Source organism: Cucumis melo, chromosome 1 (genome assembly GCF_025177605.1).
Source record: "Cucumis melo cultivar AY chromosome 1, USDA_Cmelo_AY_1.0, whole genome shotgun sequence".
Taxonomy (NCBI): Eukaryota; Viridiplantae; Streptophyta; class Magnoliopsida; order Cucurbitales; family Cucurbitaceae; genus Cucumis; species Cucumis melo.
In genome coordinates this window covers 9,489,114-9,561,202 of record NC_066857.1, presented here as the reverse complement: position 1 = coordinate 9,561,202, position 72,089 = coordinate 9,489,114, and the positions used below count along the sequence as shown (strand labels likewise).

Here is a 72,089-nt window from a genome sequence, read left to right as displayed (position 1 = left end):
TCAACTTTAAGATCTACCCGTGTTCTTATTTTTTCTCTTAACCTTTGTCTATATCATCTAGTTTCTTCTTGAAATCTCTTGCATCCTGTTTGTAAAAAATCTATCGACTACAGTTATTATTAAAGATCTAAATATGATGTAGGTTTAGTACAATACAATGTATTTGATGAAGTTTCAATTGGTAGATTCTTCATGTCTTTGATCATTGTGTTCACGGTTCCAACCAAGTTTTCTATTTTCTTGTTCATATTGATTTCAACAATCTTTATGTACTTAAGCATGTCATGCATTCTTTTTTCTGTTAACTATTGGCACCTTTCAATTTTTTGCAATACTTGAGTGATTTCATCAACTTGAGAGATAGAGGGCATGTCTCTATTTAATGAGAGTTGAACTACTCTCTCAACAGGTCGATTCTTTCTTAGCTCTTCTTCGACTTCTTTCAAAATTTGCTTCCATCTACAAGGAATGGTGTAAAATATGGTATGTTTACTTCCTCCGACATTGCTAGGAGAGAACATATTTCAAGCTGTTACAAAATATCAAAACAATTTATAAGATCAGAATTGATAACTTATAGACTTGGTTCATATTATTGTAAAATTGCTCATACCTCTGCAGAATCAAATACTTTTGTCTTTAGATATACCCATTTGGGTTGTGTATCCGCAACTCAATTAACTATTCGTTGTACTTTGTTTGACACTTTTCATGCAAAGAAATTTGATGGAGAGCTTAATGTAGGGGTCACCTCATATGCCCTTGCCAGAATGGAGAATACAAATCCTCCCAATCATATCCCTATTTGTCTTTTACTAGTTAAGACTTTATTCATGAATTCTAAGAGCAGTTCAAATGAAATCCAGCCCCAAGGGTAACTATCAAACAATTCATCGTCGTCCGTCATAAGTATGTGATTCCAATCTAGAAGCAAATCTTCCTCTTTCAGTATAATAAAACTCTCAAGAAAGTATAACTTTACCACAACTTCATTCTATCATCGTTTATTCCAGTTGTGCGGAGGTAATTGAATGTACGTTAAGATATTGTCTTGTTATTGATTTCAAGCTTTCAAAATACTTTTTTTTTTTCCAAATAATTTCCTTCTCCCTTTGAGTTATCTTCATAAATTGTTGGTATTTCCCCACAGTTTAACCCAATTATAATTGGAAACTTATATAATCCAAATTAAGTACCCTCCCCCATGAGGAAGTTTATCTGGTTGACAAAATTTTGTTTACACATCCTCTGAATAAGGTGCAACAACAATTGTGATGATTGATTTACGATGGAGAAGTCTACCAAGTGTCCGAAAATACTGTTCCTAAACCTTTATGTCAGATGTTCACCTAGGTTTTATTTGATTTTGTCAATTAAACCAATTCTTGTTTGCAAATTTAATTTTAGCGATTCATTCCTCTCGAAGAAGACATTAGGTATAGACATTCCTAACATATGTTGAATAAAAAATATGTTATATTTATAATATTGACCATCATGGAACATAAATACAATGTGTATTGCATTGATGAAAAGTAACTGTGGAAAAATAGATTACATTACATTGAAAGGATGATACAAGGTAATATTAATTTATTGATAAATCTCAAACATGATTTGTATGAATTCATTATTAGACATATAGTATTTTTCCTAATACATACAATGAACCTTGGTTTAAACTATATAAAAAAATTGCATCTTTACATATTCATGCATTCCAATCAAATTTGTCGTTATCTCTTAACAAATACCTAAGATTCAATAATAAGTTTAATACCTATAACTCATAGGAGAAATACCAAATAATGTGTACTTTTAACTACTTTCTAAATAAACATAACCGATATGGTAAAATAAACGTTTGAGGTTGAAAACAGAAAATGTCAAATACATTGTATTGTAATAAACATAGTTTGTTAACATATATCAACATGAGTTTGAACTTCAACACAAGAGCTTTCAAGAAATTAGCTATTTAATATTGATTCTAGTTTACATGATACACAGTAGTATTTACTATCTATTTAACATAGGAGTATTAGACATATAGTATTTTGATTAATTGATAGGACATATAGTATCGATATTATTTTATACATATGATTTTTCTAGCTCTTTTTACATGTTAATGCATCCCAATCAAATTTGTTGTCGTTATGGTAACAAATAACTAAGGTTCAATTATCAGTTAAATACCTAGGATTCGTAGTCAGAAATAGTAAATACTAAGGGGCTGTTTGGGGTTAGGGTTAGTATTGTGGGCTTGGGTTAGCCCAACCCTAAACCCCGTTTGGCTCACGGTTTATGGAAACCCTAGTTTTAGGGTTTTCATAAACCGGGTTTAATACCATCTTCAAAATGAAACCTCATCCGCCGCATTTCGTTTTCAATCCGCGTTGCCCCTCCAATGAACCCGTGTTTCCGCCGTGTTTACCCCAACGTTCGTTAATCTTCTTCTTTTGTTTACCTCAAGGTTCGTCTTCTTCCTTCACTTCCGTCGAACAAACATTATTATGTGTATTTCGTTCAATTTAGGCCTCCTCCTTTTCTGGTTGAATTCGGTGTTCATTCTCATCCTTCTTCTCTTCGTTATGTTCATTCTCATCCTTCTTCTCTTCTTCTTCACCATCTTTGCCTTCGTTATCACCAACAAAGTCGCTGGAAAAGTTCTCTTAAACAGAGGATATAAAGAGTATAGACTCGGTGATTACTCCAACTGGCTACAGAATCGCGTCAAGAACAACAAAGATTGGAACAGAATCAGAAATTGTTTAGTCGACAGCAAGGTGTGTGCCGAATTCAACCAAAAAATCGCTTCTGAAACCATTGCGCAATGCTACCAAGAACAGTTATCTTCAATTCAGGTACGATTTAATTCCAATTCAAAATTTAAGTAAACCACCCCATAAATAATTTCATAAGTAACGAGAGTTTGTGTGTGAATTTTTTATAGTTTGGGTGTTGCAAACCGGAAGATGAGTGTAATTTCACGTACAAGGCATTGACTCAGTGGGAAAAATCGGCGAATGTTTCAAGTTTTTCGAATCCGAATTGTGGTTTGTGGGATAATAGACTTGAAAAGCTGTGCTTCGATTGTGAATCCTGCAAAGGTGGAGTGTTGGATAATTTGAAAAGGAACCGGAAGGTACTAGTTTAGCAGAGAAGGTGATGGTGGTTCTGAGTAGCCAGGCTGGGATTCAAGAGGGAAAGGATGCGATTGTGGAAGAGGGTGGAATTGCTGCGCTTGTAGAAGCAATTGAAGATGGGTCGGTGAAAGGGAAAGAATTTGCAGTGTTGACACTCTTGCAATTGTGTGTTGAGAGTGTGAGAAATCGAGGGTTGCTCGTTAACGAAGGTGGAATTTCCCCTTTAGTTGCACTTTCTCAGACTGGAAGCGTTCGAGCAAAGCATAAGGTGATTATCAGAAACTGATTAGTCGTTAATTATTACACGATTTTTTGTTAGCTAATTCTATGAAATGAACACCTTGATGAAAAATTGTTAATTTTTGCAGGTAGAAACGCTTCTGGGGTATCTAAGATAACCAAGACAAGTTGCATGCATCCTCATCAAGTCCTTAACAATTGGCCTGAGATGGTTTTTTTTAGGAGGTAATTGTATTATTAACTAGTGGTATCGTGTATAGGGAGTGGTCTTTTTGACGGTTTGTACAGCGTGGTTGAGAATGTTGGAAGAATGAAGATTGTAGAATGAAGTTAGTGTAGTTAGTAAAGCCAAAAAGCTGACGGTTAGAGAAGAAGTTGTATGATTTTTAACTAGGTTCTGGGATATCCTTTTTAATGACATTCCAATTTACTAAATAGTGTAATACCACTTGGTTTGATTTTCTAGGTTTGGGGATTTGATGAAATTCTGATTGGTGGTTGTGTGTTTTGTATGGGTGAAGAACCCAAATTTTGTGGAACTCATCGTCTTTCTTGTAGCTCTATGTAAAGTACATTGAAGTTCTGAAATTTTACATTGAAGTTTAAATGGTAGTTGATCTTGAAATAGGGAATTACTGCTGCTAATCTTAATTAATCAAGAGAAAAAAATTGAATTGGTACGCCTAATTAGACTCATTGAAGTCCGTTTATTCTTATTTTTGACCAACCTTAAGTATATTTTTTTTTTTAGTTGATTAATAATGTTTTCATTATATATTTACACAAAAGAAAAAAAAGATTTAGGGAGGACTAATAATCAAAATGAATACACATAAGAAAATCAATGAAAATGGTCAATATTTGACGAATTAGAATGTAATTAGGATTATTAAAAATCAAAGAAGTATTAAAATATATGTGAAAATTGAGATAGAACAAAAATGAGTAAATGATATCATAAAAAAATGAAAATGATACAAAATTGAGTTTAATTAAAAACTGCATTAACAAAATTGGTGTAATATTGGACTCAAAACGCTCGATTCAAACATGAATTTGAATTGGAATGCATTCCAATCTCATTACAATGTCCAAAAAAAAAAATTGTCAAGAAAGACATAATCATTATATGGAAGTCTAAGAAACATTCCTTCAATGTTTGAATAAAGTGTTACCTATCTTGAAAAGATATATATTATTATCTTATCTAAAAAAGAAAAGAAATATACATTATTAGTTTCCATATAAACATGTACAATTTGTTAACAAATTATTTACAATAAGAGGAGTTTGACGCTTTCGTAAAAAAATATGCAATAATAATTTTTTCTCATATTTACAATGTCATTTAAAAAAATTATACTACATAAAACAAAAAAAATTAATAACCCAACCCACGTAACACTTTCCCCAAATAAATTTTATCATAAAATCCCCATTAACCCTTTACACCTAACCCTTCCCCTAAACACATATTATCATAAAACTACATTTCTAAACCCTTCCCTCAAACTAGTTTTATCATAACACTAGTTTTATCATAACACTAACCTTTCCTTAAATCAACCCTTTCCCCAAACGCACCCTAAGTATTTTTTAACTACGTACTGACCAAAAGTAAATGATATATTAAAACAAATGTCAAATACTGTGGATTGTATAAAGACACATATTTTTTTCTCTTGTATTATTGGTGTTTTGGTTTTTTTTTTTTTTACTTTGTTGACTTCTTATCCTTTTCTGTCTTTCACACTAGATATCTATAATTTTAGAAATATTAGTAACTAGGCATTTATTATATAATTTTTTTTACTTGTTACGAAATATTACCTTATTTTCTTTGTGAGTTTTCTTTTTCTTTGTTCCCTCATCATTTGATGATTACTCTATCTAACGCTAATGTCTCTTCATTGATTTTTGAAGTTTCATCTTCATTGTTCTTTGTATGCTCGTCGCCACTTTCATTTGTTTGTTTTTCATTTGTATCATCTTCTTCCCCTCCGTTACTATCCTCTTGCTTGTCTTCCTCTTCTTTTTCTCCCTCTACATCTTTTAATTGTTTTTTTTTTATGTCCTTTTTGTAACCTACGCATTCATTTAGTCAATTAAAACTCATATTGTTTAAACAGAATTTGAAGGTAAAGTTGTATTACCATGTTTTTTGTTCTTTTTTTCTTTGAGGGATCATTGTGTCTTCTTTTCTAACTTCATCTCGCCCTCTTTTCTTCGTATTTTTGTCGGTACCACATATTGCTACTGATGATCCAACCATCGTGTCTTCTGTTTTTTATTGTGTAAATAATATTGTAGTGTTTTCGTTCCCAAAATCATTGTACGTCACTTGTGAGAACTATTTGGTCTTTGTTTGCTTGTTTTTTTCCACCACTTATTCTAGCAGCTTCCAATCTTTCATTAACCTGTTCTTTCTTCAGCTACCTTTTCTTTTTTTGCATTTCTCTAATCTTTCTTTATATTTATAGATTAAATAACCTTGCTAAACGTCTACTATTTTGTGTTCCGTTAGTAACTCCTAAAAATAGAGAAATCTATTTGTAAAATGTTAATTTAGTTTGACAAACTATTTCAAATATCGTCAATTTTAACATTATTTATCTGACCTATAACAACCAAACATATTTTCTAGCAATATATCTCTAATATCAATTTTTTTTTTTTTTTTAATTTTGAGGCATTGCTTTAGAAAGAAAAATCAATAGTTTGTAAAACTTACCTTCAATCTCGAACTAAACGGTGAAAGGTAGAACGAATAGTGGAGTGTTGTTTTGTAGACAACAGATGAAAGATTACAACCAACAACGAACAATTCTGACCAATAAATGAATGCCAGACTAGCTATATGTCAGGCTATTTTTTAGGCGGCCAGTGACGGTTGCTTTAACAGAAAATTCCAGTGACAACTGCTTTAATTACGAACGAACGTGGAACATCGAGCTAACTTTGACGGCTGCTTTGACAGACGATTTTAGTGACAACTACTTTGGTTCAAGCTTCAGGGATGAATGACTTTTCGTTTGAACATTAGATTTTTTTTGTTTGTTCAAGCTTCAACGAACGACTTCAATGGATAGCTTCTTCAACGACAACGGACCATTGATTCTGACGGGCTCCTGCAAATGTGTTCTTGGCATAGGGAACGATTCATGTTCTTGGTGGAAAAGAATAAGAGGAAGCTAATGTGTGATTTCCGTGAGTTATGAAATGAGGTGTTGTGAGCATGCAGTTATGAGATGAAAATAAGTTTAAGCCAAGAATAAGTGAATTAAGATGTTGCTTAAGTTTATTTTCCACTGTGTTATGTAGTAAAAGTCTCTTGAGTTCAAAGTTAGAACTTTGCGTTGAGACTAGTTTAAGAAGGTGTTTCGCTTACTAAGTGTTCAGTGTTTATCACGGGGTTTGATAAACGTCGAGTGTCTAGGTAGCACGTCCTCACTAGATCGCCTAAAGTGACTTTTGGGGCGGGGTGTGACAATTGAATTTAAGGACTCAATTGAAAAAAAAAATTGAGTGCATAAATTTTATTTATTTATTTTACATGGATTTGAAAATTTTCAAATAATCAATCAAATATGAGAGCCAAAAAGTTGATAGCTCATATTTTATTCTTTTAACTCTAGTTAGGGCATAAAAGTAACTTTAAATTTATGTATAGTAAAATAAATTCATGTGTTACAATCTAGTCCATATACTAAAGTTACAAATTCAATTGAGTTTGTCTGATATCCTAACGAGGGACGGAATGAGAACATCCTCCCCACAAAAGCGTGCCATACAAACAAATTGAATAAAAGTTAACAACTCCACGAATAACACATAACACATACACTAAGAGCATCATAACACCGCTTGCTAATATGATTATGCATCAGAATATAGCATATGCCAGACGATGAAATAAAATTACATATATATATATATATATATATATATATATATATATATATATATATTTGATATATTGTATTGTCTTAACTATTTAATATCAATTTTTAAACACTTGCTCCAAAACTAACTTCAACGTTAAATTGAAGGATAAAATTTGTCTTGACAAATGGTCGATCGGTAATACCGTTGGTAACTATATGAAAGACCAAGATCGTTATTAAAAAAGAAAAACCTATCTTACAAAATAATGTAAAAATTAATGTAAAAATTATTTATATAAATCAATGTTTGCACATACAACCATCAACTTTCACTTCAAAATACATTAATGATATTCTAAATTACATCATGCATGCATGTGTTTAAATTATTAGTTTTTCCCGATTAGCAATCATGCCAAATTCTGTCTTATTTTAACGAAAAAAATCCTACAAATGATTTCTTTTGTTTTCTTGAATAATAATAATAATAATAATAATAATAATAATAAAAAAAAAAAAAAAAAAAACCATTTCCAAAATTCAAAGACAAATATTTTATTTTTCAAAGTTAAGACATAATTGAAGTCTACTTCAGAGTGTGAGGTTTTGTGTATGACCTAACCATACTAGCCTAATTAAAACATGTGTGATACAAGTGAACTTTACAGTTTTATTTTAAAAAACTATGATTTACGCAGATTTTATATCAGTTACTTTTCCTTAAATGAATTTATAATTAAATGTTAATATCCAATAATGTTTAAGAAAGAATTTTAAGTATAAAAAATGAGGAAAAATTATAATGAAATTTATAAAATGAAACCTATGTAGCTCAAAAGTAAAATGGCAAAAACGTGCAACCCGCGATTAATTGCAGTTCCTTTGTTTCTTCCACCCACTTGGACCACTACCACATAACTTATTACAAACATATTAATTACTCACCAATATCACACACTGCAACCTTAATCTACCAACTTATTTGTAGCTTCTTCTTCTTTTTTTTCCCTTTAATAGACAACAATCAACGACTCCATAATACTCTATCTCCATTTATTATTTATTATCCTAAAACAAATGGAAAACGAAAAAAATAAGAACTTTAATCAATGAAGAATCAACAAGTAAATGAAGTAAAATTGGAAAGTCTAGAACTGAGAAAATGAAAAAAAAAAAAACAAAAAACAAAAAAAGTATTACAAGTAACTTGTGTGAGTTTCGGTAGATGATGTTCTTGAGATAGTTACGTTGTTTGACAATTCCTCAATTATTAATTAAATTATTAACTGAATTGCAATACTATTATAAGTCCATCACTAATCAATATCAACATACATATGTCAACGATAGAAGCTGTTAGAAATTTATTCAAAATAGAGATCGGTAAAAGTCTATCACCGATAGAGACTTATAGAATTCTATCACTAATAGAAATTTATATAAGTTTATTATTGATAGAATAATAAATAATGATATAGTATCAATTAATATTTGTTAATGTTTGGTATGTGATTATATAATATTGTAAATGATAGATGATAGATCATTGTTCTAATATGTCTTTTGCAAGAGGAGCTTGAATTATCACTTTGAAGATTATAAACATGTTGAAAATCACTTTGTTTCTAACATTAGATGTACAAAAGAAATAAAATAAAAATAAAAATTAACAGACAGAAACATGCTTAAAATTTTCTAATATAAACCTGATGGAGAACTCTATCTTTGTCCATCATCTATAAAGATAAATTTACATCATTTACAAACACAAACCACAATATAATTCAAATATAAATCTATAGTAGAATCTATCTAGTTATATTTGTTGTTGTTATTATTGTCTATCAACGATAGAGTTCTATCTTAATCTACTTAGTAGAACCTATATAGTTATATTTATCGTTGTTATTATTGTCTATCAGTGATAGATGTCGAAACTTTTCCATTGAGCAATTATTGATAGACATTAATAAAGTTCTATCATGTTCTATCATAATTTATCAGTGATAGAAGTGATAAAACTCTATTACTGTCTACTATCGCTTTCTATCGACAATAGTATATATATACTAGTAAAAGACATATGCATGACATATATAATGCGTAGCTTTATATTATAGTAAATATTGCATGTATATGTTTAGGTTGTGCTAAATTTAAAGGTACGAAATTCAAAATCTAATAAAATTATATGTAGATGGGAAGAAGTTACAATAATTAAATTAACATATAATAATTTAAATGTAAGACTAGCATATATCAAAAAAAGATTTCTTTATAAACAATGTTTTTTTTTTGTACAATTTGAATGTAACTTATTGTCACTATGAGTTTGATTCAAACTTTTGTTATCTTCGTTGAAATTCCTCTAGTGCAACATATAAAGTTGTCCATGAGAAAACACATTTTTCAGGAAGATATACTCCAATATTAGAAATTGTTTGTTGTTGTGCTTTGTTAATTGTCATTGCAAAACATAAATGAATGGGAAATTGTTTTCTATTGAACTTGAATGAACATCCATTGTCATTTGGTGGGCTTAACGGTATTCGTGGAAGAAAAACTTGTTTTCATGCATGATAACTCATTGTTATTTTAGCATGTATAATATTTTTGCTAAAGGATCAACATATTAATCTTGTCTCATTACACAATCCATTGGATGAAACTAAATTTCTCAATAACAATGTTGGTAGAAAAAAACAATGAAGCTTTTTATATAGTAGAAAAAGATGTTACAAAAACTTTTCAACGTTAAATCTTTAAATTTGTATTGTTAATTAGAATTAATAAAATATTTAATTTGTAACTAATTTCTAAAATGTAAATGAAAAACCATTTGCATTCCAACTCTTCACATCCTACATATTTTAATTCTACTAACCTTAAGTATAACTAATTCAAAAAGTAGTGGAAGAGGGTGTGTGTTTTATAATTATATATATTATAAAAAAATAAAATTAAAAATGAATTTACCATAAAACCAAATAGTGATTTGGAACATAGAACTAAACTCAAGAATATAATGGAGAGAGAAAAGTTTCTTCACATTAAGATTTTTATATATACTATAGATTTTGTAGCAAAGAGGAGAAAGGAGATGAACGAGAATTATCAATTCAATTGAAGAAGAAGAAACTAAACAGATAAAGAACATTCTGAAAAACCTAACAATGGGAGAAAGAAGGAAGAACATTTTGGAAAACCAAACAATTGGGGGGAGGGGGAGGGGGAGGGGGAGGGGGGGTACTATACCCATAAAATGTTGCCTTATGGGTCACACAATAATTGGACGAAGAAGAACAAGAATTGACGAGGAACAAAAATATCATACCACAATTGCGTTAGATTAATTAACCAAAAACCAGAACTAAAATGTTAAATACAAACAAAAGAAAGCTAAACAAAAAGATTTTTAAAAATTCTTAACATGAGAACCATAATTACTTGAGAAAAGTAGAAAAACCAATAATTACTTATATAAATTAGTTGAGAAAATAAAATGTGTATAATTTGGGTAGAAAGAGTAAGAAGCGTCAGTAATGGAATAGAAAAAAACAATGAGAAAGAAGGGAACAAAGTTATTTTATCAAAATTGAAAAAAGAAAAAAGAAAAAAGAAAAAAGAAAAAGGAAAAGGATTAATGATTTGACGTTCGAGTATGTGTGATTTATGCCATGGGGATACTTGCGGGAATGTGACATGCTTTGGCCTGGCCTTGATTTCCTTTTGATTGTGAAAAGACCAGATTATCCTTGGAGATTAATAATGACAGACCCCACTCTTCTTTACCTTTCTTTGGAATTTTGGTATGTGGGTAGGTGAGCTTAGGTTTAATTTTTGGTTTCAATAAATGTTCATAAAGTTTTGTTGGATTTGTATTGGTACTGTACTGTAGGACCCATTCATTTGGACACCCAGATTCTCCCTTTGTCCCTTTATTCCTCTTTTCAAACCGATGTTTCTTTCTCCCTTTTTCTTTTTTAAATTTCCTGTTTTTTGTTTACACATATTCGGGCCTTCCTATCACAATCAAATATCTATAATTGCTTCTATTTATTACCTTCCTCTTTTTTTACGCGATTTACTATTTTCTTCTCAAACTAAAATAATCTATATCATAACTACATATTATTATAATCATCCAATCTAAAGTTATCTGTCTCTCAAACACAAACTATTATAACTCAACTATAATAACTTACTCCTTGTTCCAAATACTTCTATAAACTCTATTTACATTTACTTTTTGTTTATAAACTCGTAATTTCGATTACCGTATTTATAAATGGTTATTTTGGTTATTGAATTTAAGCCTCAATTTGTAATGAAAAGTGGCGTAATTCCTAATGAAATTCTATTAGTTAATTAATTATAATGAATGAAAATTACAAATGTAAATAGGTAGTTACTTTTGATTGCGCTTACCTAGGATTATGAACTTTGTCAAATTTATTGTTACAGTTATGGTTACATTTACCTCTAAGGATCAAACCATATCGATAATGGTAATAGTAAATGTATCAAAATTTATAGTTATTTTTCTTTAAAAACAGTAGCAACAATAACGTAGCCATAGCTAATTTTTAGATACAATTGGACTCATCACCCATCCACGTGTCAATCAATTTGTGTTTGTTATCTACGGATTTAGAGGGAGACACCATGTTTCACTATACACCCAGAAGACAAGTGTTTAGAAATTGTAATAAAATGAGGATCATTAATTAGTATTGATTCATTACCGTTTGACTCGGTTAAAATGAGGTTAGTATTTAGTATACACAGAAGTTATATGGTTAAAGTAGATTAGATAGAGGAGGATGTTAGGTTTTTCTATTCCCATATAATGAGTAGAGGCCCCCATCAAGGGTCTATATGGGCCTTGGGTTATTTAGTAGCAAGTTGAATTTGTTCAACACTTTTGGAGCCTAGTCTATGGTTGCACATGTTACGTTCATCTTATGAGAATTTCTTTTTCCTTTTAGCTTCAATGACATGTTATTACGATATATATATATATATATTTTTTTTTATCAATGCACATATTTGGTTACATGCATAGAAACTAACCATTTGAAATGATCACCAAACTTGTAAATTTGGAAATTTAGGATTCTTTTTTTCTTTTTTAATGTCAAATGAAATAGGTACGTTCCAAATTAGGAGTTTTTTCAACGATATAACAAAGCGGCAAAATATTTATACTGTATAGAATAATTTTAAAAACGAAGAAAGCTCACAGATCCACCATAGAAAATATCAAAAATGTCCTGTCAACTAAGTCGTCAACAATATGCGCGTAATATATTTAGTATACGATCGTTTATGTTTAGTTATTATTTGGTACACGATCGTTTAGATTTTGTAATTTAGATTTAACTACAATTTTTTTTTAATTATATATCGTTTAATTTTGTTACTCTTAAATTTTGTTACACGTGATCACTATTTTTTTTTTCAAAATTTGATACGTTTAGATTTGACCAAACAAAATTTTTAAATCTTTTGGTACACGATCGTTTATTTTTTTTACACGATCATTTATATTTGTTTACACGATCGTTTATTTTCTTAAGATTCTTTAGTACACGATCGTTTAGATTTTGCTAAACTATTCTTTTAACTATTTTGGTACACGATCGTTTAGATTTATTTACACTATAGATTTATTTTTTTGTACTTAATCATTTACTTTTTTTACATGATCGTTTACATTTGACTATTCCAATCTAAATGATTTTTTTTCAAAATTCTTTATACACAATCTTTAAGATTTGGTTACACTAATCTAAATAATGTAAAAAAAAGAGAAGGAAAAGAAGAAAGACGATGCACACAGCGAAAAAATAAAAGAGAAAAAAAAGTAAGACAATAGAAAGAAATCAGATTTGGTTAACCAAATCTAAACGGCGCAAAAAAAGAAGAGAAACAGAAGAAATATGGAAAAAAAATCGTAACAGAAAAGGAAGAAATACGATAACAAAATTGCATGGAAAGACAAACCTAGAATATTTAAAAATGACTAATTTTATGAACTTTATTATATGAACCGTGAATGTTTTAGCGTATTATATTTACGAAAATTTCCTTTGAATTTTTTTTTGGGCAAAAGAGGCTATTTTTGTATTTGTTTTTAATTTTTTCTTTAAAACGATTTCAAAAACAAATATAGAATAATGAGTTTTTAATGGGGAGATGAGGTGGTTATATTTAAAAGTGATTTTCATCCACTTTAGGTTCCAAAACGAAGATAGCATAATAGAGTAGTCAGATGCGTAGGTGAGTTGCTCTCCACCTGAGTTTGAATCCTCCGCTGTTCAAAGGCTAGATCTTTTTTTTTCTCTCTCTTGTTTTTTCAAATTTTCAATAGATCATATATTGTTTTTTTCTGTCATATATATAGTTTAATATTCTATAAAGAAAATACCGATTATTGATTTTAAATTATTTTTAAAAAAATACTTTTGTACAGTATTTGTTTGCCATATAAAAACTAAATTTAGACATTAAAAATATATATGGAGTAAATTGAACTTAAAAGTACAAAGAACAAAATCTAGCATGAGAATGGAAAATTGACAAAACTACCGTCTTTTTAGTTTTATATTTCAAAATTAATATAATTTTGGAAAATTTACAATTTTGTTATTTTCGGTCAATCTCGGCTAAATTTGAGCCCGAGATTCTTTCCAAATTTTAAAAAACTATTTCAAAGGATTTTCTCGCTCCATCTCAAGTCAAGTGCATCATCGAGATAGTACATTTATTTTGAAAATTTTGAAAATAAAGGGATATATGAAATGATTGAAATACCGGTGAAAATTCAACCGTCAGATATCCTCACAAAACCTTAAATCCTAAACATTTTTCTCATTTCGCTTGAGAACTAAGCAAGAACTCCCAAAATCTTTTGAATTTTCCTGATTCTTGCTTCCCCAAATTTGAAGAAGTCATCCTCGAACTCAATTCAGTTAAGGTGATTTACTTTGAACGATTCCATAGTTTAGGTCTTAGGACTTAGTTTATGATTTTACACAACAAGAATTTTCACTTTTACCTACGAAAAAAGCGTCGGCCGAAGTTCAAAAAACATTGGCTTAAGTTATGCTGACGCATTTTTTTTGCGACAAGAACGTCGTCGTATTTGTGTTGAAGAAGTTCTTGCCGACAAAATATAAGTACCCTTTTCCCGACGTATATTATTACATCGGCGTACAAGTTTTTTCGACAAAACGCAACTTTGTTGGCACACCAAGTTTTTTCGACAAAACTCAATTTTATCGATGTACAAGTTTTGCCAACACAACGCAAGTTCATTGGCATAATGCATTTTTACCGACAAATAACGTTGCGTTGACATATATAAGTTGTCTTGACGAAAATAAATCTTTTGTTGGCATAACCGTTCTTCAAAATTCGATAAAAAAACATATGTTTGCCGATGTCGTTTTTGTCGGCATAAGTAGTTTATAGTTTTATATATGAATTTTAATTGCTAAATAAGCAATTTTTTTCAATAATACCTAATTATGTACGAACAATAATTAATCGACAGTTAAATCAATGAGGAACAAATATAACAAAAAATAAACTTCTATATTAAAAATAAAACTAATATTCAATTCAACAATGTAACATTAGTAGTAATGTCGTATATATACATTTGAGCCAAAGTTTGTCATTCTAACTTTTTACAAGTCTCTTGTACCAACAAAAATTCCATTCACATCACTAAAATATATTCTAACCCAAAATAAGTAAGATGTAAGATGTGTTACACCAAAATAAGTAGTCATTTCAAAATCTTTTCCCAATCTCTAAAAACCAATGTTTGAGATCGCACGTACAACCTGAAAGAGAAAACAAAGTACAAGTGACAAAGTAACAAAATAACAACAAAAATGACAAAATGCAACATAAACTGACAAAATAAAACAAACTTGAAGAAATATCCATTTTTCATTAAACCCACTATTAGAAATCAAATAGATTAAAGGGAAACTCCTCCTAATCTTCTTCGATCAAAAGATCACAAAGTGAAGGATGAGTCAAGAATTGCAAAAATCAAGCATTGCTCATGTATGCATCAAAGGGGTAAAGAAAAGTAAACAAAGTATAATAAATAGTTGCAGAAATAAAATGCCAATAATAAACAGAGCACTAACAACAAAAGGTTTCGCACTAAAACTCGGAGTAAGGAACTGGTGAAGTATTTTTAGCTTCCTACATAAGAGATAATCATAAAAGACATAAAATTCAGCCTAAAGAGGGAGGGGGAGGACAATGTAGGTTAGAATTTTACCTGCGAAAAATTGAGCCTAATCTTTCTGGGAAAACTAGAAACAAAGACTTCAGCAGCATTGAAGTAGATCCTCAGCATTATAAAAATGGTACTAGAATTAACATACACAATATAATGACTTATGAGTTAATACCATGAGGAACAACCCAATATTCTTATTTATTACGTTTTTCCTAGTGATGCTCGCTCTTCTCAGTGTCCGAAGCAAGAACTAAGAAGTAGCTAAATTGGGTTTCCTGTAGCCACACAGAAGACAGTTGGTATTCCCTTGACCATTTGTTACCACCCACCACAACCCCATTTTTTAATCATTATCTATCAAATATATTCATACTTTGTAGAAAAAAATAAAAGGATATATAACACGCAAACCAAGCCAAAATCGAAACCATTCAACAATTAACAATTCAACTATTACTGTTTGTAAATATACTTAAAATGTTACCACCCTCTATACTCCTTTAGTGAATCGTTTGTATTAAACTATTTAAAACAAAGCAAAAAAGGATCCAACTCCTTATACTAAGATAAAGTCATTACTAATTTAAAAGACAAATAAAATTTGTAAAATTAAATTAGAAAAATAAAACAAAACCTCCGATTTTTCATTTAAAAGCATAAACAAATGTAATTAGAAATAAGTATAAAAACAAAATTAACTCGGGCCCTATCTAATTTTAAAGAAATAAGATAACAAATAAAGAATAAAATAAAAATACAAATACTAAAATCCGAACTATGACATAAAGCGGAAGCAAACGTATCTCTATGGCTCGCCACGGTCACTTCTGGTCATTCACCAGCTTGCCTTTGCTCTTACCTCTGCCTCTGCCTGAAAAATAGAAATGGAAAGAGTGAGTATAAAAATATTCAGTAAGGGACCCACTACTAGTCCCGCTAGGTATCTGTTAACTTCCTATTAGAGTTCTGAAGAGTGGTACCCCTGAACTGGCACATTCCCGAACACATGCAATCTCTGATCCCGTAGGAACAAGCTGTTCTTTGGTGAACCCAAGGGAACACCTAAGACGATCGGGCATTGACATTGACAAGCTGACATAGGAACAAGCTGACATTGACATTGACATAGACATGATTTGAGTGATCCCATCAAATCATGTCTATGTCAATGTCAATGTCCACTAGTAGAAAAATGACCTACGATGACAGTTAAATGCTGTCATTAAAAGCTTTCGTGACAGTTTTTTAGAGTCATTGATGCGGCAGTCATGGAAAGTATTTCATGACAGTTGTTAAAAATTGTCACGAAAAGTGGTTTTTCATGACATAGAATAAATGTCACGAATGAAACATTTTATGACAGATTATAACTGTCATTATTTAGTTACGGTGACAATTAATAACTATCACAATTTACATTTTATGACAGAGTGTAACTGTCATTATTTATTTTCGATGACAGTTAATAATTATCATTGTTTATATTTTATGACAGCTTATAACTGTCATAGTTTATTTTTTATGACGGAGGATAGCCGTCATTGTTAATATTCTATGACAGATATTAAATGTCATTATTTATCATTTATGACACTTTTTAACTGTCATCATTTTACAGCCCTCTTTCTTATTGAATCTTGTATTTCTTGTTGCCCTGCCATTATGCATACCATTACAAACTAATACAATCACATATGGAAAAACAGTGAACGCTTTTATAGGCCCAACACACTTTGAAATATTACTTTAATTGTTGATACAAATGTGTTTTGGTACGAACAAACTATTTAAATAACTACATTTAAACAAAAAAATTTCCTACCAAACCTATAAAAAAAAACCTATACATCAATGAATTGGCGTAAATATGGCTTCATTGCTCCAATGGATTCAACAAAACCTAATAAGATAAGAAAAGAAAAAAAATGATTCAACAAAGACAACATATTCACCCACATAAACACATCACATTCACTTCATGATAAATAACACACTTCAACAACATAGAGCACATACACACTTTAAGAAATGTCTGAAAGTCAAATTCTCATAAATAAACAAAGGTATGAAAAAAGAAGTAAAAAGGAAGAGTTTGCTTCCTTACAAGGTAAGTGCCGCAATAAGGTTAGAGTGAGTGTAACTCAGGCCTGCATTCAATTTAGTAATGTTTCCTGAAGCAGTGTCAAATGACAAATCTATTCCAAGTGAGAGTTTCTCATTTCCAATAACACCAGCGAAGTTAACAATGGGGTTGGCAGTCGGACCAATGCCAGTGCTTATTCCAGCATATTCATGTTGATATTGGAGTTCAACCTGAAGATCAATCTGTGCCCATACGAGTATAAATTGTTTGATAATTAGTGTTGCACGATAGATTGATAGCTTATATTTTTTATATATAGTCTATCTTATTCTAATAAATTAACCACAAGAGTCGTGAACACCTCATTTTAAGAAGACTTTCACCAGCAACACTTGGAGCATTTCAAAATACAAACTTATTCAGTGAAACTATATTTTCAAAACATATGGAAACCTTATTATATGTTTAGTCATTTAGACATACAAAGTAAGCAAACAATTCAAGAATTCAAAATAAAATTGGCAAACTCACAGACGTCACTTACATAACAATTATCAAGCGGCTGTAATCTACAATAGAGAGTTTTGAACTACAATAGAAACCAATATTAACTTTATGAGTACAAGAACATACCTCAATAGGCAAATAATTGGGCTTTGCATAACTACGAGCTTGTATAGAAGGTAGAGATGAAAATTTGAGTGCCACACAATATTTTTCCCTAAGTTTATCTCAATATGAAAACCAATAACTAATGTACAAAAACAGTTACAACTCCCTCAACTTTTAACTTGAGAGAAAATTATCTATAAGTGTAGGCATTTAATACATAAGGAAAAATTTAACACATTCGTTGAGTAAAGAAATAAAACCGCCAATTAAAAAGTGTACCTTTGTCAAAGAAAACTCCAGTCCTCGAGCAAAAATAAGGACTACAACACCAAATTGTTCCACTGTCTCAACCTGAGATAAAAACTATGCTTTTAAGCATTGATTGAATTTCAAGCATCTATTATTGGATACATTCAAATATAGAATAATATAATTACAAGTTAGAAATGTTTTGCACGATCATCATAGTTTTGAAAGAGAACATCAATCAAAGAGAAGCAAGCATTCAAGTTCTTAACACTTCCACAAAAAATTTCAAGGTATACTAAATAATTTGACACACTAAACAGCGTGACATAAAAATCTGCACATGAATAACTAACCAGGAGAAAACAGGTGATGAAAAAGAGTTACCTGCTCAAGCCCAAAAACCAGATTTGCCCACTCTATATCCCTGGTAATGAGCAAATTAGATATAGCAACCCAAAACCTTAGTCGACATTTATTAAGTTCGTGCCAAACAGATTCCACCTTCTTAATAAGCAGAAAAATGAACTTTCTTCATAATATAATACATAGTACATAGTACAAACAAATCTTTATTAACGTATAATACATAGTAAAAATCATTCTTCATGCTCAAAAGAGATGTTCTTTTACCTTGACAATAGCCTAAAAACTCATTCGATCACAATGAAACAAGCTACTACTACAAATCCAAACTATAATTACAATATCCTTTCGAAAAACAAATCTCAGGCCACAATAAACAGTCAATGTGTGAACTAAAGTGAATGCACACAACATTAAATATTTGTACATGCAAACTTCAAGTAATATAGATGTACTTCATGTAAGAACCATGGGCAACATCTTGCTAGACCACAAGGCACCATTTTTCTTTCTTTCTTTCTTTCTTTGATAAGAGAAGTTACATTAACAAAACAAAAAGTAAAGTAAAGTAAACAACCTTATAATTAAGGCCGAAGTAGAGGAACCCCTCCATACTTGGTTTTCTGCTCGCAAACCTTCACCAAAATTTTGATAAAACCATTTTGTAAAATGGATAGTGAGAACCAGCTTATCAAAGAAAAATCAAACCAAAGAAAGAGGAATTAACGTAGGTTATAGAGTTTAAGAAAATTCATAAAGACAAGATTAGCTTGGAGGTACTAACTTACATTTGATCAAAGAAGGAAAAAGAAACAAGATAAAACGCAAAAATGAGTGTTTTATCCATCATCAAATTTTTACAATGCTAAATACATATACAAAGTCCAAATTGTTTACAATACAAAATACATTACTGCCAGCGACATTGGTTGTGAAATGTTTTACAAGGATATGCTAAATCTTAACTTGGCATTTATTGGAAGCTCCATATTCCTTGCTGCAAAGAAAAAAAAGGTGATGATAATGATGACAATAGGGTGGTGGTTAGGGACCAACAAAGCTGAAACGAAATTTGGAGAACAACTTGGATAATTTGTAGGAACAAGTAACTATAGAGGATGAATTGGAGATATTGTGCAGAAGATGAGTATAAATACCAATACACAGACAGAGTAATTAATATAGATGACTATTAAAATGAAAGAGATTTCAGCGGGTTGAGCAGCTAACTTTATTTACCAGCTACAAAGTCTGATCTAACAAGCAATTTCATATTTTATTGCAAAACAAACAACATTAATTTATAAGTCATATCATCCCTAAAACAAACAACAACATGGGCGTGTCTTTACTCTGCAGCCAAAAGAACCACATTCTTCTTGTCTTGGTCACTATCACGAATCACCAATGGAAAATGTTGGAAAAGTCTGCTAACCATCTCCACCACCCCATACTTTGCTGCTAATAACATGGGCGTGTCTTTCACAATACTCTTCACTTTAACTTAAATGGTGTGTTCCCAAACATAGTGTAAAAGTGTAAAAACCAAAATAAAGTTGAAATTAAAACATGAGGTTGAATGAGTATAGAGAGGGTTAGTTAATCATAGTGTAACTCATTGCTGTTCTTTTCATTAATTAGTTAATTTAATTGATTAATTACTGAATCCCAAAATAATCATGATTGCCGTGAAAATCATTTGAAAAATGTTGATGCAGGTATCATAATTTTTTGGAAAAATGGAACTCGGGGGCCTCATGTCTACAATAATCAACAACAATCAGAATAATATTCTTCATCTTTCTCCGGCATAAACCAAAATTTGCAAATACAGTAAATTGGAAATCTGAGACCAACAAGAAACACGGAGTGAAAGAGGAAATAAAGTACCTCTGCCGCGAGACTGTTGGGAAGAGGAGTTGATCTGAGAGGCCGGTTCGAAGGCTGATTGTTGGTGCTGCTGCGTGTTCTAAGAGTATTGGCATTTTTTAGAAGGTTTGCGTGTTCTAGTTTTGGATAAGGTTTTCGTGGTGGAGCGAGAAGGTATGCAGCTTGGGTGGTAGAGCAAGAAGTTGTCGGCGCAGCCGTCCGTGGTGGAGCGTTAGTCGTAGGTCGTCGAACGAAGAAGAAGACGTACGAGGTTAAGAATGAAAGCGGGCGCAAATGGGAGAAATGCAGCGGGCGCAAATGGGAGGGATGAGAATTTAGGGATTTTCTATTTTAATAAATTTTAGGATTTTTCATTTTAATAAATCCTAAACCCTTTTATGACAGTAAATAACTGTCACGAAAAATAATTTCCGAAAACAACGTCTTTTCTCGCCAAAAACGCGCATTTTGACATATTATGACAATTGTTTCTTCTCTCCTCTCAACTTTTCTTGTAATGAAGTGTCATAGAATACCACTTTTCTTGTAGTGGTCAGACTGGTGATCCCGTCGGACTACGCAGTCATAAGTGTGAGCGATCCTGTCAGATCTCTCAAATCATGTCTGTGTCAATGTCAGACTGGTGATCCCGTTGGACTACGCAGTCGTCAAAAGAGTGGTGATCCAGAAGGACACTCATGTGGGTACGACGTTAATAGGTAAAGCTAACATACACCCTATCCATAACATGCACATAACACATCAGCAAGTCACATCATAACATATCATGCCCATAACATACATATCCTATCATATCATGTCATATCACCCTCAATCACAATACTGTATCATTAAAACGTAGGTGATAACATCAATGCATTATCAACTCTAACATCTAGTCATCCCGCAGTCAAAATTACAATATCAGTTTCTATCTATAACCTCAAGTTCTGTAGCTAGCCATCATCAGTATATAACCATTCATACATGTGGTCTCTTTAAATTAAACTCGAGGGTCTAGTAGTAGAATCTCTTACCTAGAGATTAGCTTAGTCGAAATCTACAGTAAAATAACACGCTTCCCAAGCAACAAAGTCCTAATAATTAGAAAACACTAAATTTAAATAACTTAACCATCTAAACAACCAAGGGCTCAAGAATTCAGTTGAACTAACTTACCCAAGGTCGAGGTTGCAACAAGTTAGCCCTAACTGGAGAAATCCCACACTCCAACTTCAGCTGGTCCAAATGGTCCTTTAAGATAAATAATTTAATTTAACTCAAAATTTAATTATTTAAGATTAAAAAATTTTAACCTTAGTTGGGTATTCCAAAACCCAATCAAAACTTACCAAAACAGGTGAAAAAGGACCTAAAACAGGCTTGTGGCTAAAAAAAGCTTGACGGCTCGGCTTGGTGGTAGATGCGGCTCGGCTAGGAGGTAGGTGCGGGCGCAGGTGCGGGCACAGGTGCGAGTTCGGGTACGGCTCGTGGCTGGAAGCTTGCAGGTCGGGTACTGCTTGCGGCGCGGAGCGGCTGGAGGTGCAGGTCGGGTGCGCGTATGGCTCGGGAGTGAAGGGCAAAGGCGAAACGGCTCGACTGTGTGCGGCTGGGTAGGAGACACGTCGACCGACAGAGACACTTGCTGAAGACACCGAGCGACGATCGTGATGGCGAGCCAGCGATCAACGACTTGCGACAGGGTGCTAACGGAGACGCGACAGCCGACATAAAGATGGAGGTGACGGGCTGCTTACGAAGGTGGGGCGATTGCGAACGAATCGACTATGACGGGCGAGTCGAGCAGCGGTGGCGACGGTTGAGGAGAGATTAGAGTTTCCTTTTCTTTTCCTTTGTGAAGAAAATGATTGATGTTCCCAAGGCCATTAAATAATAATGAAAACTATTATTATTTTCCCTTTTCCTATTCCTTATTCTATTTCAAAACAATCAAATCCTCTCTCTCTCTTCATTTAAAACTCACCAAATCTCCTTTTTAACTTTTTTTTCAAAAAGAAATAAACAAATCTTAAATAATTATATTACCCATAATATAATTATCTCATCCTTCTCTTAGCAATTAATTAAACTATCAAAGTAATTAAGCTTCACTAATTAACCAACCAAAACAAACATAAATTCCAACTTAACAACAGTTAGATATTTTTTTTTTCAAATATCCAATAGAATCAAATCTCCATAAAGTAAAATACTTCAACATTTAAATAACACCAAAAATTTCAAAATTACACTTCAGATAATAAAATTAAAATTTCTCAAATTTTGGGGCGTTACATCAAATACACTTTATCTGAAATTAAATGAATTGTTTTATATCAAGATTATAATCCAGTATAAAATAATAAAAAAATGAGACAACCAACGATTTTGCTATAAATATTAATATTTTCACGTTTTGCTATCTTTTAGTTTATTATTTAAGATTTTGCTATTTACACGCATTATCTCTATTAAAAAGCTCTCTGAACAATGATCACAAACTATACGTCTAATGACCATTTGGTTTTCGCGGGTTTAGAAAGTGGGATGTGCGTTGTCATCAAGCCCATTCTTATTTCAAGATTATAAAAATATAAGAAATAAAAAAAAATACATACATAATAGAAAATTTGTCAAATTATTTATGGAACAAAACCATTAGTTAATTCTATGGTTTTAGATAAAATTTTGTCAAATGTTTTTTTATAATTTTTTATATATTTATATATATACAATTCGAGATATCATAAGAAATTATCTCAAAATTTGGGGCGTTACAATCAAATTGTTATTAAAAATATATATTAGGTATTATTTGATAAATTGTTAATATAAATTGTTTAAAATATAAGAAACCCAGAAATTCTTGTATATATAATTGATATTATTTTAGGTGAAGAACTAAAACATTTTTATAAAGGGCCAACATGAACTCAGCTCAACTGGCACCTGTATATACCCGTAGACAAGAAGTCATGGATTCAACTTTTCCCACCCTACGTTTACTACGATAGCTTTCCAAAAAAAATTTATAAAGGATCTAAAATCTTTTATATATAATTGACATTATTGATAAATAATTTGGAATATAAAGAATCGAAAAATGTTAGAATTTATCTTTGCCATTATTATAGGGATATGATCTAAAATTTGAATTATCCAACTAAATTGTTAATTAATTGTTTAAAATATAAAGAATCTGAAAACATGTGATATTTTGCTTCATTTTTTGAACTGTATCTGTAATAAATGGAGTGTCGTATATCAAGAGCTATAATGAAAATAAACATGTATATTAACATTACAAAAAAACACATCTCAATTAACTACTATGTATATACATTAAGTATATTGTTTATATTTATATTTTTTGAGTCTATACAATTGGCACAAGAATATAATTTTTTAAAATAAATATCAATCAAAATAAGTGGATAATTGTAATTATCACGATTTTAGGGACGATAAAAAATCTAAAATTAAATTATTATTAAAAATATGTATTATATATTATGTATTATTTAATAAATTTTTGATAAATATTTTGGAGTATAAAGAATCTAAAAATGTTGATTTTATCTTTGTCAATATTTTAGAGATATGATAGAAAATTTTGAATTCAAATTGACGATTCCAGAGGATGATATAATATCTAAATTCAAATTGTTATTAAAAATATGCATGATGTATTATTTAATAAATTTTTGATATATAGTTTGAAATATAAAGAATCCAAAAGTTTTTAATTTATCTTTGCCATTATTTTGGGTGATTTACAATTTGAATTCAAATCGTTATTAAAAATATTTAATATGAATTATACAAATAAATTGCTAATCTGATAGAAAATATTGGTATTATTTTAAGGGATGTTGGTGCAATATTCTCCGGTAACAAAATATCCAATTTAATTAAGATTTACCAAATCTGAATGTTATTTTCAAATACTCTGTGTATTCGTGATTACGTGATATTCTGCCTGGTTTTTCAACTATTCAAATATATTGTATCTGAAATTAAATGGATTGCTTTATATCAAGGGTATAATCAAGTATAAAATAATAAAAAATTGAGGCACCCAACAATTTTGCTATAAATATTAATATTTTCGCGTTTGGTTATTTTTTAGTTTATTATTTAAAATTTTGCCATTTACACGAATTATCTCTATTAAAAACTCTCTAAACAATGATCACAAACTATACGTCTAATGACAATTTGGTTTTCACACGTTTAGAAAGTGGGATTGTACTTTGTCATCAATCCCATTTTTATTTCAAGATTATAAAAATATAAGAAATAAAGAAAGATACATACATAATAAAAAAATTTGTCAAATTATTTATGAAACAAAACCATTAATTAATTCCACTCGATTTGTTTAGAAAGGATAAAATTTTGTCAAATATTGTTTTTTTAATAATTTTTATATTTTTATATATACAATTCGAGATATCATATTTCTTCTAAAAGTAATGCTATTAAAAATATATACTATTTAATTTTATTGGTTAAAGATATCATAGTTCTAACGGTAATCGATATATAATAACGAGAAGTTATAATGAAAAAATTTAGAGATAACTTTAATAGAAAAATGAAAAAAAATATTTATTGAAGAGAGGCAAATTTAGTTTAAAATGAGGAAAAGGAAACTAAAATTATTAAAAAAAAGGTAAAAATTATTGAGAAAAATGAAATTCAACCGTTTTTCTTTTACAAAATAAGGCATGAAAACCTTTTTGCTCACGTGACCATACCTTTTTCTAGATTATAATTGTAACGCTCCGACAAATTTAATTTCCTTTTATTACTATTTAAGTGTGGTTATAGAAAATTCAAATTTATTTGAGGAACTCTATCAATTTAATTTGTGATTAATCAAGGTTTAGAGGCATAAGCATTTTGATTGGATAATTAAATTGGTAAAGTTTTTTGTTGAGGATAAAATAATTGAGTTAAGCTAAGGTGATGTTTTAATTGGAAATAAATTGGTGATCTTATGTACTAAGATTAAGGTTAGTTGGTTAAGAGAGAGAGATGAGGATTTAATTAAGGAAAAGAAAGAAAGAATTATTACTTTTAAAAGGGGAGAAAAAGGGGGGAATTTGGAAGAGAGAGAGTGAGACTTTTTGGGGAAGAGAGAAGATAAAAATAATAATAAAGAATTTTTATTATTATTGTATTAAATAGGGACTATTCATCTTCTTCTTCAATCAAACAAAAGAAAAAAAAAAGAGACAAAACCCTAGCCGCCGCTTTCCTTCGCGCCGCCAGCTGCCGCCATCGACGTCTTCACAGAGCAGCCGATCCGACCCGCTTTCCTTCGCGCCGCCAGCTGCAGTTCCGAGCTGGTTTCTCCCCCGTCTGCAATCCGTCACTTCCGCGGATCGGAAGCCACCGCTCCCCTTTGCACGCCGTCGCCGAAGCCGATTCGACCCGCGTCACCCTTCGCGACCCGCAGTCGAATCGTTTGCAGCCACCTGCCGTCGCGTGAAGCTTCGTCCCGCCGTGTCGCCGAGCAGTAGCGGCCGTCGATCGTCAGCCGCACGCCTCCAGCCGTCGGAAGCCCGTGCTCCGCCTCTGCCATCGCCGAACCCGAAAACGCAACCCGCAGGTCCGCTGTCGCGCGAAGTCGCTCGACTCACGTCCCTATCGAAACCCGACCCGCGTCCCTGCCGAAACTCGACCCGCGAACGCCTGCGCGTCCGCCCGCTCGCCCGCTCGCCCGCCTTGAGCCACAAGCCGAGCCTGCGCGTGCCTAACCTGTGCCGTGAGCCGCGCCTGCCTGCGCCGTGAGCCGCGCCTGCCTGCACCGTGAGCCGCGCTTGCCTGCGTCGTGAGCAGCGCCTGTCTGCTCTTCTAGCCGAGCTGATCCGCCAGTCTGCCCCGGTTCCTTTCCACCTACTTTGGTGAGTCAAAAGTGTTTCTCACACCCAGCCAAGATTTGAAACTTTAATCTAAATAATTTTATTTGAACTAAATTAAATTATCGCTTAAGGAACGTCTTGGATCGAGTGACCTGGGAGTGTTGGAACTCTTCAGTAGGGCCTCAACCGTTGCAACCTCGACCGTGGGTAAGTCGCCTCAAGTAAGTCTTGGACCAATTTTTCCTTGAGGGTAAATTACTAAATTGTGAACTTTTGACCCTTTAGGACTTGCGCCGCTTGGGAAAGCGTGTTGTCACTGTTAGGACTCGTCGAGCAAATCTCCAGGTAAGAGATTTCTACTACTAGTTCTGTGATTAGAACCATGAGACCGCTTACACCTCCAGTTATGCATGATAAGGACTAGACTGCATAACACATGTAATTAATGAGAGCATGATGTGATTGATGATGTGGTTACATGATGGTATGATATTGTGATGATGTGACTTGTTGTAATTGTATGTTGGATATTGTGATGGTTTGTGAAATGGCGATTAGACTGGTTTGATTACATGATGATGCTATGTGCATGTATGTTATGGTTAGGGTACTTGTTAGCTTAGCCTGTTAGAGTCGTACCTGCATGGGTGTCCTTCGGGATCACCACCTATTTAAGACTGTGTAGTTCGACGGGACGCCAGTCTAGCATGGATATAGATATGATCCGAGTGATTCGACGGGGTCCTCGCATCCCGATCGTCTTAGTGTTACCCCCGGGTTCACTACAGACCAGCATGTCCTAGGTGCTCCTCCGGGACACTGAAGACCAGATTTTCGTTCCTACGGGAGCGCATGTTGCACGTGTTTGGGAACGTGCCAGAGATTGGGTACCATTTACAGGACTCTAATAGGAAGCTAACAGGCACCTAGTGGGACTAGTAGTGGGTCCCTTACTGAGTATTTTATACTCACTCTCTCCATGTCATGTTTTTCAGGTAGAGGCCGAGGTAGGGGCAAAGGCAAGCTGGCGAGCGACCAGAAGTGACCGTGGCGGGCCATAGGGATTTCTGCTTCCGCTTATACCTCGTTTTAGACATTTAGTACTTGAGTTTTGTTTTCTTCACTATTTACTATTTCATTTCTTTAAAAGTAGATAGGGCCCGAGTAGGATTTTAATATTTAATTACATTTTGCATATTACCCTGATTTGATTTTCATAAATAAATTTATGAAGTTTTATTCGTTTTTACTAAACTTTATGGCTTAAATCATGTGTTTTACATTTAGTAATGACTTCGGCTCAGTATAAGGAGTTGGGTCGTTACAATAATTCTTTTCATGGTTGTTTTTGTTATCACTTTTTCACTCTTTTCTCTTGCTTGTTCTTGTTTGTACTCAATTTTTGCTTTCCTTCGTGTGCAGTTTTATGCTCTTATCCAATGCATTTAGTTCATTTGTTGTATGCTTTTTTTTGTTGTTGTCGTTGATTGTCGTGGATTAGAAACAACAACTTTGCTCATTAGCATAGTTATTATCTCTAGTGTTTTATATCCAAAGATAAAATACAAGAAAAAAAATCTAGAAAAAGAAGATAAGAAGATAATTAGATAGCATTTTAATATAATTTTCGGTAAATATTTATATATATTAAGGACGGTAATTATGAGGTTGATTTTATGATCTTGATGAGATCATTAATGTATATATACATATATCATGATTCAAAATATGATAATCCAAATTGACAGCGGCATTTTTTTAAGATTGTGTTATAATTTTGTTTCTTTGGTTGGGGGTCAAAAGTGGCTTTAATTAATACAAGCTGGAAATGAAGAATCAAATAATGGAAAGAAGAAAAGAAAAAGAAAAGAAAGAGATATATATATTAGTGGATACTCTTTTGTTTATAGGCCAAATTTTTGAAGACAAGATGCCAAAAATTGAAAGTGTTTGAAGAAGCCATCATGTTTTTTTGATTAATATATAATTGAGACTCATATTTGGGTTTGGTCGGCCTCTGGCTTTGCATGGAGGGGCCATCACTACCTTTATCAATCTCTTACTTCGAGGTTTTTTTTGTTATATTTTTATTATCCACTTTTTCTTTTCTTGTTTTCTTACTCATGTTCTTTTAAGGCCACAATTTCTTTCTTGCTATGTTTTGTGGTGATTGAAAATTCAAATAATCGTGTTCTTTTCAATGTCATTTCAAGATATTTATGTGTAATTTATAAACCCACGGATTGAATATCCAATCTAATAATCCCAAGCTTAAACTTGGCTTTGATGTTTACAAGTTGGTGTCAAAGGACTGATTTCAATTTTTTAATCGAACGTTTTCTAGTTAGCTAATAATAAAATTGTATGCACCATAAGTTTAGGATCTTAAATATTTAAGAGAAGGATAGTGGTGATTGTTTGCTATGAGTTGTGTACTATGTCGTTGAAACGATCAAGAGATCATATTATCTTCAAAGTAGTACACTAATCTTTTACATATTTTAGGGATTGTTCCAATTTTACTTAGGGGATCGAGTTCAATAGAAACAAATTAAATAAGCTAGAAATGAAATAAAAATGATTGAATATAAAGACTATTAACAAAGAGACGTTTTAGGGAACTGATTTAATTTCATCAAAGACATTGTTAAACACACAATTGCTTTTAACTCTTGAAGTAATCAACACAACTCCTACACGTAGAAGTTTTTATCTTAATCTTCTAAAAGCAATTTTTTTCTCATGCTACTTAAATGATAACTAAAATCTTTTTTAACCAAATTGAGAAGCGTAAATTAAGTTTCTAAATAAAAATCTATATTGTTAACAAACTATTTATGTGTTTTCAGACTATAGTCAAACATGTATGATCTAATCTATACCATATTATCATAATTAATTTAAATATATATTGAATAGAATTAACACTAGGATCATTCATACCAAATTGTCAAAAATAATATGTCGGATTCCATTAAAATACTGAGGATGACAAGAAGATGTCTATTATCTCCCTCAACTAAAATTTTGAAGGACTTAAATGAGCCTCTCTTTTAAGTGGTATTCAAGAAAAAGGCTTACTGCTTATTATTTTGGTATATCCAAGAACATGATCCTAAGGTTTTTTTTTTATACCAATTAGCTCAATTAGGGTTCTGTGAAGAACCCTAATTAATCTAGGAATGAGTAACTACTCATTTAGTCCATACTTAATTAGGAATCTAGAACTTTAATTAAATAGATCACATAATAAGGCCCGACCTAATAAAATAATCCAAGGTGATGAAATATTAATGAGATAAATGTACACTACAAAAAATCGGAGGTTGTTGACGCATAAGTGTGTTTTTGTGACACCTTGAAGGAAGCATCGGGAATATGGATCTCTGGCGACATCCACAAACAAAGTCGACAGAGGGTTTAGCATCCACGACGCAATGAGTATACGCGTCACAGTTTTTCCAATTACCACCAACGTTGCATGCAGGGCGTTGTGAGTGGTCGACCTTTTGCCGACGTTCTTTTGACCATGTCGACAAAGAAGAACATTTAAAAATTCTGACAAAATATCACGACACCGACTTGCATGGCATCGTGAGAGTCGCACCCTTTGCTGACATAAGTTGTTTGATGTCGTGAAATATGTGGCGTTTAAACTTTTTTTGATAGGGTTCTCATTACGTCAGATTGCATGCATGGTGTTGTGAGAGCTCGAATGTCTACCGACGGGGAAAGTTGATGTCGCGAGATGTGTGATGTTTTGATTGATTTTGACAGGGTTCTCACGACATTGGATTGCATGGCGCCGTGAGAGGTTAAATGTCTGCCGACGTGTGTAGTTGACATCGTGAGATGTGAGACGTTTTGACTGATTTTGACAGGGTTCTCATGACGCTGGATTACATGGTGTTAGGACAGGTCGAACATTTGATGACGTGTGTAGTTGACATTGCGAGATGTGTGACGTTTTGACTGATTTTGACAAGATTCTTCCTACGCCATAAGTGACTGCATCGCGATTTTGGGATTCTATGTTGACGTCATAAGTGAAACGTTGGGAGTTCCAATATAAATACCCAAGCTCGTGTTTTATAATTCACAGAACTAAGAGAGAAAAGAAATTTTCGGTTGAGAGATCCTTTTCGATCAAGAGAAAAGGAAGGGAAGCTGAGAGAGAAAGGAAGGGAAGACCGAGAGAGAAGTCGTCGTCGAGAGCTTTCTTTGAAAGGACGGGAGTAGTCGTCGAGAGTCGTCGCCGCCCACTCCATTTTTTGTAGGTACGTCATTGTATTGTCTATTTATATATTTCATGTTTGTTCTGTTTAATTGATGCCCTTGTATTAGTCTCAATAAAATTTGATGCATATGTTTATTTGATACCAAAATTGTTGTGTATTTCAAATTATGTGCAATGGAGGAACTCAAATAGAGGAAGGGAAGTTGAACATTATTTTAGCTAGTAGGATCATAGAGAGCCATGGGCAGGATGTGTAAAGAGGATAGTTAGACATTATTACGAGCCGCGTCCAAAGAAATACAAGCTTGCTTCAAACAGAAAGAACCCCTACTTTAGTGTTATAGAAAATTGATTCGGAAGAGAGGAGCAGAAAATAACAAGATCGAGAACCGAACAGGTAAGTCATAGAAAGTTCCTCGAATATATTATCTCATATGCAAGTGAAAAATTTTCTATGGCTTACTGTTTAGTTATTGATCTTTGTCAATTACTGCTCCTCTCTTCCCAATCAATTTTTTGGAACCACCAGAGTAATGGTTTCTTTTGTTTGAAGCAACTTCGTGTTTCTCTCGACGCACCTTGTAAGAATGTTCAACTTTCCTCTTTACACATTTTGTCTATGTCCCTATGATTATACTAGCTAAGTAATGTTGAGGCAATCTGTAGAAGTGGAAAAGCTGGCGTCAGCGCTTAGAACTATGTTTAAGTTTTTGTTTTTAATTATTATTATTCATGTAATTTCTAAATCTACAAACGTGTACTTTTGTAACATTTGAATTAATAATAAGTTCGATTTGGTATTTTAATAATTTTTTAAATTTTATGTTAATTGTAATTCAATGTAGAATTTTAATAATTTTTTATTTATTTTATGTTAACTAATAAAATTTGGAGCTTTAATAATTTTTTACATTAATTTTACGTTAATTAATAAAAAATTAAATCAAGTAAGACTGTCGGTGCAGTAGAAAAATAAATTAGACAACTCAATTAGACTTTAACATAAAGCAATAACATTTTGTGAGTTAAAAGTTTACCAGAGCTATGTTTTACTTTGAAACCATCTTAATCCTCATCCAAACAATGCGAACCTAAACACAACAAAATTTTAAAGATTGTTCATAAGCTCGACTAGGTTAAAATACCGTTTTACATTTGAGATTACATCTTGCTCCTTAAGTCCCACTGATTCACTATTAAACAATTGGTTTAAGGTGCAACCTATAAATCAAATCCCTCTCAGGCCAATAAGAGGGTGGGGTCTCTTGTTCAAAACATGGATTTAATCGTTAAGGGAACCAACCTATCTACTAACCCTAAAGCGGGTAGGAGTGAATTCCGTTTTACACCCTATTGTAAGGATGAGAGCCCTTACACAGCGGAAAACTTAATAGATACCATAACTCAAATTAATTTAGGAACCTAAAAATACCAGTATATTGACAAATAATAGAAACAGATTTTCTTTCAGATTAAAAGAAAATTATAGAGAAGAGGCAAAACACTTACACAAGTTGACGACTCTAGATCTACAAAACTTCAAATTAGGACACCTTCACTTTGAAACCTTCCTATTCTCTGAGATTGAGATTTTAGTTTGTGGGAACCAAAAATTGAAAGAGAATTTTGTTTGAGAGAGTTTGTGAGAGAATACAGTACACAGAGTTTCCCTAGAACGCTTATATTCTCAAGTACCAGTATCTTTATATTCTTCAGCGGAAAAAGAGGGAAGTTTGAGGGTAAAACGAGGAATGTGAGAAAACCACCCACGTTTCCTATTAATTTAACCAATTAAATTAATATTAAAATTAAAATAAATAAATAATTAAATTATATTTAATTAATATTTCATTTAAGTCATTTAAATGAATATCTCTCACATGAACTATAGTTTTAATTTAATTAAATCAAATTTAATTAAATGAAATTAAACTAAACTATTAATTCATTCTCTAATTAATTAATTTCTAAATTAAATATCATATATTTAATTTAATCAAATTTGAATCATATTCAAATATAAATTTCCCTCATAATCTATAGTTTTAATGTGTATCATATATATATATATATATATATATATTAAATTTTAACCTATAGTTTTAAAATAAATCTAATTCACATTAAATTAATATTCAAACTCATTCAAATATTTTATCTCATAAATTAATTTTTAATCATATCCAAAATTAAATTTATATGATTAAGGTTAATTAAAATATAAACTTTGTATTATAATGTATCACCGTACATTATATTAATCCCTAAAGTAAGTTTGAACATTTGAAATTACAACCAATATAAATAAATTTCATTACCCTTTACAAGCTAGGAAGGGGACATAATCGACCTACAGATTAGAAGGTATAACGATATGAGATTAATTGGCTAAACTCATTAACAATATTAATTAATATCCGATAACTGTGTGTACACTCCACTAAAGACTCGCAGCTGAACTTTTCTCACTGTAGATATATTTTTGTGTCCACGGATATAAACCAATACCAGTAAGTTAGTCATTCACAAGTATTCGTAATACCAGCTGGGTCAAATTACCATTTTATCCCTGGATTACTTCTAGTCCTTAAATACTGATGCTCATCTAATAAATTGTAACGTCCCAACAAATTTGATTTCCTTTTCATTATTATCTTAAGTGTGGATATGGAATTTTCGAATTTATTTGAGGAACTTGATTATTTTGATCTTGTGATTAATTAAGGTTTAGAGTTATAATTATTTTGATTTGGTTAATAATTGTTTTATTTGAAAAATAAATTTGGTAAAGTTATTTGGTGAAGATTAAAGATAGTTGGGTTAAGGAGAGAGAGAATTGATTTTGTTAAAGTTAATGGTGAGTTATTATTTGGAAAAAGAAAAAGGAAGAGAAGGGATTGATGTGATTGGTTGGAATTTAAATTTTTGGGGAAAAGGGTAAAGCATTAAATTAAAGCAAAATAAAATAAAATAAAAGGTTTTATTTTATTTAAATGGGGCATTGGGATGTGCAATTAATGCACCATCACCATCATCTTCACCAAGAAGGAAAAATAAAGCAAAACCCTAGCCCTAAACCGCCGCCGCCGCCGCCTCTTCCTCCTCCGCCAGCCCCTGCCGTCGGGAGTTTGTCGAAAAGATCAGCTCGAGGCGACCTCCTCATCGCAGCCGCGCCGCCAGCCACCCGAACTAGGAAGTCGTGCGCCGCACCTCATCACACGTAGCCCGACCCTATCGTGCCTCCAAGCCGACTGCATCCCTCAATTGCGAGCCGATTCCTTCCGCCAGCTGTCGCCGCGAAACCAGCCGTCGTCAGCCGCCCGATCAGCCACACCGCCGTGCGTCGGTCGTCAAAGCCCGCGAAGCCCCGTCGCCCCGCGCCGCGTGACCCGAGCCGCACAGCCGTATCCGACCACGTCTCTGCTTTGCGTAAACCCGAGCGATCCGCGTCCAGTCGCTAGCCGAGCTGCATCCATCCGCTAGCCGAGCCGCGCCTCTCAGCCGCGCCCGCGCGTCTGCTCCACGCCTCAAGCTGCGCCTACACCGTGTTCGTGAGCCGAAATTCTTTAAGCCAAGCCGATCCCCGCTTTTCCAGCCGAGCTGTCAAGCCGATCCCTGCTTTTCCAGCCGAGCCGCCAAGCCCTTTTGAGCCACCTAGTTTTTGGTCCTTTCCCCACGTGTCAGTGGTAAGTTGGTTGGGTTTTTGGCATACCCAACGAAGAGTAATCTTGGTTTTAAATAATTTAATTTTGGATTAAATTAAATTATTTTTCTGAAAGGGCCGGTTGGACCAATTGGAGTTGGAGCGTGGGATTTCTCGACTTAAAGGAAATTACTGCAACCTTGATCTTGGGTAAGTTGCTTCGAACGACTCTTGGACTTCGTTTCCATGAAGGTTAGGTTATTAATTGTTGTTCCTAACCATTTAGGGCCTCACTGCTTGGAAAGCACACTTTTTCTTGCTGTTGGGACTTGTCGAGCAAATCTCCAAGTAAGAGATTTCTACTACTAGCTCTACGACTAGAATCATGAGACCGCATACACTTCCAGTTATGCACGTTGAGGACTAGACTGTATAACACATGTAAATTAATGAGGGCATGTTGTGATGGATGATGTGGTTTGATATGATGGCATGGTATAATGTGATGACGTGACTTATTATGATTGTATGTTGGATATTGTGATGAGATGTGAGATGATGACTAGACTGATATGATGACATGATGATGTTATGTATGTGTATGCTATGGTTAGGGTACCTGTTAGCTTAGCCTATTAGAGTCGTATTTGCATGGGTGTCCTTCGGGATCACCACCTATTTAGGATTGCGTAGTTCGACGAGACGCCAGTCTAGCATGGATATAGATATGATTCGAGTGATTCGACGGGAACCTCTCAGCTCGATTGTCTTAGTGTTTCCTCCGGGTTCGCTACAAACCAGTATGTCCTAGGTGCTCTCCCGGGACACCGAAGACCAGATTTTTGTTCCTACGGGAGCGCATGTTGCACGTGTTTGGGAACGTGCCAGTTATTGGGTACTATAGCCACCTATTTTTATCCTACATTTTTTTTATTCTTTAAATTATTAATTGTAGTAATGGTTAAGATATTTTACTCATTTATTTTGTTAAAAAAAGAAAAAGGTAAAATCTTTTTGTAATAATATGAAGTCTTATGTTTTCTTTAATCTTTTTATTAAAATGAAAAATAAAGTCATTAATGAGAATATCTATTATTTACAAAAAAAATCAAATCATTTTGACTTATCACTTTAGGAAAAAAGCAAATTAATTTATGTATACAAAATCTATTTTGATTTATCATATTAGAAAAAACAAAATAATTTATTTTATACAAAATTCTTTTAATACCATTTTTGATTTATCTTATCACTTTAGGAAAAAAGCAAATTAATATACAAAATCTATTTTGATTTATCGTATTAGGAAAAGCAAATAATTTATTTTATACAAAATTCTTTTAATACCATATTTGATTTATTTTTATCACTTTAAGAAAAAGCAACAAATTTATTTTGGACAAAATATTTCAATATCATATTTTTACTATTTTAGAAAAAAGAAAATTAAATTACATAATATCTAATTTGATTTTATACTTATTAAATTTTCCTAATTTGTGGCACACCCCGGGTCTATAAATAGGATCCTTTGTCATTTGGAAAAGGGGAGAAGAAATCGAGAGAAATTCTTGAGAAAAAAAAGGCTTTAGAGAATAAATTTTTTTAGAGTCTCTACAAAAAAGTGTTTAAAGAGAATTGGAAGAAACGTATTCCTCTGCAAAAAGGTGGGTCATTAGCTTTTTTGTTTTATTGTTTTTATTTTTATCTTCATATTATTTTTTTTACCCTAATTCTAATCCCATAAAAACTTAGTTGGAGGTTGCATTAGGTAGGGTTTACTCCCAAGGATCCGCACCTCATACAACAAGTAATTTTCTTCGGAATTGAATCCTTATTTTTGTTTTTCTCTTTTCAAATGTAGAAGAAAGAAAAAAAAATGGATAAGGAAAATTTTTTTCTACCTATTTATTGTTATGCTAAAAAAGTCTTTTAACATTTTTCTTCCCTCTAAAAAATAGAGAAAAAAGAAAAATTTATAAGAAAAATCTTATATTATTATTATTGTTGTTGTTATTATTATTATTATTATATTTTTTTTCTTTCTTTTCTTGTCTGTCATCCCTTCTGTTTCGTTTTTTATTTTTTCATTATTTTATTCATTTACTTATATAAGTTTAATTTTATTTATAATTTTCTTTTTATTATTATTATTATAATATTTATTATATATATTTTCTTTTTTTTTGTTTTAGGTGGCGGCAACTTTGCCGTCACCTTCTGTTCTATTATTTTTCTTTCTTTATTTATTTATTCTCTTATTAAAGTTGAATTTTATTTATAATTTTATTATTATTATTATATACATATATATATAAATATATATATATATATATATATATATATATATATATATATATTCCTTTTAACTTCTGTTTATTTTCTTTTTAATTTTATATATATATAACTTTTGTTTATTTATTTATTTAGACTTCTATATTTATGTTTTTTTTAAAAAATTGTTATTTTTATTATCATATCATTATTATTATTTCCTTTCATTATTTTTTTTACTTACTATCATCCCTAGGTCCTCTTTTCTTCACTTATTTATTTAATTCTTTTTACATATTTATTTGTTTATTATTTCATTTGGTTCTTTTTTTATTTTTTTTCTCTTATTTTATTTATCGTTATTATGTATCTTTTCTTTTCCTTTTCTCTTAACTTATTTTTATTACCATCGTTATATTTAGTATATGCATGCGTTAATATTTTGCCTAATTTATTGTGTGGTATATTTTTTATTTCTATTTGACTTTCATTAAAAATTTCTTGAAAATTTTAAAATACTTTTAACTATAATTGTATTTAATTTAAATTTTTTTTAAAATTTTCTCTTTAAACCATTTACAATTTTTTGTTGCTTTAAAATTATTTCTTTTGAACTCAAAATTAAATATATATTTCATATGGTTTCCTAATCTACTTTTTTTCAAATAACCCACACCGATTTCGCTAAAAAAATCCTACGATAGAATCTAGAAATTTCTGGGAGTTCGTTATTTCTAGATTCTTGAGGTGAGGGATCGATATCTTTGGGTGTCCGAGATTTGATCCCAAGAAAAAAATAAATTTAATCAATGTTTAAAAAAAAAACTTTATTCGAAGACTAGCCTATGATAGAATTTGAGAAATTGTAACAATTTTTTATTCTCTTAAGGTGAGGAATTTTCCCCAATATAGTCTAATTAATGGGTGTATCCCACTTATTTTATGGGATCATTGCTCCAAATATTGGAGTGATGAGCAATGAAATAAGACATAGTCCTTTTAAAAAAAATGAATTTTATTCAAGACATTAAATTTGGCCACCGTTTTCTAAAACGGGTGTTATGGGGTGCTAACACATTCCCCGTACACAAATGACTCCCGAACTCAACTCTAGTTTTTTTCGTAGACCAATTTTTATTTTATTTAAAATGATTCACTTTATTTCGGTGTCCAATCACACCGTAAAAAAGATTGGTGGCGACTCCTTTTTTTTTTTTAAAAAAAAATAAACTTTTTTTAAGGATGTCGACCGCTCCACGTCGTCTCGGGTACGTGGCGACAGGTACCATTTTCAGGACTCTAATAGGAAGTTAACAGGCACCTAGTGGGACTAGTAGTGGGTCCCTTACTGAGTATTTTATACTCACTCTCTCCATGTCATGTTTTTCAGGTAGAGGCCGAGGTAAGGGCAAGGGCAAGCTGGCGAGCAACCAGAAGTGACCTGGCGAGCCATAGGGATTTCTGCTTTCGCTTACACCCCGTTCTAAACATTTAGTACTCGAGTTTTATTTTTTTCTTTATTTACTATTTCGTTCTTTAAAAGTAGATAGGGCCCGAGTAGGATTTTAATCTTTGTTTATATTTCGCACATTACCCTGATTTGATTTTTGTAAATAAAATTATGAGGTTTTATTCATTTTAACCAAACTTTATGACTTAAATTATGTTATTTACATTTAGTAATGACTTCGGCTCAGTATAAAGAGTTGGGTCGTTACATAAACAACCTGTTTATGGTTTAACCACTAAACAGGGACCCCTCTCGTGCCATAGAGAGGGTATGACCCTTTGTTCAATAATATAACCAATAATACTTATTGAAATTATAATAATAATACTTTATTAATAACGGTCAATGGATTATATTTACTATCTATGAGTTTTAGAACATAAAACCCAACACCTACGTCCCCAGTTGTCCATCCAGTCTTACCCCTGAAATGGGAGGCTTATTGGGCCAACGTTAATGAGCTGCCCTTGCCTATGCAGATTTAAGGATAATCTTGTGTGAACATGAGTTCATAATTAGCTAAGGATTAAGATTAAGTTACCTATGTCATCAATAATCGAGATAGTCAGTTCTAAATAGTAATCATCGTTATAATGTAAAATTGACTATTTCATGGTTTAGTCTTATGTAAACACTTTACATAGGATACCCCCACTTTCATATCTTATTTTAAACTAATTTGTAGACTATATCTTATTTGTTTAACATTATTTCTATATTAATTACATTCTTTATACTACATTCTTTAGCAATATTTTTCTAAAAACTAGTGTATGTTATACAACTGGAAGACAAGAATATAATTATAACAAAGTTTTTTTTGTTATGGCTTTAAAACGAGTAAAGGTTGTTTTGGATGATAGATGGATCGAATCTTCTCGGTATCTCGATTATCATGTTGTTTGACATACGTTCCGTTTTCATCTTCGTTTCAAGAATTTGTAGAATGTATTCAAGGTAAACTCTTTTCTATGTTTAATACTTCAGGGAAAGGTAAAGGTAGAGGAAAGTTGGTGAATGACAAGTAGGGTCTGTTATTTGCCATAGGAGAATTACATTTGCTTCCACCTTTCATATTTACAATATTTTGATTTTTAATATTTTATTAAAATTTATTAGAACTCGCTAATTATTTTATGTTACTTTCTTTAAAACTTAGATAGGGCTCGAACTAGGACTATGTTTACCTAGCATTTTCTTTTATTTTGTCAAACTAAATGATTTATAAATGAGTATTTGAATTTATTTATTTAAAGACTTAGCTTTTCCTCTTTTTCTTTTAAATTGCAAACTTGTTATTTATTTTAAAGTAATGACGTCAATTTAGTATAAGGAGTTGGATCATTACACCTTTCTTCTTTATTTTGCAGATCCTTGATGGATAGATAGGACAACATGCTTTTGTTACTATACAAGATGCACCCTATCCTAATTGAATTTGTAGATGTATCGTTGGTGCTCTAAGTAAGTGACTTTAATTAGGCGATAAGACATGGCTATGTGTTAAAAGATGCTCAATATGCCTATGCGTTGCTATTTCTAATGATAGTCTACGCTGAGTACAAGTTTTCCTCTCGTTTGTCCAAGTCTAAGCAAAGCGAGATGTTTCCAAGGTTAGCCAGGATCAAACATAGGGAATTTCTCGTCAAATCTAGTTACATCGCCTAGGTTAATTTCATTCGATTTGATTTTATACAGTATTTTATATTCACATTCTTGTGTATAGTAAATTCTATTATTTACACTAAGTGCCTCTATAGAGAAGGAGGAGTGGAATGGGAGAACATGAAATGTGAACTAACTTGCTAAAAGAATAATGCAGAAACATCTACTCATTACATGTGATATGAGTTATAAGTTATGTTTTTGATACGATATAAATAGTTTAGCCATCTTTTAAGTAAAGTGAGCAACCTCTCAGTGCCCAAACTTCACGTTTGTTCACCTTTCGAGATACAAATGATGAGAATGCATTAAACGATATTTATCTAGGTTTCTTTACTTGTAAGTATCACATTTCCTATTTTCTTTAAGGCGGGCTATCTCTTAGTGCTTGAACGACGTACTTATTTGCCTGTCAGGAGACAAGTGATGAAGGAGTAAGATGTCAGAATGAATTTTGTTTCCAAAGTCCTTTCTGCGCGCATTTAGTGAAGTCTTAGTTACTTTTTCTCTAGAGTAGTTGGCTACCATTGCTTGATTCTTTCTTTCAAATAGAATCAACGTTTAGATTTAGCTCGAACTAAATGCGATAATACTTATAAATAATGAAATCTTTCAAAAGTGCAAATTAAATTCAATTCACTTATGCTTAGACACAAGCATGGAAAGTAAAGAGATAAGATAATTATGATGATAAAAGATGTCCATTGTATTGAATACTAATTTAAGCTTTTCGGCCATGGACTCCATAACGCTCGAACAATACATAAAAAAAAGTATTAAAGCTAGAAAGCAGGAAATGGTGTTGAGTCGCATAATGCATCATTATGCATTCCTTGGCTTTTTTACAAGTTAAAGAAATAGTTTGTGGGTTTCTCTCTTTAATCTCTCTCCAAGCTCTCATCTAAAGTTGGGGAAGGATAAACTTCTACAAAGTGTGGGCACTTGTTTTCTTTAGCTGTATGTATATGCCTCTATGTGCCTCTCTTCATGTATATGTATTTAATGGAGCTGAAGGGTATTTATAGGCATTTTAGGCGGGAACTGACAATACCCTACTGCACAACTTGTTTTTCTCTGAGTGTGTTAGCGCCAAAGCTAGTCTCATGAAGTGACATCAACTCCACCGCCCACTTTTGTCTTCTAGCGAATTAGCATGCATTATGAGATTGATGTCAAAACACTTCGCGATTTGTATCACCTGAAATCTTCTCCTCGTATAATTTATTGACGCGTTTCTCTATGGTTAAAATTGGGCATTAATAACAATAATAATTAACTCTAAGTTAGTTTCTTACGTAAAGTTTGAGGGTTGAAATTTAAGAACCCTCTAAGTTAGTTAATAAGAATAATTAATTAACTACAAGTTAGTTGCTAGAAATATAAAATTACTTATTATGATTGAAAAAACTAAATAAAAAAGCATCTAAAAATTCAAAAATAAAAAATCATAAACTAATAAATACGATTTTATTACTTAATATTTTCAAATATAGAAAAATGAAGCAAAATGTTTATAAAATACAACAAAATTTTAGATCTAACACCAATAGACTTCTATTACTGTCTATTAGTGATATTGATAGACACTAGAAGAAGTTTATCAGTGATAGTTGTTACTGCATTGGTTGGCTGATTTTATTAAAGAAAAAAATTGAGCAACACGTTGGATAACATGTTAAAGACATTAGCAATAACATTGGAGCCGTCAGATAGTAGCTACATCAAAAGATTCTTTTCATATATAATTGGTGTGTTTCCAAAATTCATGGATCCCTTTCTCCAGATGTTTCTGCCTTCCTTTTTCTGATTCCAGGAATATTTATATATATTACTCTTTTCATTTTTAGGGTTAGCCGCCTCATTAGAAAAGCATGTGTATTAGACATTTTAAGCTTACTTTTAGTCTAAGATTCAACCTTTGTGTATTAATATCGAAAATATGTGCTCGTCGATGAAAATCTCTGTGCCTCATTAAAAAAGTATGTATATTGAACTTTAGGTTCCGTAGTGTAATGCCCCAAAAACAAGGTAATTTTAAATTTAATCATCTAAGTTTAATTTTATTTATGTTGGAATTATTGAGGTGTTAATTTGAGATATTTGTGGAGAATTATTTGATTTTGTGAAAGTTAGAATTAGTTAAATATTTTTGGAAGAATATTTAATTAATTATCAAAATTCAGAATTTTTGGTGTTGTAAAGTTTTGATTTAGGTTATTTGATATTAGTTGATTAAAATTGGTGAGGTTATGGATAGTTATATATATGTAAATATATAATTAATTAAGTTATGAAGGTTAGAAATAATTGTATTATGGAGATAATATAATTAGTTAAGGAAATATATCATGTTTTGAAAGAGAATAAAAAAATGATTTGATAAGGTATTGAATAAGAAAGACAAAATGGTTTATTATTATATTTGGAAAATAAAAAGTTGATTGGATTGGATTAAATGAGAAAAGAGAGGATTTAATTTTTTTTTGAAAAGGTAAAAGGAATAAGGGAAAGTAAATTATTATTATTATTATTATTATTATTATTATGTTAAATAGGACCTCATGAAGCGTGCCTCAAACACTATTCATCATCTTCTGCCTCACAAAGAAACCCTAGCTGCCACCCTTGCTCCATCTTTGTTTGCCGCTGCGAATTGCCATCGTACACTGTAATCTCTACCTTTATCCGCACTATCGTTCGTCGTTCACTATATCGTCAATCGTGCCATCAGTTGCTGTTTGCCGACGAAGCCTCGCAAAGCTAGCCACAAGTCGTTCCATTCCCATCCATCTCCATTCGTTTTTCGTTCTCCTCCGCGTCGTTCCATCAGGCAAGATTGGACGCCTCTACTATCAGCTGATATCCGAGCCGGTCCCTTAAGCGTGAGCCGAGTTCCTCCGTTCGAGCCAATACAGAGCTACGCATCCAAGCCATCCTCTTTAGTTAGCCACAAGCCTCTATATGCGAGTCAACTTTGTTTCAAGCCATTTGCTTTTGAGCCATCTTGAGACTTTTCTTTGATGAGTTTTGACTGGGTTTTGGGTATGCCCATCAAATATTTATTTTTTGTTTAAGAAATTAATTTTTGGATTAAGTTGAATTATGTTAAAGTTGGATTATTTTTTGCGTGAAGGTTCGTTTGACTAATTTTAATTAGAAGATTTGTGCTGTAAAATTTTCTCAAGCAAGGTTGAATTGGAATTCAACCTCAACTTTGGGTAAGTTGATTTGAGATGACTTGTTAGGCCCTTTAGCCAACTATTAAATTATTGAATTTAGTTATTTTTTCTCCCTTACTGTTTAGGGTCTATTTTTCGGAAAGCTTGACCATAACTGTTAGGAAAGATTTATTCGCTAATATCGAGGCAAAAGATTCTCCTACTATACCTTCAAATTGAAGTTAAGAGCTTGCATGTAATTTTTCATTATGCATTGGTGTAGCTAAGATGCATAATATGTTGATGACTTATATTGATGACTGATATTATGTTAGTGGCAACGACAAATATTATGTTGATGATGATGTATGGTATATTAATCACATTATTGAGGACGTTATGATTGATATTCATGCCATGTTTATGATGTTTATGATATGCTACATTCTATGGATGGTGTTCTATTAACTTTGTCTATTAAGATCGTACCCATATGGGTGTCCCTTGAGATCACCAACTTTTATGAGACTGTGTGGTTCGACGGGACCACCAGCCTTTCATGATATGTTTTATGAGTGATCTGACGGGGTCTCTTATAGCCCAATTCTCTTAGGTGCTCCTTTGGGTTCACTGAAGATTAGTTTCTCTTAGGTGTTCCTTCGAGTTCACTGAAGAAAAGTTTCTCTTAGGTGTTCCTTCGGGTTCACTGAATACCAGTTTCTCTTAGGTATTCCTTTGGGTTCACCGAAGACCAAATGTGTTCCTATAGGATCACTAGATTGCGTGTGTTCAGGAGCACGCCAGTTTAAGTGTACTTCCTTACGGGACCCTAATGGAAAGTTAACAAACACCTAGCGGGACTAGTAGTAGGTCCCTTACTGAGTATATGTTTATACTCACTCTTTCTATGTTTACTTTTTCAAAAAGAGGTAGAGATAGAGGTAGAGGAAAACTGGCGAATGACAGGAAGTGACTGCAAATTGCCATAGGAGACTTTTTGTTGCTTCTGCTTTTCCTATTTTTAGTATTTGATTGTTCTTGTATTTTTATTTGCATTTATCAAAACTCATGAGTTATTTCTATGTTAATTTTCTTTATAAGTTAGATATGGCCCAAATTAGGATTTTATTTTCTAGTTTTTATTTCTACACACTTTTAAGTATGATTTATAAGATTTAATGTTCTCTTCCATTTTTGATAAGAAAGTCTTTACTTAGTTTAGTAGTAATGACCTCAGCTTAGTATAAAGAGTTGGATCGTTACACTTAAAAGAATGAACGAACCGATATCACATTACAATGAGAGGGATCAAAGAATGAACGAACCAATATCACATAAGAATGAGAGGGATCCTTAGTGGTTATAGCTACATGTCTTTCTATCAATCATCTAGCACGAATACCATGTGTCTGTAAGAGACTCACCCTTAGTGGCCATGTAACCCACCTCATGCTTGCTAAATTACTTATAAATAGTGACATTTGGTGGGTTTATAAGTATGAACGTTAGTTGAGAGAATTTCATGAAAAGGGAGAAAGTTGAAAAGTGGAGAAATTTTAATTTTCCTAATTTTCTAAGGGAAATTGCACCAGAGAAATTTTTTTTAGAAAAAGGCAGCTTATAGCACATCTTTTTTGTATATTGCAAATATGTCAAATATAACAAGTAATTGAATATATTAGATGACTATCAGAGGGCTATCAAATGACTATTAGAGGGCTATTTGCTTTTAAATTTGCTACTTTTACAATTTAGAAAATGTAGTGACATGGACCCTATTATCATAAATCTTTTTGCTATTTTTGCAAATGCCCCATTTTCTTATTTCTTTATATTATATTTTCTCGGTTTTTGTATTTCGATTGTGCCCCATTTTCACAATACATTATCAGCACGAGATCTGGTCATATCCTTTGTTGAAGGTAGGTCGTCTCCTTCAATCGTCCTAACGGTATGCCAATTTTCCCATACTCGCTATAAATAATAAAATAAATATTATTTTGTATGTTTGATATATATTAAATTTCTACTGTTTGATACTAATACTAGCAATTATATACGTGAAACTTTGATACGCTGAAATGTCATTAAGAATATGATCATTAGAAAGCAATTATTATATATGTCGGATATGCTCCTGCAGTAGCAATATCGAGAGAAATGTTTTGAAGAATATTATGTGCTTATCTTAATTTATTGTCATGGTTGAATGAGATAACGAGCTATTGATTGAAAAATCATAAACATTAGTCGACTAAAGAAACAACATTTTCCTGAGGTGAATATTGTAAACTTCAGTAGTGGTGGATGAAAATAATCAATATTGACCAACTGGAACAATCACATTCCCTAAAGTGAATGTTGTGTAAATTTGACGATTGTTATAAGAAGTAATTATTTTTTTATGGTTGGTCGTATAATCATCCAAATCTCAAAAGAATCACATGAAATGATGACCATAAAAAAAAAGCTCCACAAGAAAAAGAAAAAAATATGGAAGTAGATTTTACATATCAAACTGATAATATATTTGTCCCATAAAGTACGACAAATTTGGATGTGGTATAGTTTTGAATCTCCTGAAGAGATTATCATATTTGGTAAAATAGCAAGTGCTTTATTTATGAATTAATAATTAATATTTTTTTATCTCTCATTTTTATATATATTCTATAAGTATTTTCTGGTTGTAATTATTTTGTTTAATGAAGAAGTATAGATAATATTTTTATGCTTAAAAATGAACAATGAAGTTACATGTCTGGCAAACAGTAAAACTACCACACACAATATTGACAAGTAAAAAATATTTTTTCAAATTGACAATGCTAGAAGCAAAAGTCAATACAACATCGGGTTCTGCAAATCTGATTGAAAGGTTTGGAAAAGCAAATATTAATTTTCCTAAAGGAACAAAATTCACAATTGATAATGCAGTGTTCTTTAGTTAATAAAAAAGAAATCTATTGAGTTTTAAAGATATACGTTACATATGGTTATCATATTGAGACTGATAAAAAGAATGCGATAGAATATGTTTATATTATATCTACAGTCTCAAATGAAAAATGAATATTAAAAAAGTTGTATGCTTTATCTTTTGTATTATATTATACTCATATACGAGTAATCGAAACATATGCAACAATGAACTTGAAGTTCATGAATCTAGACATATTTGCAATTTGGCACAATCGATTGAGTCATCCATGCTCCATAATGATGAGAAGAATTATTGAAAATTCACATGCACATCAATTGAAGAACCAGAAGATTCTTCAACCTAATGAATTATCATGTGATAATGAATTATCAAGTGATGCTTGCTCTCAAGAGAAATTAATAATTCGACCACCACAAGCTAAAGTGGAAATCGAATCACCTACATCTTTTGAACGAATTCATGGTAATATTTGTGGATCAATTAAACCACCAAGTGGGCCATTTAAGTATTTTATGGTCTTAATAGAAGAATCCAGCAGATGGTCGCATGTGTGCTTATTATCAAGTTGAAATCTTGCATTTGCCAAATTATTTGCTCAAATAATTAAGTTAAGAGCATAGTTTCCTGATTATACAATTAAGAGTATTCGACTTGATAATGTTGGTGAATTTACATCCCAAACATTTGATAATTATTGTATGTCTATTGGGATAAGTGTTGAACATCCTGTAGCTCATGTTTATACACAAAATGGTCTAGCAGAATCATTTATAAAATGTTTGTAATTAATTTCTAGACACTTGCTTATGAGAGCTAAACTCGTACATCTGTACAAGGACATGCTATTTTGCATGTTGCGTCACTTATGTATATTAGGCCAGCAACTTATCACAAGTATACTTGCCATTATAATTAACATATAGTCATGAGCAAAATATTTCTCATTTGAGAATTTTTGGATGTGCAGTATACTTTCCAATTGCTCCACCACAACGTACTAAGATGGGTCCTCTAAGGAGGCTAGGAATATATGTTGGATTTAATTCCCTATCAATTATTAAATATCTTGAGCCCTTGACAGGTGATGTATTTAGTGCACGATTTGCTGATTGTCATTTTAATGAGACAAATTTTCCAACATTAGGGGGATGAATTAAGAAGTTGGAAAAAGAAATTACATGGAACATATCATTATTATCTCATTTAGACCCTCATACAGACCAATGTGAACTTGAAGTTCATAAAATAATTCATTTGTAAAATATAGCAAATCAGTTATCAGATGTATTCGTAGATGCAAAGAAAGTAACTAAATCACACATAAAAGCTGCAAAGTTCCCATCAAAGATTGATATCCCAACACAACATATTGTCATTAATGAATCTGGAACACACCAGAACCGTGGTAAACCAGTTGGTTCCAAAGATAAAATTACTCGAAAAAGAAATCGAGTCAATAACTCGATTAAAAATGTGGATGTTCTAAAAAAAACCCAAAATTTGGCTTCTGACAAAAATGTTAAAAAAGATAAATTAATTAAGGATAATAATGAGATCTCGATACACTATGTCATGACAGAAAAAAGATGAAACCGAACTAATGTAGTTGTTGACAACATTTTTGCATATAATGTTACTCTTGATTTGAAAATGAGGATTCTAAACCAAAATCTATTGAAGAATGTTGCGACAGAGAAAAGATTGGTTTTGTGGAAAGAAGCAATGGAGGTAGAATTAAATTCACTTTCCAAATGTTAGGTTTTTGGACCAATAGTCCAGACACCAGAAGGTGTCAAACCTGTAGGATATAAATAAATACTTATGAGAAAAAGAAATGAAAATAATGAGATCTCAAAATATAAGGCAAGATTAGTTGCACGAGGTCTTTCACAAAGACCTGTTATTAATTATGAGGAGACATATTCTCCGGTGGTGGATCAATCACATTAAGATTTTTAATTAGTTTGGTTGCGTATGAAAATCTAGACATACATCTTATAGATGTAGTCACAACATATTTATATGGATCTCTTGATAATGATATTTACATGAAAGTGCCAAAAGGATTTAAGGTACCTGAAATATATAAATCAAGTTCTCGACAACTATGTTCAATAAAAAGTTACAAAGATCATTATATAAATTGAAACAATCAAGACGAATGTGGTACAGTCGCCTGAGTGAATATTTGTTGAACGAAGGATATCGAAATAATCCAATATGTCTTTCCATTTTTATAAAAAAATCATAGTCAGGATTTGCTATTATAACTGTATATTTTGTTGATTTAAATTGTAACGACCCGACTCCTTATACTGAATCGAAGTCATTACCAATATAGAACAAGTGGTTTAAGTCTTGAAAAAAATTTCAAAACGCATACGGTTTAAGAAATTTTATTTATAAAATTCAAACAAGGTAGTCATGCAGAAACGTAAAAGCAATCTGAAATCCTACTCGGGCCCTATCTACATAAAAGATGGTAAGTGATGTAAAGTACTCAATTTCAAACGCGAAAATCTGAAATAAGAATAAGCGGAAGCGGTAGTCCCTATGGCCCTCCACGGTCTCACTTCGGGTCGCTCGCCAGCTTGCCCTTGCCCTTGCCCCGTCCTCTACCTGAAAACATAAAACGAAGAGAGTGAGTATAAAAATACTCAGTAAGGGACCCACTACTAGTCCCACTAGGTGCCTGTTAACTTCCTGTTAGAGTCCTGATAACTGGTACCCAATCTCTGGCACGTTCCCGAACACGTGCAATCATGCGCTCCCGTAGGAACGTAACTCTGGTCTTCGGTGCCCCGAGGGACACCTAGGACAGTCGGGATGCGAGGACCCCGTCGAGTCACTCGAGTCATATCTATATCCATGCTAGACTGGCGTCCCGTCGGACCACACAGTCCTCAATAGGTGGTGATCCCGAAGGACACCCATGCAGGTACGACTCTAACAGATCGAGCTAACAGGTACCCTAAGTGCAGTATACATACACATGGCATCAGCATATAACATATCATATAAATCATCTCTGCCCTCTCCGTCTCGACATTCGTCGTATAACTATAACGGCTCTCGCCACACATAACAGGCTATAGTATAGCCATACCGTCATTTACATCATACTAACATTGATTTCAGGCATCGTACCGTCCAATCCCCAACATGCAAAATTGGAGTATACATCATCTCATATTTCTAAGCGTGGAGCTAGTAGTAGAATCTCTTACCTGGAGATTTACTTGACGAGTCCTAACCGCGAGGCAGTACGCTTTCCAAGCGACGAGGTCCTAACTGTTTAATATGCCAAAATTCGTAATTAGGTCGCCCACGATTAACGGTTCAAAACTCATTCGAAATGACTTACCCTAGAAGGAGATTGCAGTGCTCAAGCCCCTACTGAAGAAATCCCCCGCTGCAGCAGTTACTTGGTCCAAGACGTCCCTTAAGAAAAATGATCCAATTTAATTCCAAATTAAATTAACTAGTGCCCAAAATATTGAATCTTACTGGATAATGCCAAAATAATTGATTTAATTACCAAAAATTAGGTGGAAGGAGCCAAATTAGGCTTGGCGGCTCGGCTGGAAGGAGACAGAGATCGGCTCGGCTCGGCTTGGCGCAAGGATCTTGCGCGTGCGGCTCGGCTCGCGTCAGCAAGGAGGCGCGGCTCGGCTTGCAGTGCAGGCGGCGCGGCGCGGCTTGTGGTGCAGACCGGCGCGGCTCGTGGCGTGGGATGGGCGCGCGCGGGCTCGGCTTGCGACTCGGAGCGGGCGTGCGCGAGCGTGGAGCGGGTTCGGTTTCGGGCGAGCGGGCGCGGGTCGGTTTCGGGCGAGCGGGCGCGGATCGGTTTCGGGTTCGGGCGTCGGCCGAAACGTGGGTTCGGCTTCGACGGCTGGAGGCACGCGCGGCGGATCGGCTTCGAGTGGCGGCTGCGGGAGACGGCTGTGCGCGGATCGAAGCGGCTCCCTTCGGCTTCGATCGGAGCGGCGCGGCTGGCTGGCTTCGGCTGTCTCGACGAGTCCCGGCTGCGCTGCGTCGGATCTACGCGGCGCGGCGTGGCTGGCTGCGGATACGGCGCTCGGCTGCGCGGATGAGGAGCGGCTCCGGATTCGGCTTGCAGACGCGGCGCGGCTGGGATGGTGGTTCGGCTCTACTACGGCCGGCTCCGAGGGTTATTTTCGCAGCTGGCGGCGGTGGCGTGCGGTGGCGTGCGGCGGCGTGCGGCGGCGGCGGAGAGTGGCGGCGGCTATGGTGGGAGCAAAGTGGGGCTAGGGTTTTTCTTGGGAAGGTGATGAGTTTCACGCCTCCCAATGCCCCCTTTTTAAAGAATAAAAGAATAAAGAAATAAAAAATAAATTAACACCCACACCAATTTACTTTCTTTTCTTCTTTTATTATTAATTTCTTTTCTACTTTAGTCCAATGGCAACTCTCCTCTCTCTCTCTTCATTAAAGCCACCATTGACCCTTTCCAAGGCATTAATTAATTTGTTGCTTCACAATTAATTAATTTATTTCACTCTTAAACCTCAACAATTAAATACCAAGCCAAGGAAAATTTTAACCTTAATTAAGTGTAAGTCAAAATAAATCTCATTTCATAACCACTTTAAAAAATAAAATACTCTTGAGGTGAACAATGGAACTCTAATCTACTGGGGCGTTACAACCTTCCCTCCTAAAAAAAAACTTTCGTCCTCGAAAGTTCTAATCCTCGAACAGCTCGGGGTACTGGGCTCTCATATCCTCTTCTTTCTCCCACGTGGCCTCTTCCACTCCATGGTTCTGCCAAAGGATTTTGACCAGTGGAATTTCTCGACTGCGAAGCTTCTTGACCTCCCTTGCCAAGACCTCGACAGGCTGCTCCTCGTAGCTCAAGTTCTCGCTAATCTGCAGTGGTTCGAAGTCCACCACATGTGTTGGGTCTGCGACATATTTCCTCAGCATGGAGATATGGAATACGTCGTGCACTGCAGCAAAAGATGGGGGTAGCGCCAAGCGGTACGCCACGGGGCCAATCCGCTCCAATATCTCGAACGGCCCTACGAAGCGTGGACTCAGCTTCCCCTTCTTCGCGAACCTCAGAACACCCTTCATGGGTGCAACCTTCAGAAAGACCATATCTCCCACTTCAAACTCGAGGTCCTTACGTCGTACATCAGCGTAACTCTTCTGTCTGCTCTGGGCTGTCAGCATACGAGCTCGGATCTTCTGTATGGCTGCGTTGGTCGTCTGCACTAACTCGGGGCCTAGCATCCTCTGCTCTCCAACCTCGCCCCAGCAGACAGGGGATCTACAGCACTTGCCATACAGAGCCTCGAACGGTGCCATACCGATGGTAGCCTGGTAGCTGTTGTTATAGGCAAACTCCATTAGATGCAGATGGGAGTCCCAACTTCCTGAAAACTCTAGTACGCAGGCTCGCAGCATGTCCTCCAAAATCTGGTTCAATCTCTCTGTCTGACCATCAGTCTGAGGGTGGAATGCCGTGCTGAAGTCCAACCTCGTACCTAATGCAAGTTGAAGTCCTTTCCAGAACTTCGATGTGAAACGGGCGTCTCTGTCTGAAATGATGGATACGGGTACTCCATGTAGTCTCACAATCTCTGTCATATATAGCTGCCCCCACTTACTGGCAGTGTAAGTGGATTTCCCTGGCACGAAATGGGCCGACTTCGTGAGTCTGTCGACCACAACCCAGATCACCGTGTAGCCCCTCAGGGTCTTGGGCAGTCCCGTAATAAAATCCATCGACACACTCTCCCACTTCCACTCTGGCACACTCAAGGGTTGCAACAACCCTGCTGGATGCTGCCTAGGTGCCTTCACCTGTTGGCACACCAAGCATCTACTGACAAAGTCTGCCACATCCCTCTTCATGCCCCTCCACCAATAGACACTCCTTAAGTCCTGGTACATCTTCGTACTCCCAGGGTGCATGGTAAACGGGGAACTGTGGGCCTCAGTCAAAAGCTCCGTCTTAACTGCGCTGTCTTCCGGCACACACAGGCGTCCCTCAAACATAAGGCCACCGTCAGAGGATATGGAGAAGTCTTCACCTTCCTCTGTCTCTACCACGCGACGCTTCTCTGCCAAGTAAGGATCATTCAGCTGAGCAGCAATGATCTTTTGCCTCAAGGTTGGCTGAACTGTCAACTGAGCCAACTGTGCGGTAACCTCACCTACTGAGACTGCAATCTCGGCTCTCTCAAAATCTCTGAGTAAGGGGGTCTGCTTGGTGATTAGCGCTGCTGAATGTGCCACTTTCCTACTCAGCGCGTCAGCCACTACATTTGCTTTGCCTGGGTGGTATAGGATCTCGCAGTCGTAGTCTTTCACCAACTCGAGCCACCTCCTCTGCCTCATGTTCAACTCCTTCTGAGTGAAGAAGTACTTCAGGCTCTTATGGTCGGTGTAAATCTGAATCTTCTCACCGTACAGATAGTGCCTCCATATCTTCAGTGCAAAGACTACAGCTGCCAACTCCAAGTCATGGGTAGGGTAGTTCTGCTCATGGATCTTCAACTGGCGGGAGGCATAAGCAACTACCTTACCTTGCTGCATCAGGACACAGCCCAGTCCCTTCTTGGAGGCGTCACTATAAATTACAAAGTTTCCCGAACCATCGGGCACTGTCAGGACCGGTGCAGTCACTAGCTTCTGTTTGAGCTCCTGAAAGCTCCTCTCGCATGCTGGGCTCCAGACAAAAGGGGTTCCCTTTCTGGTCAACTGGGTCAACGGGCTGGCTATACGTGAGAAGTCTTCCACGAACCTCCTGTAGTAACCTGCCAAGCCCAGAAAACTTCGAATTTCACTAACCGTGGACGGTCGAGTCCAGTTGGTCACCGCTTCAATCTTTGCGGGATCTACTGAAACTCCCTCACTGGAAACCACGTGGCCAAGAAACGTCACCTTCCTTAACCAGAATTCACACTTGGAGAATTTGGCATACAACTTGTTGGCTCGAAGGGTCTCCAAAACCTGGTGTAAGTGCTTCTCGTGCTCCGCCTCAGTTTTTGAGTAAATGAGGATGTCGTCAATGAAGACTATGACGAACGAGTCTAGAAAGTCCTTAAACACCCTGTTCATCAAATCCATGAATACTGCAGGAGCGTTAGTCAAGCCGAAAGACATCACAACGAATTCGTAATGTCCGTACCTCGATCGAAAGGCCGTCTTGGGAATGTCACCGTCCCTAATCCTCAACTGGTGATAGCCTGATCGCAGGTCGATCTTGGAAAAGACAGTGGCTCCCTGCAACTGATCGAACAGGTCGTCAATCCTGGGCAAGGGGTAGCGGTTTTTGACTGTCACCTTGTTCAGCTCTCGGTAGTCAATACAAAGGCGCATCGACCCATCCTTCTTCTTCACGAACAATACTGGGGCTCCCCAAGGCGACACACTGGGCCGGATGAAGCCTTTTTCCAGCAACTCCTGTAACTGGACCTTCAACTCCTTTAGCTCGGCTGGAGCCATTCTGTAAGGGGCCCTCGAGATAGGGGCAGTGCCCGGCTCTAACTCGATGGCGAAGTCTACTTCTCTGGGAGGCGGAAGTCCTGGAAGTTCGTCTGGGAAAACGTCGGGGTACTCCCTTACCACTGGTTCGGAAGATAGGGAAACTTCTGGCTCTCTCACATCCACTACGCTTGCCAAGATGCCCCAAGTTCCCTGGCTGAGTAGTTTACTAGCCTTCATGGCCGAGATGACCTTGGGTATACATACCATGCCTGCCCCCCTGAATTTGAAGCTAGCCTCGGAGGGAGGGTTAAAGACAACCTCCTTGCCAAAACAGTCTATATTTGCATGGTTGGCTGACAGCCAATCCATGCCTAGTATCACGTCAAAGTCCTGCATGTCTAACACTAGTAAGGTCACGTCTAACATACGATTCGCTATCTCTACCCGACATGCCTTTATTTGTTCTTTGGACAACAGGACCTCCCCAGATGGAGTAGAAACCGATAAAACACTACCCAAAGGCTCTACCTCCAAACCCACATGCTGAACGAAAACGGAGGATATAAACGAGTGGGATGACCCAGAGTCAAATAGCACAAAAGCATAATGCCCCAAAATTGGGAGCGTACCTGTCACCACTGTGCCAGCTCGCTCGGCCTCCTGCCGGGTGGTGGCGAAAACTCTCCCCTGCTGGGACGCAGAAGGCTGGGGCGGTGTTGTCTCAAAGGGTTTCCGAGGACACACATCAGCAGTGTGCCCCGGCTGTCTACATCTGAAGCAGACTCCACTTCCAGCTAAGCAACGACCTCCGTGGACTCTCCCGCAGGTAGTACAAGCGGGTAGCTCTCTCAGAGTCCTCCCGGCTGCTGCAAGCTCCCGTCGGTGTCTCTGGAAGACACCTCCTGACCTCAGTGTTCGCTGCGGTGCTACGTCAGGCTGCGTCTCCACCTTTCTCTTCTGTCCCAAGGCTGACCCTCTGCCGGCGGCCTTAGACGGATCGGCTCTCTCAGGCAGGCTCAAATCCAGTGCTATACGTAGTGCATCAGCATGCGTGGCTGGGCGGAGGGCTCTGACAATGCCCTGAAGGTCTAGCCTGAGTCCTCTAACGAATTTCTCCGTCCTGGCAGCCTCATCCCTTACCATATCGGGAGCAAAGCGGGACAGCATATCGAACTCGGCGTCGTACTGCTCCACCGTCATGTCGCCTTGCTCCAAGTTTAGGAACTCTTGCAGCTTGGCGTGCTTCACATTTGCAGAGAAGAACTTAGCATAGAAGTTCTCCTTGAACTGCTCCCAAGTTATTTTGCTGACATCGCCCCCCAGCATTCTCTCAGCGGTCTCCCACCAGGCGGTGCCCCTGTCCTCCAAGAAGAAGACTGCACACTGCACCTTCTGGTCTTCTGGGCACTTCATGTACCGGAAAATAGTCTCTATGGACGTCAACCACATTTGGGCCTTTGTGGGGTTGTCCATGGATCCGTCAAAGGTCTTGGGATTATACTTCCTGAAATCCCGTAAGTGCTTCGCCTCGGCCGACAGTTGAACTGGTACTGGTTGAGCTTCCTCAGGGGCTGGAGGAGCGACGGCCTGAGCCGGAACAGGGGCGGCCTGGGCCTGAGCAGGGGCGGCCTGGTTCTGCTGGGCGGCAAGGAAGGGCGCCAAAGCAGCTTGCAGCATGTCCTGATAACGCTGCTCCATCGCGGCGAGATCCGCCTGGGTGACCGGTGCGTTTGGGTCGACTGCCGGTGCAACAGGTGGCGCCTCCGGCTGGCCACGACCGGCTCCTCTGCCTCCCCTACCACCTCCTCGGCGTGCACCCCTACGTGGCGGCATTCTCCCTAAAATTCACCAACAAACTTTTCACCACGAGAACTTAACACCCTATATCTAGGTCTTAGACTATTCAGGCAAAATTGTAATCTTAACATTAGCAAGGCTTTAGACATACCTGGCGAGTGCCGAAGGACCGTATAGCCATAGGGTGAAGTAAAACCAAAACAAAAAAAATGACTTACATCGTAGGTCAGTCTACAGAACCTAAAACACTGTGCTCTGATACCAACTGTAACGACCCGACTCCTTATACTGAATCGAAGTCATTACCAATATAGAACAAGTGGTTTAAGTCTTGAAAAAAATTTCAAAACGCATACGGTTTAAGAAATTTTATTTATAAAATTCAAACAAGGTAGTCATGCAGAAACGTAAAAGCAATCTGAAATCCTACTCGGGCCCTATCTACATAAAAGATGGTAAGTGATGTAAAGTACTCAATTTCAAACGCGAAAATCTGAAATAAGAATAAGCGGAAGCGGTAGTCCCTATGGCCCTCCACGGTCTCACTTCGGGTCGCTCGCCAGCTTGCCCTTGCCCTTGCCCCGTCCTCTACCTGAAAACATAAAACGAAGAGAGTGAGTATAAAAATACTCAGTAAGGGACCCACTACTAGTCCCACTAGGTGCCTGTTAACTTCCTGTTAGAGTCCTGATAACTGGTACCCAATCTCTGGCACGTTCCCGAACACGTGCAATCATGCGCTCCCGTAGGAACGTAACTCTGGTCTTCGGTGCCCCGAGGGACACCTAGGACAGTCGGGATGCGAGGACCCCGTCGAGTCACTCGAGTCATATCTATATCCATGCTAGACTGGCGTCCCGTCGGACCACACAGTCCTCAATAGGTGGTGATCCCGAAGGACACCCATGCAGGTACGACTCTAACAGATCGAGCTAACAGGTACCCTAAGTGCAGTATACATACACATGGCATCAGCATATAACATATCATATAAATCATCTCTGCCCTCTCCGTCTCGACATTCGTCGTATAACTATAACGGCTCTCGCCACACATAACAGGCTATAGTATAGCCATACCGTCATTTACATCATACTAACATTGATTTCAGGCATCGTACCGTCCAATCCCCAACATGCAAAATTGGAGTATACATCATCTCATATTTCTAAGCGTGGAGCTAGTAGTAGAATCTCTTACCTGGAGATTTACTTGACGAGTCCTAACCGCGAGGCAGTACGCTTTCCAAGCGACGAGGTCCTAACTGTTTAATATGCCAAAATTCGTAATTAGGTCGCCCACGATTAACGGTTCAAAACTCATTCGAAATGACTTACCCTAGAAGGAGATTGCAGTGCTCAAGCCCCTACTGAAGAAATCCCCCGCTGCAGCAGTTACTTGGTCCAAGACGTCCCTTAAGAAAAATGATCCAATTTAATTCCAAATTAAATTAACTAGTGCCCAAAATATTGAATCTTACTGGATAATGCCAAAATAATTGATTTAATTACCAAAAATTAGGTGGAAGGAGCCAAATTAGGCTTGGCGGCTCGGCTGGAAGGAGACAGAGATCGGCTCGGCTCGGCTTGGCGCAAGGATCTTGCGCGTGCGGCTCGGCTCGCGTCAGCAAGGAGGCGCGGCTCGGCTTGCAGTGCAGGCGGCGCGGCGCGGCTTGTGGTGCAGACCGGCGCGGCTCGTGGCGTGGGATGGGCGCGCGCGGGCTCGGCTTGCGACTCGGAGCGGGCGTGCGCGAGCGTGGAGCGGGTTCGGTTTCGGGCGAGCGGGCGCGGGTCGGTTTCGGGCGAGCGGGCGCGGATCGGTTTCGGGTTCGGGCGTCGGCCGAAACGTGGGTTCGGCTTCGACGGCTGGAGGCACGCGCGGCGGATCGGCTTCGAGTGGCGGCTGCGGGAGACGGCTGTGCGCGGATCGAAGCGGCTCCCTTCGGCTTCGATCGGAGCGGCGCGGCTGGCTGGCTTCGGCTGTCTCGACGAGTCCCGGCTGCGCTGCGTCGGATCTACGCGGCGCGGCGTGGCTGGCTGCGGATACGGCGCTCGGCTGCGCGGATGAGGAGCGGCTCCGGATTCGGCTTGCAGACGCGGCGCGGCTGGGATGGAGGTTCGGCTCTACTACGGCCGGCTCCGAGGGTTATTTTCGCAGCTGGCGGCGGTGGCGTGCGGCGGCGTGCGGCGGCGTGCGGCGGCGGCGGAGAGTGGCGACGGCTATGGTGGGAGCAAAGTGGGGCTAGGGTTTTTCTTGGGAAGGTGATGAGTTTCACGCCTCCCAATGCCCCCTTTTTAAAGAATAAAAGAATAAAGAAATAAAAAATAAATTAACACCCACACCAATTTACTTTCTTTTCTTCTTTTATTATTAATTTCTTTTCTACTTTAGTCCAATGGCAACTCTCCTCTCGCTCTCTTCATTAAAGCCACCATTGACCCTTTCCAAGGCATTAATTAATTTGTTGCTTCACAATTAATTAATTTATTTCACTCTTAAACCTCAACAATTAAATACCAAGCCAAGGAAAATTTTAACCTTAATTAAGTGTAAGTCAAAATAAATCTCATTTCATAACCACTTTAAAAAATAAAATACTCTTGAGGTGAACAATGGAACTCTAATCTACTGGGGCGTTACATAAATATAATTGGAACTCTCGAAGAGCATTCAAGGATAATAGAGTATCTTAAGAAAGAATTCGAGATGAAAGATTTCGAAAGAACAAAATTTTGCCTTGATTTACAAATTGAGTATCTAGCAGATGGGATATTTGTTCAACAATCAACTTATACAAAAAAAAAAGTTTTCAAATGATTTTATATGGATAAAACACATTCATTGAACATTCAAATGCAAGTTTGTTCACTAGATGTGAAGAAAGACATTTTTCGACCTCGAGATGATAATGAAAAACTCCTTGGTCCAAAAGTATCATATCTTAGTGCAATTGGTGCACTTATGTATCTTGCTAATAATACAAGACCAAGTATTGCATTTTCAGTAAATTTATTAACTAGATACAGTTCCTCTCCAACAAAAAGGGATTGGAATGGAATTAAATAACATATACTTCGTTATCTTCGAGGGACAATTGATATGAGATTATTTTATTCAAATAAATCAAATTTTAACCTAGTTTGTTTTGCAGATTCTGGATATTTATCTGATCCACACAAAGCTAGATCTCAGATAGAATATCTATTCATATGTAGACAAATTGCTATATCTTGGCAATCAGTAAAGCAGACCATAACAACTAGCTCCTCAAATCATGCTGAAATTCTTGCAATTCACGAGACAAGCTTAGAATATATATGGTTAAGATCGATGACTCAACATATTCGGGAATCATGTGGTTTGTTAATTTCTAGTAAACTCCCTCCAATAACATTATACGAAGATAACATGACATGTATAACTCAATTGAAAGGAAGTTATATTAAAGGTGATAAAACAAAGTACCTCTCAGCAAAGCTTTTCTATACTTATGATCTTGAAGAAAATGGCGACATCACAATACAACAAATTTGTTCAAAGGAACCTAACATACTTATTTACAAAATAAACACTACCTACTGCAACCTCTGAAAAATTGGTGCATAACATTGAAATGCGGTGACTTAGAGATCTCAGGTGATGTTACCATGAGGGAGAGAAAATTTTATATTTACAAGTATATATGAAATATGTACTTTCTTTCCTTCACGGAGATTTTTTTCCATTGGGTTTTTTTCTAGTAAGGTTTTGACGAGGCATATTTCATATATGTAATGGGCATCTAAAGGGAGTATTATAAATACTAATATAAAAATATAGATGCTTGCATTAGTGTGCTTAGTGGCTATAGCCATATGTTTTTCCATCAATTATCCAACACTCATGGCATGTGTCTATAAAAGATTTACCCTTAGTGGCCATGCAACCCACTTCATGCTTGTCAAATGGACTATAAATAGTGACATTTGGTGAGTTTATATAAAGTATGATCATTATTAGAGAGAATTCCATGAAAAGGGAGAAAGTAAAGAAATTTTAATTTTCCTATTTTTCTTATTTCTTCTGTTGAAGTGTTATTTGTCTAAAAGAATATCTTTTAAATTAAAAGAGAATATATATTTAAAAGAGAAGATAGCCAATGAATATTTGATTCTCCTATATTTAGGGGATCTCTCTAATTATCTCCAAGAATATAATAAGCTCCTATTCTTTAGGGATTTTATTAAAGATACAAGTTTTATACATATCTGGATATATATGTATATATGTGAGTTTTGAAGATCGCGAAAAGGTGCGCAGAAACAGTGAGAAAAGTCATGTTGCTGATACTAAGAAGGAACTTCTGATTTATCATTGAAGTGCCCGCAACGAAAGGTAGCTTGAGTAATGTCTTCTGAAACATCATGACTACCTAAAGTAGAGTTCTGCGAATGAGTAATATACATAATGAATCTGTGGTTTGTTTGATTAATAATAGAGTCACGCATACGTTCAGGGGGAGCCTGACCATCAGACGTTGTTGACAAGAGTCTTCTTTATTCCAGGGGGAGCCTGGAGTCTGATGTTAATACCCATGTCATATAGTTATAGTATTGAGAAGTATACATAAGCTATATTGATGTTTTGATGTTTATGGTGACTATTAATAAAATGACTCATCTGAGCTGTGAGCAGCTCTTCAGATGTAGGCAATATTGGCCGAACTGGGTTATCAAAGTCTCATGTGTTATTCTCTTCTATTGTCTCACTAGTGATTACTAACATTATTAACTGCAGTCGTAACTGAAGGGTCCTTGATTATACTTTACTGTTTTTCATCTTCATCATTTATTTATTTTATATATTATATTTTTTTGATTTCTATATTCCGGTAGTGTCCCATTTTCACAACAATATGATATATTGTGATAAATTAAAGTCTCATTATATTACCTACTCAGTTTTTTTAATTTTTTTAATTTTTTTTGACGAAATATTACCTACTTAATTGTATTGACTATATGATCTTGTTAAATCACTTGTGTTGACCTAAATCTCTATTTGAAATTATCGTTTGGACAACATTTTTTCCAAGATTTTATATAAATCATAATAACGACTCTATATCCATCTATCCTAACTTAATTTTGATTTTTCTTCCATGTTTTTTTTATTAAAAAGAAATATTGTAATGATAATGGATTGGATGGGTTTACATAGAAGAAAAAGTTGAGTATTATTTGTCTCCTACACCAAACCACATTCATTAAATAATTGATCACAAAATAAGGGCGTCAAAGAAAAATAATATACAAAAAAGTATTTTATTATTGAAGAAATTAAATATGAAATATACAGTCAAAAGTCAAAACAAATACATGCACAAACCCCTACGTGGAATTCCAATGACCTCTTTAATTTGTCTACACCTAATTTTGAAGAAAATTATTTTATTAATTAAAAAAAAAAAGGTAGATATTATTCGTATGGGAGACATGCCAACCACTCTTCGCCAAACCCCAACTCAATAATGCCCTCATTTTCCTCTTCCCATCTCTATTTTTCAACACATGCACAATGAATAATATGATCACTAAATAAATAAATAAATAAAGGGTTCAAAGTGTTCGTGGCTTTCCATGCTTTTAATTTCAACCTTTAAATATTTTAGATCATAAAAAAGCTAGCATCTTTTGATTTTTTTTCTTTTTTCTTTTATAGAAATTAATACCTCCTTCTATTGTCAATTTTGAAAGTATATACCTAGGAATTTCACTTTTGAGATTTATGTTTATTTAGTTCTATATCTATTTAAAGTGTTTGAAATGTCAATTTTGAAAACATGTCTAATAAATGTAATACTTAAAATTTCTATCTTTTTTTTATTGAGATGTAAAAAAGTTTTAGAAAGTCATTAATCTATTATTAAATAGGGAAATTGTATTGGGTGGCACAAGCAAAATCTAATTTAACAATATTAGCACTAACTTTTTCAATTTTGCAAATATAGCAACTAGTTAATTTTGGTTGATATTTCTTATTTTATTTTTTCATTATTCCAAAATTGCTCTTCTCTGCTGTTTTCTCTTCCTCTTTCGTTTCTTTTTTTATTGTTCTCCTTCATTCTTCGTTTTCTTCTTTTCTCCGTCGTTCTTTTTCACGATTTCTCCTATTCACCTACTTCTCTTCTCCTCGTCTTCTTCTGCCTCTTCTCCACCGTCCTTCTCTTCTCTCTTCAGTTTCGTTCTTTTAGATTTCTCCCTCTTCGTCGGTTTTTTTATCATCTTCTCCTCGTCTTCTTCTTCTATTCTTCTCATTTTTTCTTCAGAGAAAACAAGAATTATGTATGTATTTCTTTCCCTTTTTTGAAGCCCTAATATTATTTCTGTGAATTGGTCATATATTGTTTATTAAAATTAGGTTTACAATTTGTTCTTCCTCATCTCTTTTATTTGTTCCTAACATCTTTTATCGAAAGGAGCTTCGTAGATCAGTTTGGTTTTATTTAGTTATGTTCGGTTCTGTTTTTTTTTTTTTAATTTGTATCAGTTTTTTATATCAGTGGTATGATATACTTATATTATATGTATTAATTGACTGATATACTTCCTACGTGTTTTTTATTTTTCCAAAATTGTTGTTGTTCATTGTAGTTATGGTTAAATTGGCAGTAATTGTTTTTCAGATTGGTCAATGGGATGAGCAACATTACTACGTGGATTACAAAACAAATTGTGTTTTGGTTGATAGAGTGATATCATCATTTGATTCTTTTGTGAACTTGATTCATACTGAAATTCAGGTTGAGTCATGTATTGAACTTTCAGTGTTAATTTGTGGACTATAGGCGATAATGATGTTCAACATGTTCTTAAGATTGCAAACATACCATAACAACTGTATCGACAATACATAAAGTGTATAATGCTTAGTGCATCAGGTGTATTTAGTTGATTGAGTGTATCAACAGCTTCGCAAGTGTATCAACAACATATCAAGTGTTTCAAACTAATAATATGTATCAATGAAGTTTAGCAAGTGATTAAGTGTATTACAATTTATACACAATCGTTTAGATATGACTACAATTTATACGCGATCGTTTAGATATGGTTACGATTTATCTTTTCAATTCCATCGTTTAATTTTGTTACACGATCGTTTAATTTGGTTACACGATCATTTAGATTTGGCCCCAAATCTAAAAGATTTTTTTTTTCAAAATTTGGTACACGATTTTTTTAATTCTTTTGGTACTCGATCGTTAGATATTTTTACACGATCATTTACTTTTATTTACACGATCGATTATATTTTTTACACGATTGTTTACGATCGATTTTTTTACACGATCGTTTACTTTTTTTAAGACGATCGTTTACCTTTGGCTACTTCAATCTTAATGCTTTTTTCAAGATTCTTTATACAGAATCATTTTTTACATGATCGTTTACATTTTGCTACTCTAATCTAAATGATTTTTTTCAAGATTCTTTATATACGATCTTTTATTTATTTTATTTTTTTTACACGTTTACTCTTTTGCACGATAGTTTACATTTGCCTACTCGAATCTTAATGATTTCTTTTCAAGATTCTTTATACACGATCTTTTAGATTTTGCTATTTTTTGCACACGACGTAAAAAAAGAAAAAGAAGAAAGACGATAGAAAGAAATCGCAGTGAAAAAAGAAGAGGAAAAATAGAAAGACGATGGAAAAGCGAAAAAAAAAGAAGAGGAAAAGAAGAAAAACGTTGGAAAGATTAAATAACGTAAATAAAGAATTAAAAAATAACTAAGATGATGGAAAGAAATTGCAGAAAAAAAAGGAAAGAAGAAAGATGAAATCGTAGGAGGAAGACGATGAAAGAAATAACAGAAGATCAATCGCGAGGAAGAAAAGAAAGATGGAAGGGAAAACCTAGAATATTTAAAAAATGGCTAACTTTATGGGTTGTTATATGGGCCGTAAATAGTTTGGTGTTTTGTTACATTTACATAAGTTTCCCTAAATAAATCTATACTATATATAAAAAGATGAGAGTGGAGAAAATTTTTAACCCCATTTTACCCTTTCATTATAACCTTCCTTTTGTCTTATTTTAGTGACAATTTTTCCATTCACACAGTTTTAATGTTTATGGCCATTTTCACATTGAAGAAGATAGAAGTTACACTTTCTTAATTTTGAGATAATATATTATGATATTTTTGAATTTATTATTCATTTTTCACTCATTATGATGTGAATATAAAAAGAGTACAAGTATGAAAATATTGAAATGACAGTTCTAATTTTATAAAGTTAAGTTTACATTATAATTTTTTTGTATGTGATTTTCACGTGCATTGTACGCGTCGTTTACTAGTATTTATAAAATATAACACAATTTTAAAGGGTTAATTTTCATACATATAACAAACTGAAAAAATATTTATGATCCGTGTAACAAAATCAAAAAGTCCATAAAACTGTCAATTTCTTTTAATATTTCAGGTTTGCCCTTCATTTTCATCATCTTTCTTTTCTCTCTTATGCATTTTTTTTCCTTTCCATTGTCTTTTTTCTCTTCTTCTTCTGCAATTTTTTTTTCCTTTCACCGTTTTTCTTCTCTTCTTCTTTTGTCGTTATTCTTTTATATTTTTTCTGAAATAATGAGCTTCTTTTTCAATCAATAAATCTTGTAATATTTGGTGTAAGATTGTGTACCACATATAAAAGATCTTGAAAAAAATATCGTTGGAAAAAATTTGTTGGAGCTCAAAACAAGATCATTTAGATTTGGGTAGCAAAATCTAAACGATCGTCTAGCAAAGAATAGCTAAATCTAAACGATTGTGTAGCCAAATCTCAAAGATCGTGTACCAAATATATTACGAGCGTGAGTGCCAAATTAATTGCGTGTTGACGAGGGCATTTTTGGTATTTTCATTTTGAGTCTATGGATTTTTTTCATTTTCGAAATTGTTTTATACAATGTAAATATTTTTTGCTGCTTTGTTATATTTTTGAAAAAAACCCAATTTTAATTAAATTCTATTGATAATAGATACTAATGACCATTGATATAATATAAATATTCATTTTAGGGTCTTTTAAAAAATATAAAAAAATGGTAAAATATTGACAATTTATAGAACAATTCCGAAAAGGGGAAAAGCCTAGAGGCCCACAGTGTAAAATACCAAAAATGCCTCGTCAACCACGCCGTGAACAACGTGCGTATAATATATTTGTGATCGTTCAGATTTGGTTATTATTTGATAAGCGATCGTTTAGATATGACTACAATTTATTTTTTCAATTCCATCATTTAATTTTGTTACACAATCGTTTAGATTTGGCGATCCAAATCTAAATGATTTTTTTTGTCAAAATTTGGTACACGATTTTTTTAATTCTTTTGGTACACGATTGTTTAGAATTCTTTAAATGATGATTTATTTTTTATACACGATCGTTTACATTTGGCGACTCTAATCTAAATGATTTTGTTTCAAGATTCTGTATACACAATCTTTTATTTTTTTTACACGATTGTGTACTTTTTTACATGATAGTTTACATTTGGCTACTTCAATCTTAATGATTTTTTTTCAAGATTCTTTATACACGATCTTTTAGATTTTGCTATTTTTTTGTATAGTCATTTAGATTTGGTTAACCAAATATAAATGACGTAAAAAAAGAGAAAAATAAAAAAGACGATGGAAAGAAATCACAACGAAAAAAGAAGAGGAAAAGTAGAAACACAATGGAAATAAATCGAAAAAAGAAGAGGAAAATAAGGAAGACAGATTAAAGGATGTAAATAAAGAATTGAAAAATAAGAAATATGATGGAAAGAAATCGCAGAAAAAAAGAAGAAGAGGAAAGAAGAAAGACGATGAAAGAAATCGCAGGAGGAAGATGAAAGAAATCGCAAGAGGAAGACGATTTCATCGCGAGGAAGAGAAGAAAGATGGAAGGGCAAACCTGAAATATTTAAAAAATGACTAATTTTATGAGCTTTGTTATAAAAGTCGTAAATTGTTTGGTATTTTGTTACATTTACGAAAGTTTCTCTTCATTTTACAATATTTCAAGGGGTATTTTAAAAAATATAACAAAGCGGAAAAATATTTATACTATATAGAATAATTCTAAAAACAAAAAAAGCCCACATGCTCGCCATGAAAAATATCAAAAATGTTCTGTCAACAATGAACGTAATATATTTGGTAACGCACGTAATATATTTGGTACACTATTGTTTAGATTTGGCTATTGTTTGGTACACGATCATTTAAATTTTCTTTTTCAATTCTATCGTTTAATTTGATTATACGTTTGTTTAATTAATTGGGTTATACGATCGTTTAGATTTGGTTACATGATTGTTTAGAGTACCCCAAATATAAACGATTTTTTTTTTTCAAAATTTGGTATACGATCGTTTAGATATGGCTAAACGATTTTTTTCAAGATTATTTATACACAATCTTTTAGATTTGGTTACCCTAATCTAAATGGCTAAACGATTTTTTTTTCAAGATTCTTTATACACTATGTTTTAGATTTGGTTACCCTAATATAAACAATGTAAAAAAAGAGAAGAAGAAAGATGATGCACGCAGCGAACGAGAAAAAGGGAAAAAGAAGAAAGAAGAAGAAAGACATGCACACAGTGAAAAAAAAGGAGAAAAACAAGAAAGACGATAGAAAACAAATCAGATTTTGTTACCCAAATCTAAACGACGTAAAAAAAGAAGAGAAAAAGAAGAAAGATGGAAAGAAATCGCAACTAAAAAAGGAAGAGTAAAGGAGAAAGATGATAAAAAATCACAGAGAGGAGAAGAAAGATGAAATGACAAACGTGGAATAATTAAAAAATGACTAACTTTATGGACTTTATTACACGGACCATAAATATTTTAGTAGTTTGTTATATTTATGAAAGTTTCCTATATTTAAAAAGGGAAATTTTAGATATAGTACAATAAAATAAAATATTTACAATATATAACAAAATTTTGGATTCTATCAATACTAGATATTGATAGACTTCAATCATTGTCTATCAATATGATTGATAGAAGCATATGTATGTCAATAAATATCTATTATTAATAGAAATTTGAAATTTTGCTGTATGTTATAAATATTTTGTCAAAATTTCCATTTTTTTTTTTACAATTCCCCTATTTAAAAATGCTCCATACTTTTATACACCACCTAATATATGTTAACTACTCAATAGAAAATAAAAGTGAGAATTAAATTTATAATCTTACTTTATATTTATTCTAAATTAATTAATAAATATTAACATAAAACAATAAACATGAGTACTTGAAAACAATTGAGTTCAAAAGTTTAAATCAAATACTCTGACTTTAAACAAATGACTTATTACTATTATTTCAATAAGATATTCAATTGAAAATATACCACTAACCTATTGTTTTAAAGCATTGCTATAAATTTGTAATTTTTTATTTGAAAATGTTAAATGAAGAATTTAATTGTTATAATTCAACATAGTTTACTTAGATTCATATAGTTTAAATCTTTTTAAATTCAGTATTTATAATTTGATCTCTTATAGCTTATAGTTTTATATACGATGTCACTTTGATTGGTATATATAAATGAGAAAAAAGTGAATCATTCAAGGGGATAAAAGATAATTCTAAAAAATCTTTTAGAGTTCGTTCAACTAAACCATCAAAATTAAATAGAAATATTAAAGTCAATTGTGAGAAGTAAAAAAAACTTAAACTTCGAGAAGCATAAAAAAAAAGAAAAATAAATACTCATATAAAATTTTGTTAAAAAAAATACAAAAATAAAACAAAAAGTAAAAAATTCACATAATTAAACAGAATCGAAATTATCATCTCCCTTATTTAGAAAAAGTAAATTTTTTTCTTTTTTTTTTACAATATGAGAAGAAAAATCAAATCTTGATAATACATAATTTAAGTCGCCATTAAATTAGGCACAATTTGTTTTTATCCACACCAATTATCTCGTCCTTATTTTTTAAAAAAAAAACCAAAGAAATTGTTTTAAATGAATAGAACTAAAATAAATATATATAACAATTCTTTATAGACAATCAACAGTATTTGTCTAGTCTATCATAGTCATTCAAAAATTTCTATTGATATCTATCGATGATATTTTGCTACATTTATAAATATTTTGGTTTATTTTACAACATTTGAAAACAATCCATAAATAAAATTGCTCTTCAATAAATATTAATTTATTAAAGAAAAAAGAAATAGGATAATTACAATGGTAACAATTTTAGGGATAATAATCAAGTGTACAACAACAATTTAAAAAAATTGTAAATATAGCAAAGTCTATCATCTGTAGAAAGACGATTTCTATTGTCGAGAGACTTCTATCTTCATTAGACTCTTATGATTTTATCAGTGATAGATCAATATCATCATTTACAATATGGTCTATTAGTGACAAACTCTTATAAATTTTGCTATATTTACAAATATTTTTACGATGTGACTATATGTGCTAATATTTTCGAATCTAATTTGTTATATTTGTAATCGTATCCAAAATTAAATTAAAAAAATGAGGCAAAAAGCAGCTTGAAAAAAGGAAAAAGAAAACACATGATAAGGTTAGTTAAAATTACAACAACCGCAAGAAAAATAAGTAAAACACATGAGTTCGATGTTCATACGTTTCTTCGAAATTCAAAGTAATCACCATCACGTGCTCCAATATAGATCACGTGCCATAAGGTGGTATGATTTTGGACTCTAACAAGTTGTATAATTGCTTAAATATATGCTCTAATCACCTTTCAAATGCTTTGAATAAATGTTTAAGTTTGGTGTTTAGATTGATATATTTCTTTTTTATAATTCTTATTTGAAAACAACTAAACATTGCATTTTTTTTCCAATAACATAAACAAACAAATTATTTATAAATTTGATTCTAGTCGTAATTTGGAATTGACAATGAAAAAGATGTTATATTCTATTCTTATCATTTGATTTATTTTCTTGATTTTAGTGTAATTGCTTATTTTGTTATATTTTTCTCTCATGAGATCACTCAAAGATTCTTTATATTAGTACCTCTAATAAGGAATCTCATTCAATAGAAATCATCGATCAAAGAATATTTTTAAAATACTTTCTTTTGTTATCTATAGTTTTCGAGAGAAAAAAGTCATTCTACTTACGAAATGAACAAACAAAGAGATATAAAGAGACATTCAGATTGGTAATCCAATCCGATACAATATGATTTATGTTTAGGAGGGAGTATGCCTTAAGGAAAGCTAAGCAATTGATGTGAAAAACAATGGGTATCTATTGAATAATTTCTACAGAAACTCCGACACAACCTATCTCTAGTGTACTATAACCTAGGTTCCTCCTAAGTATGAAGATTCCCCTATCAACTATAGTGTTGGTCTTTCCTTGTCTTGTAAATAAGTTTACTTTGAACAAATAACTTCTACTCTCTCTAACTAAGTGTGAAAATATCTTTCTCTTCAACTACAACTTCAACTTCAAATCGAGACAAACTACAAAATCTCCAATAAGAGAATACAAAAGCATTTTGAAGGTTAAACTTATGCAGATCTATGAGTTTTTAAGAAAACAACTTAGTCTAAATAGCAAAAACTTAATATAATGAGACTACTACCCAATCATATAATAAACAAACTTCCTTTCCCTCAAAAACCTTTTTAAACACAACATTATATATTTTAATGGAATGATGACAAACGGCAACCCTAACTAAGGAGGGGCACACAAAGAAATTGCAGCTCTTTTTTTGGCAATAAAACAAATATGGATCAAAGTCTTTTCTTGCCACATGATGAAAACAGTCCAGACAAAAAGCCAACACAATCGTAAACACAACAAAAATAGATAAGTTCTTCAAATAATGCATTGGATAACTAGTCTTGTTGGATCAAGGATGTAATATTAAAAACACTCTAGCTTCCAAAATTTGAAAGGGTAAACTTTAACATTTTTTTCTTATATGCAAATTATATGTTTTTTAAATATAAGTTTGTTTCTTAAGAATATCAAGCACTATTTTATCTTATTGGATAACTAGTCTTTTTTGAAACCTATATGAAAACAAAACCAAAAGTCTCTATTCGTTCAAATTTCTACAAAGTTATGTTATTCATTATCAAGAAATTGGCATTTTGAATATTTTAAATATTATAAAATTTGAATAACTCATACATGATCCGTATTTGATAGACAGCTAGCTTTAGAAAAAAAAATTGTAGTTAATTTTACAAAGTTTAAAACTTTTTTCTTTTACACTCTTGTTCTTTAAAATGAATATAATACCATATACAACTCGTTCAAAGATAATGCAGGAGAAACTTTTCAAACCAAATATATATTATGGTTATAAATTTATATTTTTTTAATCCAATCCAAATTTGAATAGTATAAATTCCATAACTCATTTGTCAACATTTCGCTCTTTTCCACGAAGGTTAGGTGTAAAAAATTAATATAATTTTTAATTTTTTGACCATTAATAGTATTTGGTCAATTAAAGAAGTACATATGGAAGCTATATAAAGGGAGGTAAGGCGTTGGCTTGAAGGCACAACCAAAATCCCATTGAGGAAGAAATATGAGGAAATCTAGGTCTTTCATGGCCTATCTTGTGGCAACAATTTTGGTGGCGACTCTAAGTTTGCCATCTGTATTTGCGGCTGAGTATGTTTATTCTTCTCCTCCACCTCCTTATTATGTATACAAATCACCTCCTCCTCCTGTCTATTACTCTCCTCCACCACCAAAAGTGAAGTATGAGTATAAATCACCACCACCTCCGATCTATCATTCTCCTCCACCACCTCCAGTTTACTATTCTCCTCCACCACCTGTTTACCACTCTCCACCACCTCCAGTTTACCATTCTCCTCCGCCACCTGTTTACCACTCTCCACCACCTCCAGTTTACCATTCTCCACCGCCACCTGTTTATCAATCTCCACCCCCTCCAATTTACTATTCGCCTCCCCCGCCAAAAAAGTATGAGTATAAATCACCACCACCTCCAATTTATTACTCTCCTCCACCAATTTATCACTCTCCTCCACCACAAGTTTACAAATCACCACCTCCTCCAAAAAAAGACTACGAGTACAAGTCTCCACCACCCCCAAAGAAGGACTACGAGTACAAGTCCCCACTACCACCCAAGAAGGACTACGAGTACAAGTCCCCACCCCCACCCAAGAAGGACTACGAGTACAAGTCCCCACCCCCACCCAAGAAGGACTACGAGTACAAGTCCCCACCCCCACCCAAGAAGGACTACGAGTACAAATCTCCCCCACCACCAAAGAAGGAATATGAGCACAAGTCTCCACCACCTCCCAAGAAAGATTACGAGTACAAGTCTCCATCACCACCAAAGAAGGACTATGAGCATAAGTCTCCACCACCTCCTAAGAAGGACCACAAGTACAAATCTCCACCACCTCCCAAGAAGGAGTATGAATATAAGTCTCCTCCACCACCTAAGAAGGACTACGAGTACAAGTCTCCTCCACCTCCCAAGAAAGACTACGTGTACAAGTCTCCTACCCCACCTAAGAAGGACTACGAGTATAAGTCTCCTCCACCCCCCATGAAGAATTACGAATACAAGTCCCCTCCACCCCCCAAGAAAGGCTACATTTATTCTTCACCTCCACCACCTCCTTACCACTACTAGATCAATATGCATTATACTATTACTCGAAGGTAAGCCTTTCATAGTTAGAAATGTCTCTCAAAACACAATTAAGATATCATGTTTTGCTTCCAATATATTATTTAAAAGATATTGTAAAGATTATATTGGTATTCACTCAATCTTATAAATTCCTTGCAGGTAAAAGAAAAAAAAATACTCATACAATAAAGAGATGGCCAAACGACGATCGTCAATGTGCTCAAACCATGGCCTTCCATTATAAATTATGTCTTGTTGATCCATATATTTTGCTTTCCACAATTTAGTTCCACATATTGTGTGTATTCATATTTTACAGAAATTACGAGAATATTTCATTTTCTTTTCCAAAAGATTCAAAAAAAACTTTCTTTGAAGATGACTATCATTGTTTACAAATTGATGTTCCAATCTAACATAAACAATCAATAATGATGCCTGACAAAGGGATGGAAGTCTATGCAAATAATTTGCTAAATATACTTGATGCAGAATTAAGTAAAAAAAAAAAAAAATTGCTTATGTTTGTATGATCTTATGTCAATCAACAAAATTAACAACACGTTTTTTCGAAAGCATCATATAATCCATTTATCATCGTTTATAAAATGTCAACCGACGTTTAAAACAAAAATTGATATATTAATCAATACATCATTACACTTTGTATGCATTAGGTCAATATTATTTTTGTCAAGTTGTCCTTCATTGTACTTGGCTAAGTTTGACAAATTAATTAAAGTAATACCTTTGTTGACCTAAGAATTCACTTTATAGGTCTATTTTTATTAAAGAAGTAGTATAATGATTGCAAGTTCTACATGGGAGAATCATAACAAAGCTTCTTTCATATTTGAAGGCTGACTGTTTCAATAGTGTGGTACCACTTCAATTAAATTGTTGTTTAATGTTAATCTCTTTTAAATTTCCTTATAGAATTCCTTTAGTTTAATTGGATCAACAATACTACACATATCTTTCAAATTTAAAGGCAGTTGCATGCGAATGAAAAAATATTTAGATTTACAAATATTGCAATGGGTGCGTTTTCTAAATTAACAAATATAGCAAAAGAAAAAAAAAACGACTTTAGACTTTATTTCA

The 72,089-nt window shown here is 34.0% G+C and overlaps 3 protein-coding genes and 2 long non-coding RNA genes across 7 annotated transcripts; 2 read left to right on the top strand and 3 right to left on the bottom strand.

The window, feature by feature from the left end:
- Positions 1–2,594: 2,594 nt before the first annotated feature.
- Positions 2,595–3,547, top strand: LOC103500450 (tetraspanin-8-like). The gene is made up of 4 exons (XM_008463750.3): positions 2,595–2,867; positions 2,957–3,148; positions 3,193–3,417; positions 3,518–3,547. The coding sequence occupies exons 1-4, from the start codon at positions 2,595–2,597 to the stop codon at positions 3,545–3,547; spliced, it is 720 nt and encodes a 239-aa protein (XP_008461972.2).
- A 14,092-nt stretch (positions 3,548–17,639) lies between these two features.
- On the bottom strand, positions 17,640–20,317 carry LOC127148334 (mitochondrial outer membrane protein porin 3-like). The gene is made up of 4 exons (XM_051081832.1): positions 20,199–20,317; positions 18,868–19,012; positions 18,514–18,585; positions 17,640–17,864 (listed from the first exon to the last, which is right to left on the bottom strand). Exons 1-4 carry the CDS (start codon positions 20,315–20,317, stop codon positions 17,640–17,642), a joined length of 561 nt encoding a protein of 186 aa, XP_050937789.1.
- A 28,094-nt stretch (positions 20,318–48,411) lies between these two features.
- LOC127148122 (uncharacterized) lies at positions 48,412–50,253 on the bottom strand. The gene is made up of 3 exons (XR_007818795.1): positions 49,555–50,253; positions 49,381–49,457; positions 48,412–49,307 (listed from the first exon to the last, which is right to left on the bottom strand). It is a non-coding gene; the product is annotated as an uncharacterized LOC127148122 (long non-coding RNA).
- A 5,392-nt stretch (positions 50,254–55,645) lies between these two features.
- LOC127148118 (uncharacterized) lies at positions 55,646–57,361 on the bottom strand. The gene is made up of 3 exons (XR_007818782.1): positions 56,783–57,361; positions 56,609–56,685; positions 55,646–56,535 (listed from the first exon to the last, which is right to left on the bottom strand). It is a non-coding gene; the product is annotated as an uncharacterized LOC127148118 (long non-coding RNA).
- A 12,497-nt stretch (positions 57,362–69,858) lies between these two features.
- On the top strand, positions 69,859–71,338 carry LOC103500448 (extensin-3). Of its 3 annotated transcripts, none has more exons than XM_051080950.1 (3): positions 69,859–70,119; positions 70,195–71,014; positions 71,145–71,338. In XM_051080950.1, exons 1-2 carry the CDS (start codon positions 69,894–69,896, stop codon positions 70,983–70,985), a joined length of 1,017 nt encoding a protein of 338 aa, XP_050936907.1. In that variant the 5' UTR covers positions 69,859–69,893; the 3' UTR covers positions 70,986–71,014; positions 71,145–71,338. The 3 variants fall into 3 exon arrangements, with proteins under 3 accessions (XP_050936907.1, XP_050936869.1, XP_050936774.1); XM_051080912.1 differs by having other exon boundaries at positions 69,859–70,386; positions 70,423–71,014; XM_051080817.1 differs by having other exon boundaries at positions 69,859–71,014.
- Positions 71,339–72,089: the final 751 nt, after the last annotated feature.

Bases quoted from the DNA above. Each gene is read 5' to 3' on its own strand.
- LOC103500450 (XM_008463750.3), top strand. From the start codon at position 2,595: ATGTTCATTCTCATCCTTCTTCTCTTCTTCTTCACCATCTTTGCCTTC. The intron at 2,868-2,956 runs GTACGATTTAAT...AATTTTTTATAG, and splicing joins AACAGTTATCTTCAATTCAG to TTTGGGTGTTGCAAACCGGA. The intron at 3,149-3,192 runs GTACTAGTTTAG...CTGAGTAGCCAG, and splicing joins ATTTGAAAAGGAACCGGAAG to GCTGGGATTCAAGAGGGAAA.
- LOC127148334 (XM_051081832.1), bottom strand. From the start codon at position 20,317: ATGTTATTAGCAGCAAAGTATGGGGTGGTGGAGATGGTTAGCAGACTT. The intron at 19,013-20,198 runs GTAAAGACACGC...TATATTATGAAG, and splicing joins GTGGTTCTTTTGGCTGCAGA to AAAGTTCATTTTTCTGCTTA. The intron at 17,865-18,513 runs GTACACTTTTTA...GTATGGGCACAG, and splicing joins TGGAGTTTTCTTTGACAAAG to ATTGATCTTCAGGTTGAACT.
- LOC103500448 (XM_051080817.1), top strand. From the start codon at position 69,894: ATGAGGAAATCTAGGTCTTTCATGGCCTATCTTGTGGCAACAATTTTG.